The 51,058-nt window shown below is 38.5% G+C and overlaps 1 protein-coding gene across 1 annotated transcript; it reads right to left on the bottom strand.

Moving 5' to 3' along the window:
- Positions 1–27,662: 27,662 nt before the first annotated feature.
- LOC149794571 (uncharacterized) lies at positions 27,663–50,837 on the bottom strand. Its single transcript, XM_089966598.1, has 4 exons — positions 50,586–50,837; positions 49,656–49,712; positions 43,676–43,775; positions 27,663–28,258 (listed from the first exon to the last, which is right to left on the bottom strand). The coding sequence occupies exons 1-4, from the start codon at positions 50,794–50,796 to the stop codon at positions 27,934–27,936; spliced, it is 693 nt and encodes a 230-aa protein (XP_089822724.1). The 5' UTR covers positions 50,797–50,837; the 3' UTR covers positions 27,663–27,933.
- Positions 50,838–51,058: the final 221 nt, after the last annotated feature.

Here is a 51,058-nt window from a genome sequence, read left to right as displayed (position 1 = left end):
GGTGCGCCTCATCGATTTCAGTAGTTTACCATTCTGATTGTTTTGATCGTTTAATTATTTTGATTTATTATGGAAGTGCGTTTGTCTGGGATAATAAAAAGCAACTGTGATTCAAAATGTTTCACCCATGCGACAGAGACATCTAGCTGTTTTGCTAACCTTACTTTTCTTATCTCAATCTAGTCATCTCAGACCAGTCGCCTCAGTAAAGGTATCTATGCGCTCAGAACTACTTTAAAAAAAAAACCTTGTTGTCTTCTAGTTGTTCTAAAATCAAACAACAACAACAACAACAAATATATAACAAAAACATAGTACCTTAAGGTAAATCTATATTTGAGAACACACCATACAAAAATATTTCGATAGAGATTATGGTATTATGCTAGTTCATTCCACACAGCATGGTCAATTTTATCCTCTATGCAGGCCTAGCTCAGTACATTTTCAGGCCAGCGTCATTCAATGTAGCTAAAGCTACCTAACTAGTTTTAAATACTTCGTGTGAAACAAATTGTAAACTGTTAGCTACATTGAATGACGCTGACCTGAAAAATGACTGTGGTACGATAGGATAAAATTCTCAATGCTGTGTCAAATGAACTATGACAGAAAACACTGATGCATGCACATAGACTATAGACCTTTGCATTTTATAGTCTCCCAACTCTCTTAACAACTACACAAAACTTAGTAACAGCCAGAAATTTGCTGTGTCAAACATGTTTTATTCTAATTTTGTTAAGCATCTCCATTGTGCCCCAGTTGAATCAAAAATATATATATACAATATTTAATGACAAATAATGCACTTACCAGCCAGAAGGAATCATTAATCCGTCAATACATTAATCCATAAACAAATTTCACTGTAGCACCTTCCATATTTCCAAGACAGAAAAATAAAATGTCAAAGAATCAGTGAGCTTGAAAGTTTAGCACATGGTTATCCGCTAGGGTCCGTATTTGGAGGGTCTTTTATACACGGGGGTAATTTTACAATCAAGATTAAGGACAACACAAGTATGTCACAAACAGTTTCACCTCTCCCAAAGAAAAGGAGAGTTATAGGCCTATACAATAGTGGTACAGATCTCTAATTACCCATTGTTATGTATATTTGATTTAATTTAATTGTTAGTAAGTTTTAAAATCGTTTTATTTTATTTACATTTCAAAGTAATGTAATTTTGTTTACTAGGAATTTGATATTTTCCAGAAAATTCAGTTTGACCTGATTCTTTTCGTGGACGCCTAATAATAGAAACACTGTTTCTATTTTTGACCTAGTTCTTGGCCTTGATTAAGAATCAAGCAAACAACCTCTTTTTTTAATTCATTTTTAATGTGTGAATGATAATGGTGAAATCGAGACTGACTACGTGCAACTAGACTTGTAGATACCTTCTAAATCATTCTAGAATATGATCACGTGACCCTCATCCGGGAATCAGTTTTCGTCTCAAGGTACTGTATAACCTTTGTTTATGGAGATCTTTCTCATTTGGGCTTTGACTTTACATTGGAAAGTGCATGTTGTGACAGTTTGGAGTTATTTTTTTCAAATTATTTGGATTCTTAAAGATTAATTCTTTTCTTTTATGGAAATATTTGAGTGCTTATACCAAATTCTTGGCAAAGACATTTATTTAAATTTTATTCGGAATTCATACACCGGAATATTATTTTATGTGGTTTACAAAGGACTGTACACATCAGCTCTATACTACCTACATTATACGTCATCGCCTTCGATTTTGGATCTTTCGTCGGGACTCGAACTTCAGTTCATTAGAACATTTCATAACTAAGACTTCTAAAATAGGATTCGTGGAATATTCTTGGACTTTTTTGGATTTGATTTTTAAACCTGTAAGTTCCTATTTCTTTTTATTTTCACAGTGTTTTTCCAGGGAAATCAATTATTTGTTAAATGTTTCAAAGCTTGTTGTGTTCACTCTTTCTTTTGTTACTGTTTATTAGAGCCTAAACACGTAATAAAAGGCCACGAATAATCTAAAACAAGATGTTACTCTTCGTTACAGCTTGTACTAAGTATAACTACAGTAGAGCTGAGTAGCCAGTATCGTTTCATTGTTTACAATATAACTTTTAAAACTTGGAATTTATGAAAATAAAACAGTTTCTTTTAATAAATATTAATTATTTATTGTCAATTTCATAAAACATGCGTATATTAAATGTGATAATACCTCATTACTATGTGACGTTTTACGTTGTTTTTTTTTTCTTTGCTCACGCGTATAAACTGTACCTCAGATGCAACGGTCACACCACAGCCCTCATTAACATATTTGTATTAATGAGTCACATGTAAACATTTGCACGTGAACTATATTACACTAGTGAAGATTTCTTTTTACTTTAAAGGAGAATATTGGGTAAGAAAAATAATCTACGTTGGGGTTTGGACCGAGACAAGGAAATCCTAGTCGCGGGGTTACATTATATGTTTCCCCAATCAGCAAGCCTCGTGGGGTGACAATTAATGTAACCCCTTGACTGGGATTTCCTTGTCTCGGTCCAAATCCTAGCATAGATTCTATATAGATAAGCTATATTCTGGTCTATGTTAGAACAAGTTAATGAGATAGCTCACAGATATTCATTTTCAACATTTTATATTTAACAAATATCCGTACTGCATATAGGAGTGTGACTTGTTTTTTCTTTGCGCAATGTTGCTTAAGAGTTGCACATTCGGGACAGCGATCACTAATAGAGAAACAGGGTACGTTTATCTTGTAGAGGTTGTCAGGGTGTGTATTGTAGATGTGATTGATCAAGGTAGAAGTACAGGCTGTTGCTCTTGTTGGAGAAATCATTACCTGTGAAAGGTCGTATACTTGTATCGTATGTAGCGATTTAGTGTTAGTATCGGATATGGATCAATTAAAGTCACTCAATATTTACTTCAATATTAAAAGCTAATGTGATATCTACTCTTGTTCAAATTGGTCAGTCCATGATGAGAGAGAGAGAGTCCTGAGGTCGTGTGTGTGTGTGTGTGTGTTGGTGTGTTGGTGTGTGTTCCTTGGACTTTTAATGTAGCTTTAACAATCTGAATCATATCGCTACGATGTCTGCATTGTGGCAGTTTATATTGTTGTCTAGCACTGAGGCATCATGTCACATATATGTGGCATCATGTTCCAGCCGGTCACATTATCCTGACACTAGACCAACCAGTCCTAACACCAACCTCTTAATGCTGAGCGACAAGCGAGCAGCTGTTAGTACCGTTTTTATGTCTTTTCTATGACTCCGCCGGGGCTAGAACCCGTTGAGGTCGGTATACAGAGCATATTTAAATAGGTTTACTACTGAGGAAACGTAACTTGATCCATATTGATTATACCGTGGATATTTCAAAATCAGTTCTACTCTAGCAAGTTACGTTGTTTGAAACGTATATGAGTATCCCTCCTCTTCATGCTTTGCCGTTTATATTGCCTTTCCAGTGAAACGTTGCAAATAGAAATAGCACAGTCAGGTACATTTCAATCTAGAAACGATTCGCATGGTTCAAGGTTGGATTAATTTTGTATCGTAGGTCTTAATTCATCATATTTTGGTAAGGTGTGTCTTATATGGAATTTAAAAGTTACAAACCTTTCGGTTAGATCCCCGACCGAGTCATACCAAAAACTTACAAAAATGGTACTAACAGCTGCCTCGCTTGTCGCTCAGCATTAAGAGGTTAGTGTCAGGACTGGTCGGCCTGGTATCAGGATAATGTGACTGAGTGGGACGTCATGCTACATGTCTGCGGCATGATGCCCCAGTGCTAGACATCACTATAAAATGCCACACTGCAGACATCGTAGCGATATGACTGAAAATTGTTAAAGCTACATAAAAAATCCAAAACACACACACACACACACACACAAAATCCTTTCTTTTGAAACTAAAAGGTTACAGTGTCCATTTTTCCCAGTTGGGGTGGAATAGAGGACAGGTGTTATATTTTTTTTCGCGCTAAAGGAAGAGATATTAAAGCCTTGGCATGCACAGTAAGAATTAATACTTTCGACGTTAAGCCACTACTAGTAATATGGGGCACTGTAAGGACACATATGACTTAATGTTAAAAAAGGGTGGATGTTCTATGGGGACAAAATTTATAGGGACACATAGACTTAATGTTAAAATAGGGTGAATGTAATATAGGGACATAATGGGAAATTTAACATAGGTTGGTTTTGTATAGGGACAATATGAATGAAACGGGTGGGGCAACGTCCCGGTACTTGACATTGGCAACAAATTGCAAGTGACTGACCTCAATCGTACCAAACAGGGACAGCAGGAGAAAAGAAAAGCTAGAAGGCTTGGCGGGGAGGGACTTATAACTTTATATAACGTCTGGCGGTGCTGGACGTAAAACTTTATATAACGCCTGGCGGAGTGGGACATATATCTTCTCTATAGATATAGACAAAGAAACACATACACAAACAAACAAACAAACAACAAATACATCGATATGGCACGAGAGTAAATATTTTCGTGGAATATGAGTGGCGCTAAAAAGAGCCATCTGTTTCTTTTATTTTCTAATTTCTTCTTATCCTCTACAAGCATCTTAACTTACCTATCACATTTTTCTTTTTCGTCTCCTTCTTATCCTCCTATTTCTTCTTCTCCTCCTCCTCTTTCTTCGTCTTCTCATTATCCTCTTCCTTTTCCATATTTTCGTTCTAGGCTCTCATTCTCTATTTATCCTCTTTTACCTCCTTCTACTTTTCCTGTTTCAAAAACTCTCTCAACTTGTTCCTTCGTCTTCTTTAAATTGTTGATTACCATTTTGAGACGCTGGATACTATATTCACCATACCCCAATCTTATCAAAAATTCCTCCACAAGCCCCAGGTCGTCCATAGACTCTTGCAACGTCTTCATAATATCAATGCCATTTTGTCCCCATCGTGTATTCGATGCTGATTGGCGCGAATGACGAACGCTGCACTTTATATTTTTCAAGCACGGACGTGAAGGAAATATCCCCTCTTACTAACTATCAATATTACCTTCCCAACAAATATTTGTTTTAACATGAGTGATGAAAGTGCTAATCTAAATAAATTTTTATACAAAACATCGCACTAATACCAAACATTTGTGTTTGGTGACAAGGATTTTCTGTGAAGGGAAAAAAACCCACATATACACACAAACGTACGAGTGCACACAAACACAAACACAATAACACACAAACGTAAGCGCGCAGAGAAAATCAAGCACACACACATACACATGTCAGTAAAGGACTGAGTATTTATAGTCACATTACTTCACACTCACACAAATTGGCAACTTGAATAGTGTCTCTTTTCTAGAGATCTGGCTTGCCCTGAGAAGGGCTGTTTTTTTGGAACTTCAGATGCACCTTTTTATGATGGCATCTTCCAGGTCTGGCACCACAGATACAACGACGACTCCAGTCCTGCTCCTAATTTACAGTTGTGCGAGGGAGCGCAGAGGATGGCTGAATTGTTTCATTATTCCAGTCTTCACTTTGAGAGATAGTGAAGACTTGTTCCCTCTATCTTCTACACCAGATCAGGGGATGATGATGAAGTCTCTGCGGCTATCGCTGTCTTACCAACTCCTCCTATCATTTCTGTGTGGGGGACATCAGCTCTCGGTACTGGCTGTGGCTGTGGTTGACGTGGTGTTGGAGGTAGTGTCTGTGGTATTCGTCGCTGGGGCGGCGTTGGTGTCCTCACCACAGACTCGGCCTCATACTGAGGTCTAAGCATAAGGTGAGGCAAGGTCTGTCTTTTCGTTTCTCCTTCTCCTTTTCCTCAATCATTTCTTCCTCCTATATCGCTTTCAGCTGCCGCCTGGATTACTCCAGGTGCATCTGAAGTTCTAGTAATTTGTGAAATGCTACTCATTTCGTCACTGATGACTGGTCAACTATGGGTAGACAGATTGACAAATGCTCCGCTTTAAATGTCTGAAGCGTGGACGTTAAGGAAAACATCCATGACACAACACCCACAATACCTACATCATCATCAATCACATGGAACGCGCGGACCTAAAGGAAACACTCACTTTTTCATACAAGCACACTTTATCATCACTCATACAAATAAAAACACACTATCTGAAAAGCTAGGGAAACGAAGTACTTATAGATACACTTCTACTTTTTACCGACAAACACACCTACACAAACATATACATACACTATTTTACAAGGCAGATAAACGAAGTGTTTATAAATACACTTCTATTTTTTAACCTACAGACAAACACACAAAGACAGACACATATTTTGGCAATTTGACTACTATCTCTTTTTCTAGAGTGTTGGGTAGCCCTGAAAAGGACTATTTTGATGACGGTGATTATGGCAATCTTTTTTCATCTAAAATTGCGTCCCCGTCTGGTTGCAGGCATTCCCACAGGATATGGTCTGCTTCTTGGAAATAGAAGGTGAACTCTTTAGTGTCCACACCGAAGTCCACAAAACCACTGTCTGGCTCCTGCTGTTGATGCTGCTACTGCTACCGCTGATCTCTCTGCTGCTTCTGAAGTCTGTTTTCTTCCGTCCACTCTTCTTGCTCCTTCTTGATTTCTTCATTAAACACCTCTTCCATCAGGTCTTGGTCTACTTTTAGCATCCTGACAGTCTCTATCTCATCAGGCTTTTGTATCAGGCTTCAGATGATGCAATGAAAATTCACGTGGGCTGCGTTCAGCTTGGCTAGCCTTGAACAGCCAGACTGGAGACTGGCTCACTTTATATGGCCCAATCACGGACGCGATAGAAAACATCTCTACGGTTTTTAGGTTTGAAACGCTATAGAGCTTATCTTTATGGTGACGGGATAGAGAGTAGTCAGAGAGTATATATAGTTATAAAAATTTAAAACAATCCACCAATACTTCTATTTTTCAATACATTATTTATTCAAACAACATTTAACCAACATATACTTTCAGACACACAAACAGACTATTTTTGACAAGGTTGACAATGTTGTGAAGTCAAGTGAGACTTCCATAGATGGAAGTTAATGGGCTATTGATGTACACTACGTTTCCTAATTAAAGACAAGAGATATCCATAATGGTCACAAAACCATTTATCTACTTTGTCATCGTTTTAAGAAGAGTCACACGATATTTCGCGCTAGAGGAAGAGATATTAAAGCCTTGGCATGCACAGTAAGAATTAATATTTTGGACGTTAAGCTACTAGTAGTAATATGGGGCACTATAAGGACACATAGGACTTAATGTTAAAAAAAGTGTGGATGTTCTATGGGGACAAAATGTATAGGGACACATGGACTCAATGTTAAAATATGGTGAATGTACTATAGGGACATAATGGGAAATTTAACATTGGTTAGTTTTGTATAGGGACATTATGAATGAAACAGGTGGGGCGACGTCCCGGTACTTGACATAGGCAGCTATGTTGCAAGTGGCTGACCTCAATCGGGCAAAAAAGGGACAGCGGGGGAAAAAATCTAGAACGCTTGGCGGGGAGGGACTTATAACTTTATATAACGCCTGGCGGTGCTGGATGTATAACTTTATATAACGTCTGGCTGGGTGGGACATATATCTTCTTTATAGACATAGACAAAGAAACACATACATAACCAAACAAATAAAGAAACAAATACATCAATATGGCACGAGAGTAGATCTTTTCGAGAAATATGAGTGGCCCTAAAAAGAGCCATCCTGTTTCTTCTATTTTCTAATTTCTTCTTATCCTCTACAAGAATCTTAACTTCCCTATCACATTTTTCTTTTTCTTCTTTTTGATTTCCTCCTCTTTCTCCTTCTCCTCTTCCTCTTTCTTCCTCCTCTTATTCTCCTCTTCCTTTTCTATCTTTTCGTTTAAGGCTCTCATTCTCTATTTATCCTCTTTTTCCTACTTCTCCTCCTTTTCCTGTTTCAAAAACTCTCTCAACTTGTTCCTTCCTCTTCTTTAAATTGTTGATTACCATTTTGAGACGCTGGGTACTATATTCACCATACCCCAATCTTATAAAAAATTCCTCCACAAGCCCCAGGTCGTCCACAGACTCTTGCAACGTCTTCATAATATCGATGTGCTTTGTCGCCATTTTGTATTCAATGTTGAATGGCGCGAATGACGAACGGTGCACTTTATATTTTTCAAGCACGAATGTGAAAGAAAACATCCCCTCTTACTAACTATCAATATTACCTACCCAACAAATATTTGTTTTAACATGAATGATGAAAGTGCTAACCTTAAATAATTTTTTATATAAACAATGCACTAATACCAAACATTTGTATTTGGGGACAAGGATTTTCTGTGAAAGGAAAAATAAACACGTATACACACAAAGGTACGAGTGCACACAAACACAAACAAACACAATCACACACAAACGTAAGCGTGCACAGAAGCACAAGTACACACACATACACATATCAGTGAAGGAGTGAATATTTATAGTCACATTACTCCACGCTCACACAAATTGGCAACTTGAATAGTGTCTCTTTTCTAGAGATCTGGCTTGCCCTAAGAAGGGCTGTTTTTGGGACTTCAGATGCACCTAGATAATGATGACATCTTCTTGGTCTGGCACCACAGATACAACGACGACTCCAGTCCTGGTCCTAATTTACAGTTGTGCTAGGGAGCGCAGAGGGTGGCTGAATTGCTTCACTATTCCAGATTTCACTTTGAGAGATAGTGAAGACTTGTTCCCTCTATATTCTACACCAGGTCAGGGGATGATGTTGAAGTCTCTGCGGCTATCGCTGTCTTACCAACTCCTCCTATCATTTCTGTGTGGGGGACATCAGCTCTCGGTACTGGCTGTGGCTGTGGTTGACGTGGTGTTGGAGGTAGTGTCTGTGGTACTTGCCGCTGGGGCGGCGTTGGTGTCCTCACCACAGGTTCGGCCTCATACTGAGGTCTAAGCATAAGGTGAGGCAGGATCTGTCTTTTCTTTTCCTCTTCTTTCTTCTTTTTTCTCTTCTTCTCCTTTTTCTCAATCATTTCTTCCTCCTATATCGCTTTCAGCTGCCGCCTGGATTAATCCAAGTACAGCTGAAGTTCTAGTAATTTGTGAAATGCTACTCATTTCGTTACTGATGACTGGTCAACTATGGGTAGACAGATTGACAAATGCTCCGCTTTAAATGTCTGAAGCGTGGACGTGAAGGAAAACATCCCATGACACAACTCTCACAATACTTACATAACCATCAATCACATGGAACGCGCGGACCTAAAAGAAATACTCACTTTTTCATACAAGCACACTTTATCATCACTCATACAAATAAAAACACACTATCTGAAAAGCTAGGGAAACGAAGTACTTATAGACACACTTCTAATTTTTACCTACAAACACGCACATACATACACTATTTTACAAGGCAGATAAACGAAGTGTTTATAAATACACTTCTATTTTTTAACCTACAGACAAACACACAAAGACAGACATATTTTGGCAAATTGACTCTTTTTCTAGAGTTTTGGGTAGCCCTGAAAAGGACTATTTTGTTGACGGTGATTATGGCAATCTTTTTTCATCTAAAAATTGCGTCCCCGTCTGGTTGCAGGCATTCCCACAGGATATGGTCTGCTTCTTGGAAATAGAAGGAGAACTCTTTCGTATCCACACCGAAGTCCACAAAACCACTGTCTGGCTCCTGCTGTTGATGCTGCTACTGCTGCTGCTGGTCTCTCTGCTGCTTCTGGAGTCTGTTTTCTTCCGTCCACTCTTCTTGCTCCTTCTTGATTTCTTTATTAAACAACTCTTCCATGAGGTATTGGTCTACTTATAGCATCCTGACAGTCTCTATTACATCAGGCTTGGGTATCAGGCTTCGGCTGACACAATGCAAATTCACGTGGGCTGCGTTCAGCTTGGCTAGTCTTGAACAGCCAGACTGGAGACTGCCACACTTTATATTGCCCAATCACGGATGCGATAGAAAACATCTCTACGGTTTTTGAGGTTTGGAACGCTTTAGAGCTTATCTTTATGGTGACGGGATAGAGAGTAGTTAGAGAAAAAATATATTTATAAAAATTTAAAACAATCCACCAATACCTCTATTTTTGAAAACATTTTTTATTCAAACAAAATTAACCAACATATAATTTCAGACACACAAACAAACTATTTTTGACAAGACTGACAATGTTGTGAAGTCAAGTGAGACTTCCACTGATGGAAGTCATTGGGCTATTGATGTACACTACGTTTCCTAATTAAAGACAAGAGATATCCATAACGGTCACAAAACTATCGATCTTCTTTGTCATCGTTTTAAGAAGCGTCACGATCAAAATAAGTCACTAAATGTTCTAAGGGATATCCAAGACTGTGTTGATGAAGAAAATACACATCATATTGTCCATACACCATGGAATCTGTGCCTCGTAATTTAACATTATTGAATAGTGTCGTATGGGCATTTCTTCTCATAAAGTCGATCACGTCGTCTTCTAAAGGCGGTAATCCATACGATTCGAAATACTCCACACAAGCATTGTGGGAAAGTAGATGGCTACACAGTGTGTTCCTGAGGGATACCTGTCGTCCGTGTAGGTGACATAAGCTTGATGGTATTTAGGCTTGTGATGAGAATGTTGATCTTCAACACACACCTCAGGATACCAGAAAGCGGTGTAGGAACTGTTTTTCAAAAGGTAATAAAGTTCCCAGGTATCCGTTTTTGTATCTTTTTTATTTCTTTTTTTCACAGGCATTGATAAGTCATCAATTCAATCCTGGTATTTTGCCTATAAGTCAAGTAAACGTCTATTATCTTCGTCTTCGTACACTCTGCCAAGAGAGCTTTGATACGACAGATCTCCAGAGCAGTCAGTGGAGGGGAGGAATGATCACGCAAGCCTTTATACCACTGATGAAACGTTGCTTCGTCTGTAAATGAGACCCCAAGTGTCATCCAGAAACTCGTCTAATTTTTCTACTTGACTCATCATCAGACATTTATTGTGCTGAATTCAACTGAGATAATCGTTTAGACATCCCTAGGAATCTTTCTTCGTCAACTCTGTAATTGTTTCCGTCAGGTGCTTTGCACAATAGATGACTAAATGTTGTTCTTGTTTTGACCATCTAGATATGACCATTACCTCTTTTTGTCTTTGGATTCTGCTTCCACGACGAAATACTTCCATTCATCTTTCAAAGATTGATAAGAGTCTTAATTAATTTCTAATAGTCTAGAATTACTTCTCTCAAACTGTTGACGTCTAGAGTGTTGTCCAAATCAACATACAAGATGACGTTCACGGTCGCGGTTAGAGCTTCTGCAAACTGAAGTTCCACACGCAGTTGACGAGATTTTATAGGGTGGAAATGTCGCTCGTTGCTGGCTTGGTCTGAAGTGAAATGAAAGGCCCACCTCCTGCATCATCTTCGTACGAAATGCCGTGGCTAGTGTAGGTCCCTAAGTGTCCGTGGCTTCGTACAAGGACAAGTACGATCTCAAGTAATTCTTCTCGGCAAAAGTAGGTTCGAAGGGTCTGGTACACAAGGATTTGACATCGCGACTGATTTCGATCTTGGACACTCTGTAGTACTAAAACTCGAAATGATTAGCATTGAAGGCTCCGTTGAGGGCTTCGTTACTGACGATACCGACGATTAAACGTTTGCGTAACTGTCCTTTGAACGGATGATCTTCGATCTTGGATCGGAGGTCAGCGGCAATGGTGAAGGTTTTCACTTCCACATGTCGTATCGGATGCTTAACGTAGTTCTGCTCAAAGTGTTACTAATGTAGTTTCCCACTTTAGTTATCACTTCCACGCGTCGCACGTAGAGTGTGGCTTCTTGGATTGTAGTTTTGTCCTCGTTGGCATGGTTCATCAAAGGAAAACGGTACTGCTGAGAGGCGTATATCCCCTCCGTTCAGCAAATAATTTTCTTGCAGCCACATGTCCAAATGTAAACATCGCCAGTTTTAAACTACGTCTTTACAGGATTTTCTTTCGACTGTCATAAAAACCCACATTGTAAGGATCGTCCTCGGCTGACACGGCTGTGTCGATAGACGTGTCCTCGCCAGCTGTGTTAGGTTTCCATACCACGCAAGCGTCAATAAGAGTATTCTTGGCATCTTTCCCGTACGTCAATAGATTTTACAGGTACGCTTGTAAATGGTAAGTATCCATGCTGCTGATGATGAGTTTGCTATTTAGGTATAAATCCACTTCGCTGAAAAGGAATGCATGTAAAGATTTGGCAGATAAAGACGATTTGCGTTTTAGGGACACTTTTTCCACATCACTAGCAAAATCGTTGCTTTTGTAGATCTTGCAGAGAAGAAATGGGTGAGGGATCACTGTGGTGGTTGAGGCTGTGTTGACGGGCATGATGGTCACTTCTTTTTATAGTCGATCCTAGAGTCAAAACTCGGTGGATATCCGTTCCAACGTACTTTGAAGTCTTTAACACGACGTTTTCCCACGTTTCAGGTTCTTTGATTGAGAAAGTTTTCGATATCGTACATTTCGTCTTCTTTTGTGGCCACGCGTTGTAACTCAGACAAGTAAAACGTTCATTTTAACACTTCGCTGTTCATGTCTTCCAGTTTATGGACGGCAGAAAGACGACGACGCACCCGCTCAGTAACACAAAAAAAATTCGGTGGCCCATTATGGTAAGTAATCTTTGTCGAAAGTGCGTTTTGGTTTGCCAATGCTCACCCAATCTTCAATCGTCAAAACTCCACCTTTCTCGGGAACGTACCAAACAGGTGCTCAAAGACGGTTATTTCGTTGTCGGGAGTTACTTATTAGGCAGCATCCGATGCTCCGATGGTAACATTGGTTATACGCTTGGACCATGTGCGGTAGGACGTCGATGTAGTTGAGAGTGTGTTGATGCGTAAAATATTTCCACATTTGTTCTTTCAAGGTGCGTTGAAAACGTTCCACGATGATAGGTTTTGTTTCTGGATTCTCGGTGGTGAAAAAATGAATGTCTCGTTTCTTCATTTCTTTTTGGAAAGCTATTTTTAGAACTTCGGTGCCTTTGTCGGTTTTCCATTGAAGAAGGGTACGATCACTTTGTTTCAACACCAGTTTGAGGGCTCGCACTAACTCAGTGCTCGATTTGGAAGTCAAAGGCACGATCCAAGCAGATTTGGAAAAGACGTCGATGACATAAAACAAATATTTGTAGACATGAGTGTAGGTCTCCAAATGAAAGACATCGGCTAAATCCGCTTGCATTGATGATCAATACCCTCGATTGGGGTGCGACGTCTGGAAAATTTCTTCGAATTGGTTTGTATAAGGTGTTCCTGGCTTGTTCTTGTAACCTACGTTGCACTTGAGGTAAACGGACACTTTTCAGTCGGGTTTTGGCAGCATGATACAATTTCTGAAATCCTATGTAATCCTCAGGATGGTCCGGATCGTAGTAAATGCAAGATAACACCTTCTCCATCATTTTAATAAGTAACCCATTCTTCACTGATGCTACTTTGGAAGGGGCGAGATGGTGGTTTGGAAACGGCTTTACGTGTCCTACGTGCCAGTGTGGCAGAATTCGAGGGGAGAGGTGGTGATGGTGGTGGTAATGGGATGGCTTTGGTCTTTCTTTATTTTTTACTTCTGGTTTCCCTTCTTTCTTTTTCACTTCTCTCGAAGGAGGAGTGGACATCATCTTTTTAACCCATGCTTTGAGTTCTTCTTGTTGAGGTGTGGGGGAAAGCGTCAACAAGACGCTGCTATCTTACTAGGGATGGAAGCAGTTGCGGCGTTATCGGATGTCTTCTTCCTCTACCTTCGTTGGGCTGCCTCTGTCTTGGTCACTGGTAGTAGTGGTGGACGTGATGGACGTTTCATCACTGTCTTCAAATCTTTCAGGGTCGGTCGAGCTGTTTTGTCAAAAAGTTTCTAGTGAAACAGTTTAAGTCGCTAGAACACATGACCATGCCCTTGCAATATTTCCGTTTTTGACAAATCGCTAAGATCCATTAAGGATTGCAGTTCGTGTTGTAACTGGGACATATTGGTCAAACTAGGACTGGGAGGTAAATGCGAAATCCGTTGTTATTGCCAACCATGGAATTCGATCCATCTTTTGTAGGGCCTAAAGACAGATTTCGTCCTTCCATCAGATTCCAAAGGTCACACCTGAGTTCTTTTCACCCCACAAGTGCAATTTATCTTCTCGGTCCTTTTTGTCTTGGACCCATGGGTAAAACACCTCCAAGGAGTCCTCCCACCATGGCTCCCACTATTTCTTTGACAATGAGACCTATCAGGAGTAAATATCCTCCGCGTTGCACCAATATCTTTTTCGCTTGAACGATTAGGAGAAGAATGTGTGGATGTTTTTTTTGTGTTTAGATAAATGTATCGTTCCTTTCAAGATATTCAAACAACATTCTCACACGGCATCGATGATATTTTTGGAGGCTGTTTGAATGAGTTGTTTTCTCGTGGGCGGAAGGGCTTTAGACAGGATGGATAGCACGTCTCAATGTTTGGCTAAACGAGGAGGCAATCCGTTCCTTTTTTCCGTTTGTGACAATAGAGTAATGGTGCTGTACACGTCTTTTCGAGACATCTTTTGGGTTCAGGAGCAAAAACACACTGAAGTCCATCACTTGAACTGCGTCCTTTTATCTTAATTTTGGACTGGTGGTAATAGATCCGAAATATCTATGAGAAGCTGTGGTAACAAAACAAGCATAACAATCCTTCCCTTTGGCTCCTCTTTTTCTTTTGACGATAGGATCTTTTCTAGGGCAGACGTCAATGCTTGGCTAACTGTTTTTTGTTTTCGGATGTGAGGTCCAACGACGAGACTTTCCTTTTTTTTCCTTATACCTTTTGTACAGGTGAATGACGATGGTGACGTCGTGCACTTGTTTTCGGTGACGTCTTTGAGCGTTCATGAACACAAAAACACTGATACCCATCGTTTACCCCATGTCTTTTTTATGCTTGAATGTGTCGCAACTGATTATCTTAACGTAGTATTATTTTCATGGCAAGCATCAATCGACGTGGATGGGTTCGCAACGGACTAAATCGGGAAGGTTCTTGCTTGGACAAATCCAGTATACTCTGTAAGATACCCGATTATTCTTGGACTTTGATTTTGGGGGCAGATACTTTGTAAACAGCTGCCGCTGCGGCCAAAGAGATGGAAGGTGTCACCGCAGACATGGTTTTCTATTTTTGCATCAAATTAGGAAAGACACGCGTTAAATCGGGATTGGTTGGCTTCACCAGCAACGGAGAAATTGAAGAACCTGAGGATATTGTAGACGCGGTCAACGTTGCTGAAGGTCGTGGTTTGGGGATGTAAGGTTGCGTCCTGGCTGAAATGCCTCTCTTGCAGGTACAAGCTGGTTTCTGGGGTCTTTTCTGACGGTTCTTCTTTTTCTTTTTCTGGGGAGGTTTCTTGTTCTGTTGTTCTGACCTGGTCTTGACACTCATGCTCTTTTTCTTCTTCATACCTTTGGGTTGGGGAGTGGCTTTTTTCTTGAGGATGACTTTGGGGGTATTGAGATCCCATTTTAAGAGGGAGCGAATGACACCTCCTAGAGAACCACTACCTCCACGTTTCAAAATGATTAGCTCTTTGGTTTGAGTGTCGATGCGGCGATCTGCCAGTTGCGTCATGCTACTTTGTCTCTATCATAAAAGCGTTCGGTTTGATGTAGAATGTGACTGATGCCTTGCTGTAATTAACGTGCTGTCACCGTAAACAGTCGTAAGGCTTCTTTGAGACTTGCTTCTAAGACACGAGCACGTATTTGTGGATTTATTTCGCGACTGATGCGAACAAGGCACGAATCAATTTGACTGGAAGATGAGAATGGTGGAACGTCATGTTGACTATGTGTGAGACAGACCAATAGTGTCCGAGGTTTGTATAGATTGTTTTTAAAGTCGACGGAGTCGTGTACACGACAGGCCCTCCGTCGTAGGCACCAGTGGTGAAACAGATGGGTACGAAGTTGCAAATAATTGGGTGTGGTGGGTTTTAAATCCACGAGTAAGTAGGCGTGAAGGGCTTGAGTGGAATCGTCGTACGCATGTGTCAGCCAAGGAGGTCCTAACTGTTGGGCTAACACTTGCACTTTCAATTTATCTCTAGGACCTTTAAACAAGACGACATAATGAGCTTTGAAACTGATGTTGCGATGGGCTTTACTTTGTTGAAACAAATTTCGGGTGATGTAAATGATAATGCATAACTTTGCGCGTAAACCACAATTTAATTTCTTCTCCTAACATGTCGTCCATGATGACCAGATGGGTTTGACTGGGGTCAGACACGATCTCGTCGTCTTCGCCAGGAATGCCTTCCACAAACAAGATGGAATCGCCTTGACTGCTCCCAGGAGGCCGTACTCCGATTGCCACTCTTTGTAACACCACACGATCCGTTGAGGTGGACCATCAATCAAATGATGTTTTTGTTCGATGAAACGTTTGACAAATTCGATTTTGCCTGAACTGCTCGGTTCAGCAATTAAAATGTTAAGGGGATGACGAAGATACAAGGCCTCCCAATTGGCAGGATCTAGGTTGTCGTCGATGACTTTAATAGTGGAGGAAGAGGGAGCAGAGACAGCAGAGGTAGCTATAGTGAAGGGAATGTCACGTTTGAAAATAAGACAGACAAGACTAGAGTTTTATAATTTTTTCAGGACACGTTTATTTAAAAACATTTTTTTTAATGGAACACGAAAGACAAAAATACATGAAAGCCGAATCGTTAAGTACATGGATAAAATACACATCAAAACGATCAAATTAAATGGCATACAAACAAGTCACTGGACAACGTGTTTGGTGACCACCGTGTGGTGTCCTAGGAAGAGCGTGTAATGTTCTTAGAGTCTCTGCTCTTGACACAGTCACATAAGGGTCATTCCTGAATGACTTTTCTCGAATGTCCATGTCAATGATAGTCCGTCCTAAAAGGATTGGTTTGCTTCGGTGTCGGGTTATTCTTCTTCTGGCACAAGAGTTAATACAGGTTTAAAAGTTACTTTTTTTCAATGGACGTTTGACTTTCTGATCACAAACCTTGGGCATAGTCAGCCACTTCTTTTGTGCAAGCCTCGAAACCCCAACTTTTCCAGTCACGCATATCTGTCCAGTGAGGCTGCAAGTCACTAGCTACACACATATTGTCATAAACAACATCAGTGCCTAAAAATTGACGAATGTTTTTTCCCCGTAGAGACGTATCGAAATGAATGTGCAAGGCTTTAAACAGAATGAGTCTCTCATGCACATTGTAAGGCATCACCCTCATGGTTTTGGTGGTACTGGGTTGTACAGATCGTAAAGAGTCCACGAGGAATCCAGTCGGTAAACGAAATCCCGGAAAGCAAGTTACGAATACACACCACACGACGACCCCAATTCATGAGATACCATTCTTGTTAAAAGCGTTGGTATTCCACCACCGTCTGAATATTGTCATTGATTTCCTTCCACGGCAATCGTGGTATCACTAATGATAAAGGTCATGGCATGATAACCAGTTTATATGCCCTACTTAGTGTAAGGTAATACACTTACGTTTTGAACAAAATCGGTTTTATTTCAGTATCGTACTAAAAATGTTTATTCATTAACTCACACACCACACGTCATAGAGACGTTTCCTCTTGAACTAAGATTTGTTGGTGTAAACGAGTTTGGTAATACTCTATCTCGTCAGTTGGAATTCGGTGTACTATAATCACCATGTAATTAGGATGAGTGGCATCTAAATATTTATGAATCTCACGTGATTCATCAACGTCTGACAAATGGAACGCTTTCAAAATGAATCAGTCCTCTTATGCCATTCAGGTATCAGTCGTTCCAACATCAGTGACGTAACGGATGTAATTGTTCTTTGCGTTGGATTTGTATTTTGACCAACTCTCGCTTTATGCGTTCTCTCGGTTCCAAAATGTAGATTGTTAATGTTCTCCTCTAAACTAGACGTACACAGCAATGTCTTTCTTTATTTGAGACAATAAGTATACTTCCTACACAGAGCTGAGCGTACTCTAGTGGCGAATCCAAATTGTTTAGTCACTAACTGGCACACCACAAACCGTACAGAAGTTTCCTCTACAGCCAAGATTAGATTGTGTTAAAGATTTTGGTAACCTTCTAACTCTTCCTATCGAATTCTTTGTAGTAAGTCTATCTTACAGTAAATAGAATCAGTAGCAAACCAATACTTCTCGTCCTTGGGTAGTAGATCAATGTCCGATCACTGGAAGGCTTTCATCAGAATCAGTCCTCTCATAGCATTCAGGTACTAGTGGTTTATACATCGGTGACGTAACGGATGCAATTGTTCTTTGCGTTTCACCTGACCTTTAACGAATTCTCCGTAAATGCGTTCTCTCAACTCCACTGGCAAACCACGAATGTGCTCTTGTACGGTGTCCATCCAGAGATTACTAGGGCCCCACTAATGGTAGGTAGTGACAGTGCGGAGACCATCGAGCATGTTCCAGGTAAGCGGAATCTTACTTCTCCCACTGGTGAAGTGACTCACCTCAACTGAAGCACTTGACTTTATCCCCTTCGCTAAAGTACATAAATCCGGCTCTGGCTAGTTCTTCTGGGGTAGCTCCTCCCAGATATTTAAGCCATTTTCCTTGGAAGGTTTGGAATCAACGTTCAAAGACACAGTATTCAGATAAATGCACAGGGAACGAATATTCTTCTTTCACAGGTTCAATCCACGGGAGTTTGCTTATGGATTTATGACATCCATAGGGTAGTAGATGCATCGTTTCGCGTAGAGGATGACAGTGACAATGAAAACCAGTAAAGTGAAAAGATGTACGATGGCGAGTGGCATCGTTTTCGCATCCATCAGGTTTGACACGCACAGCATCACTTTCCATGGTAGATGTAGCAGTAACAGTAGTCATAGCAAAGTTCCCATGATGTCCTGCTGAATCGCTGAGGTCACAGCGTATAGCATCCCTACAATCGCAAGGCACAGCATCGCACTCCTCTTCAGAATCACCGAACTTGAAGGGTGTACGCTTAAAAGAATTAATCTTTCTCGCTTGGCAATGGTAGTCACATTGAACTATCGGTCTTAGACGTTTTCGTTTTCATAAACTGACCAATATTGACGTGTCCGTACGGTAAGGTGAAGTGGCTGGGAAGTCTCACTCGTTTGTGGTAAACGATATGATACATTATTTCCGAAGACCGACTGACGATTTGGTGTGTGGCTAAACGTACAATCTGGTGAGGTTGGCAGGTGGTCACTTTAAGATCTCGATCCTCTCAACATTGCAAGGCTTCTTTCAAGACCCCAAAGTTCACCACTTGACTGGAGCGATAATTGAGAGTCATTCCTTTCACTTTATACTCGGTGTGCACTTCTCCTTGTTGGTCCCGGTATTCGTAGCCGTAATTTAAGGGACCGCCACTAGCGAAACTTACAATCTTGTCTTCTGGATGCTAGACCGTCCAGGCTCCAAAACGGTCTCCTTCGATGTCAGGGTGCCGGTGACCCAGGCGATTGATGTAGATGCAAATGTCTGTGATAAAATACAGCACTTGATCTCCTAACTGGTGCAACGGTTTGTACAATTTTAAACGAGCGTGGCCTGTCACGTAGGCCGCGATGATGCCGTTTCGAAATTCGTTGGCCTGTACAAATTCAAGTTCTTCTTCGTAATTTACTAAGATCATGTCTTCACGAACGACGTCAACGTGTTTAATATGTTTGGTTTTGTCGTGAATCATCTGGAAGTAGCGGGAAGGTTTTGTCAAATACTTCGTCTTTGGTAAACACGGACGTTGTGCCATTTTTCCCCACAAGCAATTTAACATCACTTTGGCAAACGATCGCCTTATTTCGTTCTTCTCGATGTGATCGCAAGCGATGCCCTCCTGGTCGAAGTATTTCTCTTTGAACTTCTCTTGGTCTTCGGGAATGTGGCACCAGGAAGGATAGTCGCTGCCTTCTTGTTTCAATTTTAAAAGGCTTCCACATAGTCTGTCAAAATGCCTTTCTAAGTCTCTTCACCCTTGTGGTAATGGTCTGTCTTGGGAAAGTGGTAAATTTCGTACACTTCTAGCACTTGATACAACAGGTCCAGAGCTCTAAACAATTCCACGCTGACCGACGTTCCTGTCAAGCCGCGTTCATCCTGGTTGTGCTGACAAGGTCGGTCTTGGTTCCACATTTCGGCACAAGTACGGCACAAGGGAAACATCAGTGTTCTTTGGCAATGGTGAGGTACAGCGGGATGGTTCAAGTCCGTGGGAGGCAAGAATTTGCACTTGATCAATCCATGGTATTGTAGAATGTTGTCCAAGTCGATGTGTTCCGCCGGCAATTGCGGATGCCATCAGGGAACGTGACAATATATGCACACGTAAGGATACAGCGATCACGCGTCAAATTATGTTATTGCTTCTCCTTTTTACTCTTAGGCTAGGTACAGCAAACAGGTGGCATTCGTCCGTCCTGATTACAAACTGTCATGAGGGTTCAGAGGGTCCACAAGCTTGTAACATTCTACCATGCGTTTAAATTCGGGATCGATTTTCAAACGGTGACCGTACTCGTGTTCCCACATTTGCGACACTTGGTATCCGTGCTGTTCTAACTTCTACAGCCGTTGACAAGTGACCTGGCACAAGTCTTGCATGGTAAGTTGTAAAAAATGATTTTTAGTGTCATGTTGATGGTAGAAGATGGTACAACAGTGGAAAAAGCAACCGTGAAGCTCGTACACGATTATGTTTATTTTTAAGTTCCAGGCAACCATATAATACGTTACGATGGTCTATTCGCCTCTTCCGTTTTGGACGTGTTGGATCCATTTGTCTTCCTTATCGCACAAGTAAGCGTAGAGCATTTACCGAATATTGACGTTTGACAAAGTTCGCCGTTTGAGGGCGGATGACAGCCAGGGTGTTTTGTGGCATCAATCGTTGGCGGTACACTAATGAGCATGCTTTGGCAATGGTACAGGCTTCTTTCAAGGGATCGATCCCTCCGTACTCCATGAACAGTTCTGGAAGGTGTCAAGTATGATGGTCTGCTAAACTCTCTCTAAACATGTGGCTTCAGACTATCGCGATAAATGGAGAGTGTCAAGCGATCGTCTTCATTGGCTTGACATTGTTGTTTCTGTGTGGTTAACAAAGAATCCCACATATCGGTGATGAACTCTTCTGCTTTCTCCAAGGGTACGTCGGGCTTCAAATCTTAAATTTCACTGTGCACGTGAAGAACGTGGTTTTAAATTATTTTGTCTCTCAAATGTGGTAGTAATTTTCCGGGGTTACTGGGGGTGAAGTTTGGCTTGGCTTGGACTCTCTGGGTCTGGATTCTGGTTCACTTATGTCATCTTCAAAATCACTGGCATGGATCTGAGCAAAGACTTCAGCTACGGTGCGAGGCGATAGGTCACGTTTATGCTCTTACTTTCTGCTCCTTCTCTACGAAATGTTACGATCGTTTCATTTTTGTGACAAAAAGTCAAGTGACTACATCTGAAGCTTCATGGTCTCTTATATCAATGCAAGACCAGTGTCTTCCCTATATAAAGGGTCAGCGTCTTCCCTCCACGTATTCATTTCACTCTCAATCCTACCAGAAAGATGGAAGAACCATCACCGACGGAACGTCTGATCAGAGCTTTGTTATGTGTCACACGAAGGTTTTCTTCAGAGAAGCCGACGGACTACTCCCCTCCTTTCGAGATTAAAATCAATATACTTGCTATATTTGCCAGAAAAAAGGGCATTGGTCTTCTGAATTTCCACAACGTCAAAGCAAAACAGGTGTAAAAAAAAGACAAAAGTCAAGATATCTGTTATAATTGTCAAAGAGAAAGGACACTGGTCTTCAGACTGCAATAAGAAACAACAGGAGCTGGAGGGAGAGAGTGATTTAGAACAGGAAGAAGAGGTACCCTCCAAAAAAGAAGAACCCAGAGATTTAAAAAAAAATGAAGAAAGTAAGACGAGAAGAAAGTGAGGAAGAAGATGAAAAACCCTTGAAAGTGAATAAATTCCAAAAATGAAGAGAGTGAAAAGATACAGAAGAAGCTAATGAACTTTTTAAAGTGTTGCATTGTGACAATGGCTTGTACATTTGTACAAAATATACCAGAAAGAAAACGTATCTCTTAGTTTTGATTTTTATAAGTATAATGACCTAAATTCACGCACTCACACACGTACACCATGGGGTAAAAAATAAGGTTTGAGTTTTAATTTATTTTGTCAAATGAATACTATCTCTTTTCGAGAGAGATGAGTGGCCCTAAAACGGACCATTTATGACTCAGCAACGAAAACTAATTAGCTTTAACTGCCTGTCGCTTTGCCACGGCCAAAGCATACGTCTGGACCTGCTACTGTCGATGATTTGGTAGAAATCACTAGGGTGGGTATCTCAGGCGAAGTAGTGTGTTGATGGAGTTTGACTGCTTAGCTCAGGAAAGTCTTTTTTTCTTGGGTCGTAATCAAGAAGTCTGATATATTTGTTTCAAGCTCCTTAACTATGCCAAAATCACTTAGAGAACCGCTAAAATTTGACTTTCACTGTCCTCCTTCTCCTAGACCTTGTTTCTTCTCTGCTTCTTCTCCCTGTCGTTTCCGTCTTACCACATCTTCTCGATTTGTTGAATGAAAGGCTTGTTCTACCGCATTCTGCTATTGCAAAAAATTCTCGACTTCTTCTTTCTGCGTCTGTTTCAAATCTTCGACTTGTGGTGATGAAGGTCCTAAGTGTCTTCATAGTGCCTCATATTACTACTGACACTCAAATCAAATATCACATATGGCATGATACATATTTATGATAGAGGCACATGTATAATCCTCATTATAACCATATTTATGTACCTAATGTTTATAATTGTTATTGTTAATAGGTACGTCTGGTCTCTCATGTACGTAAGGTTGTTTGATCAATGTGTCCATTGTACAGAGACGTATATTGTAATCGAGTCTGTCTTGATAAAATGGCATGTATCATATGCGTTTTGGTTCCTTTCCCACCCAATACATGCTTGCCATGTAACACTGGGAATTTTCTGTTGTCAGTGATGATATTACGTAGTTGGGGACAGCTTACATACGTTGATGTATTTTCTTTTGAGTACTGGAGTAACATTACACTTTTTCAAAAGGTTAGCTGTGCTCGGATGAATCGGTAAAGACTGAAAGAGAATATGTTTGTTGACCCTACTCTAGAAAAAAGGTGTCGTGGTTTGATATGCGTATTAGGTTGAACTATCTGCCAGTATTTATCAATATCTCATTGTTCTGAGTCATGGCCGAGTCCGGTCATGGAATAAGGCCAAACTAAACGACCTTACTTTCCTGCACGTGCAACTTTTTATAAGGGACATATGTTTTATCTGAAACTAATTTAGCTACATACCTCAATCAGTGGCATTTTCTAATACTTGGACAATAAGTATGTGCTATTTATGGAGGTAAAGTTTGCTAAATTCTGTTTTCAGACTGTCACAAGTTGCATCAGGGTATGAGTTTACATGTGTGTCGTGTGAAAGTACTCTGGTTTTGTTTTCCAGTAGAGGTGACCCTGTAATCAGTGTCTCTGTTGGTGGGGGGCTGATATTACTAAGTCGATTTTGATCTGGCTGAGACTGTTTGTAAGTTTCTATAATGTGTATTAGTTTGTCAGTTCCTGATTTATCCCTGTCTGTTTGACTGAGTATTTGGTCGTTTGTGGTTTCAACGTTTGATTGTATATTGTTTGACAGAGATTGTTCTTGATTTAACAGGTCCGTTGTAATAAACTTGTGAGTTATTTATCGAAGCCTCAATCATTCTCTGATCTTAAGGCATTTTTCTTCATTGAGTACTAAGTCAGAAATTTACTGAATCTGTTTTGCTTATACCGTTATGAGAACAGGTTTCACCACTTTTTATGAGATGAATTCTCATAACCTTAAGAAATGTCTTGCACCAAGGGGGGGGGGGGGGGCGAGAGAGAGAAATTTGAGGCTTTCTTAAAAGGGGTGTCACTCCTAAAAGTGAAGGTACGTTTGCATCTTGGGGAAGGCTGGACGAGAGGTACGGGTTCGCGTTAGAAAGACAAGCCGAAATTACTGATATTTAAAATTATATTCTAGATATAGAATTACTTCTACATAACTTTACATTTCAGATATAACAATTTTTCCGTTCTACTCAACAAAAAAGAATTTAGGCTTCCTCAACACACCTTGCTACTGTGTCTAAATTTGCTGACTTAGAAGAAATGTGCTATGCAGTGCGAGGTATTTTACAATTCTCACACAAAAAGCACATTATTTATAACAATAATACACATTTGTATTACAGGCATAACAATTGCTTTCAATACATTTTACTGAAAAAAAATTCAATATTAACAACAACAAAAAAGACCCCACAAATATTGTCGTAGCAAGACGTGTAAATGTAATATGTTGTTTTTCCTTAAATTTCTTTGTTTGAGTGCCGATTGCTTGACATTCAAAGATGCATATATGTTATTATCAGCTTTAGTTTCGGTTTTTCATCAGATTTCATAGAGACATTGTTTGAGTTTCAATATCTCTATTTCGTTTGTGTTTTACTATCATTCCTAATACGTGATTCATTATGTTATTCATTCAGGTTATCACGATATGCATAGATGTTATTTTTACTAGGTCCTTCGTCCTCTTGCTTTGAAATATTGGCATCTCATTCCGTAATGTGCAAGAGAAAGTTTTGGAAAGGGTTGATTCTTTCTCTTTTTGACGTACAGGTTTCGTTAATAGTTGCCTCTATTTCTGGAGCTTTCAGACAAGGTACTTCATTGTTGAGCATGTTACTGATGTAATGCTCTGCGCTTTCAAGAGATGTTCTGGCTATGATAAGGTCAATAAGTATATATGTCAGCACAACTTATGTCTCTCTAATGCATTTTGTTGAAGCAGTACAGTTAGTCAAGAGACAGATCACTGATCAGGAAGATCTTTTTTTTCTCGTAAGTTCGTGTCATTATTCGCTTGTTCTGGATCCACTTTAACTGGTGCAGTATGAAGGTCACATGTTCTATATCCTGCGGTTGTAAATTGCACTAGAATGTACTTCTAGGACGCTTGCATAGAATAGAAAGTAGCTTGCTAGTATTATAGTCATATACGCTGTTTTAGTTTTGCTGCTGGCCACAGTCACGTGTCGTCTTTTAACGGAGCATTGTATAATTCAAAAATAGACTACCTCGTACTTTTATGTGAGAAAAACTCACTACTTCATCCGATATAGATCAAAGCATGAAGCATAAAAGTTCGCTAAGTATGAAGACTGAATTTGAATTAATCTCGTTTTACTATTAAAAGATAGTGCTTACCTTCACAATAGATTTCACTTTTAGTTCGATCAGTAAATCTTTGTAAAGTTAAAAAACCGATAATATTCCAGTAGTGACGTTACTTTTCGTCCACCGCTATATACGTAGCAGAACAACTAAAAATTTAGAAACAGTTTAAAAGTTTGCATGAAGTTTGTAAAAAGCGTTGTTTAAGGTTTGTGTAAGAGCTATATCCCATGTTGCCTTTCCAAATGTTAGTTATAGTTTTTAAATCATAAAATTAAGTAGAAGCTCTTGTACTTTTGAGTTACACTTCAGTTGACTGTTCATGATCTTGGTATTTATATCATATTTGCATTAGTGAACTAACATTTAAAGTCTTTAAGTTTTAGAAAATCGTGCAAGTGTGGACAGCGTGTTCTATTTAAAATTTTGTATGTATCGAAAGCTGTATACCTAAACCTATTCAGAAGCAGTGTACATCCCTTCTCGCAGAACGTAGCTTTTCGAGTTTGTTAGTGTTATTGGAATCACAAAAATGCCACACACGCCATTTTTAAATTAAGAACTGCTATGATAATTTTGCATTATGTATGACTTGTCAGCCCTCTCTTGTCCAATAATATGCGATCCATTTTAGTGCTTTTATTGCATTGATATGTTTGTTGCAGACTAATGTCCAGATTCAATAGGTAGCCAAGTTCGATCTGTAGACCTTTTCAAGAGTTTTGCACGTAATTATTCTATCCTCAAAAGTAAAACTCGGGTTCTGATTGCACCTTTTCTGTATATTGTTAACAGGTACACCTTGAAGTTCTTTGGAATATACTTTATCTTGTTATCCGAAAACCTTTTCAGCTTTAGTACCCTTTTGCATTCAAGGGTTGATCGAATAATTTTAAGATTATCATATCAAGATTGTGTCGTAGATATAATTTAATTATGTGGTTTTCTTTATAAAATATTAAATGTAATTATAAATATGTCAAATAAATACGGCCAAGTGTTGAACCTTTCGGTATACCCTTCATTCTCTTTGAATAGTCAGTGGTGTAACAACGTAATGGAACACAATGCTGTATATTACTGAGATAAGTGGTGAGTAAATAAACAGTACCGCCATTCAATAGATATATCATGAATTTATGTGTAACGATGTAGTACGTCACGCAGAACCAGACTGCGATAGTTCCCTTTAAACCTTAATTACAAAATGGCCATGGTTCTGTGCTTTCCGACATTACTAACGAATAGGAATTAAACTAGATTACCAATTGCATTAACTCATTAAACGCGTCATAAATGGATAAAATCTGTCGGTATATATGCTTTCAGCAGATACTTATTGCTCTCTTCAAGAGTTTTGACGCAAATTGTACAATTCTTACGGGTTGAAAATTATTTTTATACACTTAGGTTTGTTTCTTGTAAGGTTAGCTGTTTTAGGAATCTGTTTGAATAATTGTTCTTATTATAACGGCCTAATAATATGGAAATCTCAAGAGTTTAAACCTATTTTCAAAGCCATACAGTCTGTTCTCAAAAGCTTGCTTTCACACACTGTTCTGTAGATGCAATTAACCTCGACGAGTAGTTTACTGATTCCAAGACTATACAGGCTTTTGAAACATGATGATGCAGAATAGATCAAACCAACCAAATACACGGTTGCATTCTTCCAAATTTGAAAGAGAGTAATTTCACGTTACTACCTTTGACCTGTCTTATACAGGATAGGACGTAATTATGATTTTTTTTTATATATAGCATAGCACACGATATAAAAGCCTGCATATCAGGTTATCTGTGTGTGTGATTTGAATTTTTGATGTAACTTCAAAAATTATTCAGTCATATCGCTACAATGTCTGCAGCATGGCAGTTTATAGAGATATCTAACGCTGGGACATGATGCCGCAGGCATATAGCATGATGTGCCACCCAGGCACATTATCCTGACACAAGGCCGACCAGTCCTAACATTAACCTCTAGCAAGGTAGCTGTATGTACAATCTTTTATAAGTATTTGGCATGACTCGGCCATGAATTCGTACCCGCGACCTCTCGCATCCGGGGCGGATGCTCTAACCACTAGGCTTCCTGAAGGGTCATCAGGTTACGTAACCAATTCCTTCAGAATTCCCAAAGATAATCATACGATAACGAATTTGAAATTTATACCTGTGGTAAATGTTTACTATCAAATAGTTATCGTGGGGTTTTTTTTAAAAAAAAAAAGGAAAGAAAGCGTTAAAGATAACAAGTGATTGACTAACACTTTGTGTGGTTTGACACGGTGCTTTCTAGGATTAGCTTTACCAGTGCATACAGGTCCTAGTTACCTTGCAAAAGTATTACTTACTCAATTAAATTCAATTTGAATACTTACTTTATATAAATCGGGGAGGGGGGAGGGGGGATAATGCTTCCAATCGGAAGAATTCAGCATTATCTCGATCCAACTGGTTACACATTACATTTCCAATGTAACTACATACCTGTATTTAGGATACATGAGTTATATTATTATTATGCACACGGTAGATAGTCTTGTCATAAAATGACGCACTAGGGATTATTTCAAACTTCTGTTGTATGACGTCTGGAAAAGCCTGTATTTAAAAGATCGGAGTGAATTGGATGTATGTACCCATCAAGTTCCAAATCGACATTCATCCTAAGCACCTCTGATGATTCCTCAATTTGATTTACCTCAGCTAATGTCTCGCTGCATATTAGAGTTGGTTCATTAATCTGTTTAGCATTGGACTCCAGTGCAGTGCTCATCTCCCCCACCGCATTACTCACAATTGTCCAATAACCTTCTGAGTGGTCTCCCTCCTGAGGATTATCCTTTCCGCTATCTTGATTTGAAACAGCCTTTAGTGCTGTGCCCATGCGTAGACTAGAACATTAAAAAATGGGGCAACAGGGTTGAATGATATCCGAATAGTGAACATAATTTATTCTCTCTCTCTCTCTCTCTCTCTCTCTCTCTCTCTCTCTCTCTATATATATATATATATATATATATATATATATATATATATATATATAAAGAGGGAGATAGAGGGAGGGAAGGGTGGATAGATAGATAGATAGGTAGATATACATAGATAGATAGATCAAAAGAGAGTAGTACAAGTTTAAAAAGTCAAGACAAAAACAGTGTAATGAAAACAGAATATACATATACCACACTATATAGCATATTGTTGACAACATTGTAAGGAATATATATATATATATATATATATATATATATATATATATATATATATATATATATATATATATATATATATATATATATATATATAAGCAGCAGGGAAGTTGAACAGACCTCGGTGCGCAGACCTAAAAAACCTTTCTACGCGAACTTTTCTCGTAGAAGCCTCAGAAAGCAAAAACAAAGCCTTCTACGAGGGTCAATTTTCGCATCGCTCAGACCCTATGCATCAGGGACCCCCCCATGGTGTGTCACAAAAACATAACGCCACAGACAAATTTTTCGCGGAAATGTGCTATGATTTTGTTCTATTTTTTTTGTTGCAGATATTGGCTGCCCTGCTCCATTTTACATCACATTAAATAATATATTTTAAAATAAATGAACCCGAATGCTAGTACCAGTGTTGGAGAACCACATTCTGCTAGATTAGGGCGAGAAAAATTAGCGGCATTACGGAAATGTATTCCCACGAGAGAATTATTTAAGAAAAAGGTACGTGAACACGAGGATGCAGAACAGGGATTTACCGAATTATCGTCGAAATTATTAAAGCCAGTTACCGAAACGACCGAAAAAGTTTTACTTGGAGATATCACAGATCCGGATATTAGAAAACGGGGAATTCTTCCTGTGCTGAGAGACATCGAGGAACATGCTCGAATATTACCGGATCAAATAGAACAACTAGTACAAGCACCGCCGCAAGCACAATCGCAAGGGCAACTGCAAACACAACCAAAGAGAAAAAAACAGGTAAGTTTTAAAATAAAAAGTAAAGAAAAAATTGGAGTAAAACCTTTTCTTGAGGTATTAAGGAAAAACTTTACCGAGCAAGGTTGGAACATAATAACAAGACCGCTTGAAAAATTTTATAATATAGAAGATTTTGCTAAGCTTGCGGAAGATTCTTTCGATAATAGAAGTAAATTTTTGACACAGGAAGGATTAAACAAGGTCAGAACACGTGAAATTTGGTATAATTTGCTATATAGAGGTTATTTGAAAATACCACAGGCGAGAAAAACGGATCCAATTTATGAAAAATTTTTGACGACGGCGCGTAATCGAAAAGAGGAAAATAAACAAAAATTAAGACAATTTCCACCTGCTACACAGGAAAAAACATCATCGATAGATGAACCTTCAGAATTTTCTCCTGCAAAAGTAAAAGAAAAATTGTTGGAAATTAAATCTAATATTGAAAAATCCAGAATCGAGCCTAAAACAGCGGATTTGTATTTTACCGATGATGCTCTTAAAATGCTCAGCGACGAGGATAAATTAGTTGATATCGCCAGATTTGGTTTTGAAGAAAAAGAAAAATTTATGAAACCGAAGTATCGAAAAACAACTATAAAATCAAAATGGATTCCTGCGGTATATTTTGCTTCAAAAAGAAAAATTGTTAATTTAAACGATCCCGGTTATAAAGATTTTGTGGAAAAAGTAAAACAAAAAGAAAAAGAGGAAGATATACTACGATCATTATTTGAAGATGAACCAGAACCTAAGACAGGCAGCGGATATACCATTTGTCCCGACAGCGTTGTCAACGATGTATCTCGCCTTGAGGTATTAATCGGAGGAAAACGAGCCGGAAATAACTCTCCTGAAAAAATCAACGAAGCTTCGGATATTTGTTAATGATTATTCCGCGACGGTATTATTAATTCTTACATTTACAAAGAGCTCATCGACGAGCTTATCGATTAAATAATACTAAATCAGATAAATGATTGTTCACAAATATCAACGCAGGCCTGTGCAGGTCCGCGTGGTTAACTCTCGATTGCCCGTATGTAAATATGTTCACGGCAACGGATTTGGTGATATCGTTGGAAGCCTCGTTACAAGAATGGCTCCTAAAATCGGACCTATGGCTAAGCAAATTGCATCAAAGGCAATAGGAAAAATTGGTGAGACAGTTATTTCTGGTGTTGGTAATTTGGCCAGTAAAGGCTTCGATGTTGTTAAGGGTAAAATAGCGAAATTAATAACACGTAAAAGACAACCGATCAAATTACCTAGCACTATCGAAATGCCCAGCAACGTTAGTAAAATAATAAATGACGCTGCAAATAAAAAATAAATGAGAAAAAAATCGAGGAAATAGCAAACACAAGTTTTGTGTCAGGTAGCGGTCTTCGTTTTAGACGATAATTCTTTGTAATAAAATGTTCGCACAAGTGTCCAACGAGGTATTTGACATGGACGAGCCTGTAGGCAGGGATACCTCCGTGCGTGATTTTCAATATTACTCGTACGATACAGTTGAGCCAAACACATCTAATCGTTTGGAAATTCAGGTTCATGATACAACAAGGTATTTTCTTCCATCTGAGGCGTTTATTGAAGTTGTTGGTGAAGTCGTTAAAATGGATAATACTGCCTATAATGCAGATTTTAGGGTCGGATTTGTCAATAACGGTATTATGGCCTTATTCAAGAGCGCCACGTACATGATCGATGGAAGAGAAATCGAATCAATTACCAGCGATGTTGATTTGGCAACCACGATTATAGGTCTAGCTAGATACTCGGATGATTTTACTAGATCGGCTGGTCCTAGTATGATGTTTGCCAAGGATAATTCTGATCGTCCCGAAAGCAGGCAGTTTGATTTTAGACAACCAAATGATCGTGCTGTTGCTCCAATTAATGTTGAGGATATGATCATCAATGTTAATCCTAATATAATCTTGGATTTGCCACGCGAAAAGCTATGCTAACAGGAGGTCGCAGAAGATTCTCTTGTGCTATTCCGCTGTCTCATATATTCGGATTTTGCAGACATTTCAGAAAAGTTATTTACGGAGCGAAACACACAATTGTATTTGTTAGAAAGGGAAACAGCGACGATGCTATCTGGCGAGAGGGTGATATTGATTATGCTACCAACGCAATAGGTCCCAATGATGCCGTAAATAATAACGGTATGGTAAAATTAACTAAATTTACTCTGTGGATGCCAGCGATAACTCCATCGATGATTGAGGAAGAAAAATTATTATCATTCATGTATCAATGTGGTAAATCAGTCATGTCATGGCTAACAACGACAACGGATTCTACAAACACCGATATTAACGGTGATTTTACCTGGCGTATTGCATCACAGCAAGGTACTTCTGCACCTAGGCATATCTTTGTTGCTTTTTTGCATACCAGGAGATATCATCAATTATTTAGTTATATGATATTTGATCGTATCCACGCAACAAACGTATCACTAAGAGTAAACGGTCAACAAGAACCATCCGAGGAAATATCAATCAATTTTGATAATTATTCGACGGCTCGTGCGTATTATCGCTTGTTAAGTTTTATGGGTCGTGATCAAAATATCGACACCGGATTGCAAATATCACAGCTAGATTTTAATACCCTTTATCCTATCTATTACTTTTCTCTGCAGCACCTTGATTTGGTAAAACAATCTGTCGTTGATATTCATTTCAAGGCCAGAATTACCACCGGAAATGTCTTATACAAGGTAATCGCGGTAATTCTCAGCGACAGAACAATGATCCTGGAAGGTATCAGCGGCAGAATGAGAGTCATCGACGCACCTGTCAAAAAAATGTGAAATTTAAAATTCCAAATTTAGATTAAAACGATTATAATATGCCATACGAATACATCAGCGTGACTCTGACCCCGGGTCAGATAAAAAAACTGCAGTCAGCGACAACAAAGCGATGTGGTGTAAAACTAACTCTAAAAAACGATCAAATTCAGGGTGGGCCTAACAAATTATCGCTAACTAAGACTCAGCATGGACGTTTTATTAAAGCTAAATCAGCAAATTCTGGCGTTCATGTTAATTTTAGCCCAGGTGCTATCAAGGATATGATCAAAACCGGCGGATTTTTTCCTCTACTAGCTGCTATTCCTGGATTAATAGCCGCAGCTGCTCCAAAAATAATAGCCGCAGCTGCTCCGGCAATTGCAAAAGGTGCGATAACAGGCGCAGCTGGATACGCAGGTAGCAAAATAGTGCAAAAAGCAACGGGAGGACGATACGGTAAAAAAAAGGGAGGAGCACTATCGCCTGGTGCTGCGGCGATAATGAACCTTGCTGCACGAGGAGTATTATCACCTGCGGCGATGAAGGATCTTTTTTTAACGGGGACATTATCACCTACGGAGCGGGAGAAATATCTTCTCTCAAAAACAAAAGGAAGCGGTCTTTATCTAGGACGCCCCCGGTACGGATCCGGTCTAAGATTAGCACGCCCTCCTCGAATTTAGATTTATCTAACGAAGCAAAAAATAAAAAAATAAAATTTTTCAGAGGCGTGTTTATGCGGGATCAATTACCTGGCAAACCAAATTCCACCGAGACAGGAATAATAAATCTCGATTCAAGCACCGGTCCTGAAACACACTGGGTCGCCTACGCGATTAATCCTCGCGAGGTTGTTTATTTCGACTCGTACGGGTTAGCGCCACCAAACGAATTTGTCAATTACGTGTCAAAATTAAACATTCCAATTTGGTATTCAACGCTGCCAACGCAATCAATAACAGATCCACCGATATGCGGTCCTGAATCTATTAACGTTCTTGATGCGATTTCAAAATCATCCGGTCCATATCACAAAATCGTATTTAAATACGCGATAAATAAATATCATGGTTGACATTTATGGAAGATTCCTGTATAGGAAAACAGCGGCGACCGATATTGATCTATCAAAATATGCAACCAAGGAAGATGTTAACAATCTTTTATCGCTAGTAGGAATAGAACCTAACGATGTTGCTATTTTTCAAGATAAAGAAGGAAAGTTACGAACAAGCAATATCAAAATAACCGATATAATCAAGCGAGATGAGTATAATGAACACGTTGGTAATTTTGATCGCCTGACAAAAAAAACTGATAGTGACGTTAGCGAATTCGCGGCAAAGCTACTTCTAAAGGCCGATAAAACAGATGTGGAAAAAACAGATAACGAGCTCACGGAAAAGTTACTTCTAAAGACCGATAAAACGGATGTGGAAAAAACGGATAACGAGCTCACGGAAAAGTTATTTCTAAAGGCCGATAAAACGGATGTGGAAGAAAATATTAATATTATTAGAAATAATTTAAGAAAAATCGACGCTTATATGGCAAGTAATATCAACGTAATTGAAATAATTAGTTCAAATATTGCTGAAACGAATACCTTAGTAAATCAGAAAGCCGATAAAACAGACACAAAAAAAATGGACGATGAAATTAAAAAAATTAACGATGACCTTGATAAGGTCCTTGAAGATATAAAAAAAATTAACGATGATATTACCAAAGTTAATACCGATATTTCCACGACGCATATTTTAGCGCGTCAAAAAGTTGATGTATCGTTATATGATGGAGAAATTCGAGATTTAAACGTGAAACTTAATAACGCAGTCGCAAAAATTGACGAAATTAACACAAAATTATCGTCAACGGTAATTGATAGGATAAGTCGTATTATCATACCAGCGGATATAATATCAAAAGATCTTTATTGTAGCATACCATTTGTAATAGCATCGATACCAGGTACATGGACGCCGGAAAATAACACATTTAGTTTCACCGCGCCATTTACTGGTGTATATCGATTATATATCTTTTCCAAGATAAGATTTAGAATAATAGCCAAATTATACAAATGGCGCCACTCCACCGATAGATTTCTCGGATTCCTAAATATCTTGCTAAGTAAAGACGCCGAGGAAACATTTGAACTAGAACCGCCAGATAGAACCACAACAACACCGACCGAGTATTTCGTATTTTTTGAATATATTTTCGGGATACCATCATCATTTAGTTGGACAAGTTAACTAATAAATGACCGCGTCGGAATATTGATATAATCAGGCGCGCTCATGGCAGGAATCGTTAAAAAAACTTCTTGATGAGCGCAATCATCGCTGGCGCAGGAGTAATATTATCCGCGGTAACAATGATCGCTCCAGTCGCGGTAACGATAATAATTTCATCGACAACGACAATCGCAGGTGTTCTTAATATTATTGCAAAAAAAAATATCCTCGTGCGCGAATGAAAAATTATCCTTGTACAGAACAAATTATCCCTAGTTACAGAAGCATATTCGAAATTATCATCGTTACTTTCTGAGAGTCTCAACGACGGAGTTATTTCCGATCACGAATTCTCACTGATGATAAAAATCTACTCTGAGATTGAACAAATAGATATTAATAATGTCGGAACTAGCTCAGATTGTGACAAACACAACACCGTCGATAACAACAATGATATCAGCAAGCTCAACCAAACCCGAATTTAGTATCGATTTTCCAATACCAATTAGCGTCAACGAAATTGCGTTGTCACAATTACGCGTTTATCACAGCTGGCCTAATATTAGAGCAAAATCATTCGGTGGTCTACCATCGAATAATTCTTTTGTTTTTGCTAATAAAAACCGTCCCGATGGAACTCCAGATTGGATCGTCGTTGGTATACCAACAGGCAGTTACGAGATTGGACAAATTAATAACGAGCTCGTCCGCAGAATATCAAATATAACCGGCGATGCTGAACCAGGGATAAAAATATCCACGCACGAACCAACGCTGGCATCGATCATCGAGGTAAAATCACCGTATATCGTCGATATTTATCAATCATCGATTAGATCCGTGTTAGGTTGGCCCGAAAACGCGCCTCCAACACAACCAGAGTTACCGGAACCAAAAAAATCCGATTCTGTCACAGATAAAAAAGCGTATTATGATCTGCCAATTAGAAAATATATTAGATTACCGTCTGATTTAGCGGCAGGTACAATAAAAACTTATTTTCAGAATGAGAGATAATATGGCGTGGATGGTTACATTCCCTCCCGGAAATAGTAAGATTTATGAAATAAATGATATTAGTTCATATATAAAGCAATACAGCGATGACCACAAATCATTATTGCAACATCTAGATAAAATTTTTCAAGAGTGCGTCATTAATATATTAAGCTCATGTGATGAGATCATAAAAATCACAGAGATGCTGAATCAAATCGCGTTTGATCTCGAATATGTTCAAAGGGATTTAATTCAGATAATAATTAAAGATATATACAAAGATAAACGTTTCAAACAAAAATTTATGACCGAGTATGAGCTATCCGAGGAAATATTACCAAATTACAGATTTCCTTTCTTTGTTAATGTTGATGAAATGAGAAAATCCGTCATTGATACCGTCGACAGATACTTTCCACAATTACACGCCGCGTGGGTTAGAAAACTACCACCAGCAGTAATACTTAAACACAATAATAGTCCAACCGGGCAAGGGAGACATATCTCGCCGAGTATCGTTAATATAACGGATGTTATCGCGGTTAATCTTCACGCGGATGTCGTCGAAGGCAGTTACAACGCAGATGCGTCTGTGTCCGAACGAGCACAACAAGGTTTCATCCTTTATTCGTTTGGTCCCGATGTTTCTCCGGGATATTTGATAATAAAAGAACCTGTCAATTTATTTTATCTGCGATGCCATAATCGATTATTGTCGAGGATAAATTTCAGATTGACGGATCAAAATGGAAATCTGCTTGATATACGCGGAGAAACACTGAGTATCAACCTGCTGGTGAAATCTTAAAAATGAGAATTTTCGATTTTAAAATTCTTAAAAATCTTCGATTTTTTAATTTTTAAACCTGTCTATGAAAAAAAATGACAAAAAAAAAATAAATAAAAATTAAAAAATCGAAGATTTTTAAGATTTTTAAAATCGAATTCTCAAAATATACAGGAGATCAAAGATTCTTGCCTTCCTCGACCAATTTTTTTAACTGCCTGATGCGTGAACTAGTAATTTTTCTCGATTCGTATTCGTCAGATAAACTCGATCTTATTTTTTCTACCATCACCGATAACGCAACAAAATCCTTAATTTGATCGTCATTGACAGACGCTAATGTTTGATACATCGCAGATTGGATTTTCTTTATAAATTTGTATTCGGACGGTAGCGTGTACCTGTGGTCGAGTTTACCTTGAACAATTGTATCAAATTCAGATTGGATTTTATCGGTATCCAGATCCGAAGATAAATTTATATTTTTATTTTTCAAATCCTCGATGATTTCGATGATACTGTTTATATTTTCTTCGTTCATATATTTTATTTTTATCTTCAAATAGTCAAATTTTTATCGAAATTTATAATTTTCGAATATTATTTTTTTCGAATCGGATATTATTGGGATATAATAAAACTCGATCCATGCACCAAATCTATAAGAAAATGTTGCATTTCGAATTTTTTCTGCAGTAAATTGTACCGAGCGTGGATTAATACCAAAATATTTTGCAGCGGCACTCATCGACGTAAACACTATTTCTTCGTTAGTTTCTCTATTTATCGATTTGACCGCTCTGGCATATTTCGGATATTTACCGGTATTACCACAAAGTGAATTTTCTTTCTGGGTTACCGCTCGGAGATTAAATAATTTGTTATTTAGTTTATTTCCGTCGATATGGTCAATTACCAATTTATCCTTGATAGGTCCATGAAAACATTCGAATATAAATCTGTGATTAGAATAACAGATTGTTCTTTTTTTATCATCAACAAAGGTAAATTGGAGATAACCCGTATTACCAATATTACCAACCTGATTTCCTGTTTTTATATTCCTGATGATACCATCCGATGATGCCTTGTATCCACTAATCGTTGGATGAGTTTTGAATTCGGAAATCTGAGAATATTCAATTTTTGATTCTGGAATCTTCGATTTAAGAATCTCTGATTCTAGATCCATATATGATATTCTATTTGTTTAAATCGCTATTTGCTCGAAATCGATTAATATAATCTTCCTCGCAGGTTATAACCGACGAATGTTTTTTTTCGTAATATCGCCTTAGTTCCCGATAATTTTTTCCTCCGCATTTCAAACACAGTCGAGTTTTCCCTCGCGTGCCAACCTGGCAAACTAAGCATCGCTGTGGTCCTTTACTGCCATTTCGAACCGCATATATATGAGCGCCACAGTAATCTTTTCTGCATGCCTTATCACAGAAATTTAATGAACCGATTAATAGCCATTTGCAGTTGTTCATTATTATTTAGATATTTGTCTAAAATATAATAATGGATATATTTGACCTTGACGAGGCAGAATACGAGATTCCTGACGTTGATCAAGCTAAGAAAGAATTTTTCGACGATGGAGCGGTTCACACCTGGTCAACCTGGAGAACAAATTTCATCGATGCTACGATGAATTTAGAGCGAGCTAAGAAAATAATAGATCATATAAAAACGAAACACTTCGAAGAGAGATTTATTTTTGGAATAAAATTTATCGCACAAATGCCTGACGAAACCTGGATTATTCGCGATAAACGAGATCCTATTCGCGGTGGCAAGAAAAACGTTATTCTTGATAAAAATTCACGACCAGGATTATTATTAGGTATCGATGGTCCTTATTACGCTAAGGCGTATCCGGTCAGCGCGGTTGTTTATGGGATTTATCGGCTAAATAATAATCCGGATATAAAAAATTTGCCTGTGATGAAAAAATCATCAGTGATAAATTGCTTAGCTGAACGCGTAATCGAGCATATGAAAAATGCTCGAGGTGGATCTGGTTTAACTCAGTTAAGGCTAGATAAAATTAATGCGTGGGCGGAGACTGTTGTTGATGGTGCATCGATAGATGACGTAGCTGTGCTTAGCAAAAAATTAAAATTTCCAATCACGGTAAAAACGCTATCGGGAGAAATATTATACTCGTCGCCGTATAAATCTCGAGGAGCGCCAATCGAGATTATCGACCATAATTCTCACGCGTGGTCGCATTTGGTGATGATATTTCCACGAGAACGCATGGTTAAATTTTATCCCACGAAAGGTATTTCCGCGGAAAATATTTCCGCGGATGCTGTGGAGAATAATTCCAATGTCATGTTTAGATTTATCAGAGAATTAAGCAAATTAGATCCGATATATGTTTGGTTATTCTCGAGCGAAGAAAGATACGATCAATTTATTTTGCCGTGTGGTGATATTTACAGAGATGAAATATTAGTCGAATCGATGAGAGAACTTGCAGTAAGATACTCGTCAAATCCCGATCAATTATTGACAAATTGTTTTACTATCCCATCCGTTGCCGCTCACGCTGCTAGAGAACGAAATTCGTGGAAACCGACAAGAAGCGAATTTCTTGCCGATATTCAACGTAGTTGTATCGAATACGGCCATGGAGGATTGTGGAATACCAGGTATGATTTTGAGGATATGATCTCTGTTGATATGAGCGCGTGTTATCCCGGAAGTTTTCTTGGATATGGCGATTGTGACGAGTACTTTGCTAAATTTGGTCATCCTACCAGCGAAATGACAAGAGTCGGGATTAACGGACCGTTACCAGATTTTGTTATGACCGGATTTGCTTGTGTTACGTCATTTGAATTTGCCGAAAATTTGCACAAAATTTGTTATATTTGGTTCGGTAGGCATTTCTCTCAGCGTCGCTGGGTTCCCACGGTGTTATTGAGATATATGCTAGATTCATCAATGTTAGTGTCGTTGACGGTAAGTGAGGCAATTATATCGTACAAAAAACAAACAGACGTGTGGCTGCCGACGGATTGTGATAACGCGAAAGATATCGGATGAAAAATAATTGGTAAATTTACTCAAGGTGGATCTGTTGATCACAAACACCGACACGCTAGATTATTTATCAACGACGCTGAAATGGATTTTATAATCGCCGACACAGCGTCACGAGGAATATTTTGTAATAGAGAGAATATTATCGTTGACGGAACAAAGTTAGGTACCGTGGTTAGCTATCTTCATGGAGAATCGGCGCAATATACTCATCTGCGATCGTCGATGCTCGCTTACGTGAACATAAATTTACTTTCGATGATAAATAAATTTTCTGATATCGCAGTAAGAGTCGCGACGGATTCGTTCTATATCGATAAAAAATACCAAGACAGGTTGGAAAATTTAATCACCGACGGTAGCTCATGGGGGACTTGGAGAATAAAAAACGAAAATATTCTTGGATATTGTGAAGACGCTGACGTTGAGGATCGTGATGAATTTCACCGAGGTAGATTTGGAGAATCTTCGATTTTGGAATCTTCGATGGCCGCATCTGCGTTCGATCCAATTTCACGCTGAAAATTCGTTTACCTAAATGGACCTGGTGGTAGCGGTAAAACAACGCGAGTGATAAAATTATTTGCAAATTCTGATATGATCGTATTAACGCCCACACACAGATCAGCGCGAGAAATAAAGCAACGTGGCGTTAATTCTTGCACGTACCATAGCTATTTCAAATACAGCGGCGGATCATGGGATTCGGCGCGTATGGGCGATAAATATATCAACAAGATTATAATTTTTGATGAAATTTGCACGGTAAATTTAGATATACTAAAATCGTTCTTAGCTTGGCTGGGAGAAAAAAATACCGCCGTGATAATGTGCGGCGATCATGGTCATCCTAATCCGATTGATGGTGAATCACCTCATGAGTGGCTTAGGAATTTTGTTGATTATTACGAGGAAATCGATGCCGATTATAGATCGACAGATAATTTGCTGACAGAGTTTAAAAAATTAATTCGATTACAGCCAGATAAGGTCCAATGTGATGTTATGAGAAAAATAATCGATGAAACACCGATGAGCGATTTTCTAAATTTATGGCGTCCCGATCATCTGATCGTCGCTAGCAGAAAGATAGTTTGTGATATTATTCAGGAAAGGTTATTCAAGCTGCATTGTGAGAAATTTCCAACGTTGCAGGTGCCGCTGTGTTATAGGCCTGCCGATACTAGGCGACAAAATATCAATGTTACTTTGCCAAATGGAGAGGAAAAATATTTAGTTTTGAACGATATTATCTTTGTTGATATTAATCTTGTCAATGACGCTCTAAACGCAGAAAAATCACCGTGGAAATTAGGTTACGCGACAACGATACATTCGTCGCAGGGATTAACCGTCGATGGCAAAGTTTGGATCGTCGATGATAGAATTACTTGGTCAAATTTGGTTTACTTGGCTATATCTAGAGTTAGAAAATTATCCCAATTAGGTCGAATTCGAATGGATTATCTTAGTGACGCTGGTGGTAATTGAGTATCTTCAAGAATTACCTGTAATTCTTCTTTGGTAAATCCGCGTTGTGGAGCTAACGAATCTAGTATATAGATTGCCGGTCTTCCTGATGACCTTGTTACGGCAGATATTTTGTGCGTGGTAACGCTCCAAATTGGATCGGTTACTCTTTTTCTCCCTCCTTCAGCTTCGCCTTCCTTGTACAAATACCTGACGGTGATATTACCTAACACAGGCTGCATCGTAGAATCTCGCTTTATCGGTATATTTGATTTTGTAATAGCAATTGCAGGTTTCATTGATATTGCTCGAGTTGGTTCGTTATTTAACGCGTTAATTACCTGAGGTAATCTTAATACCCAATCATGAGATCGCTTATCTTGAATAAATTCACGCGCGTATTGGTATCCGAATAATCGTTCAGCAAGCGTTTTGTTAAAACGTTCAACGATCGCTTGATCGCGATGAACACCTACGTGACCGCGTCGAATTTTAACGTTATTTTTTTTCATTAATGAGGTAACCGCACCGAGAAATTCCCTTCCTGGATCAATCTGGAGAAGCTTCGGCCATGTTAATGAAGATCGTGCATAAATATCGCTAAATGCGTGAGCAATTTCCGTCGATGTTTTATTCGATAATGGCGCCGCTTCCTTGTATCTGCTAGCGATATCAACGACGGTTAAAACGTATTTGTAAGTAACTCCGTTGACGGTATCGTGAGGAAGAAACATTAGGTCCGCTTGATGTACCTCATTGGGAATACTAACCGTGAAACTCGCGTATGGTATTTTTTTAGGCGGAGGAAGGTATATTTGCCAAATTGCCTGTTTTGACAACCACAACGCAGCCACGGATCTTTTTACAGCAGCAACTTTGGCAAGTTTGGCAATCGCTGATTTTCCTCGCCAAAATCCTCGTGGAGAATAGTATATTTCTTCCATATTATTTACTAGCACCGAATACTAATTTACTTTTCATCGCGCCTTTGATTAACCACGCTGCTATTTGTTCTTTGAGGGTCTTGTTGGGAATTGCGTTTAATGCGTGAATTAATTTTATATCAGCAAGATGCCTTTGTTGTAGATCTCCGCTATAATATGCGAGATCGTGATTGTAACAAGCTTCATCGATGGTGTTTATTGGATTTTCACCTTGTTTTGGTCGTTTATTTTTATCGAGTCTGATATCAAGTCTCGTTCCAGGTCCACAGTAATTGTATCCAGGTAGATGTTTTTCTCCGGGATATTTCGCCCAGGGTAATCCAGGTAGATTTTCTAAGGAGGCTGCGATGTCTCCTCCGTGTTTAGTTTTTTTTTTGACAAATCTGAATTTGCGTGTGTTACAAATTTCGCATTCTCCCGTGATTGCGTTCCTGTTATTGCGTGTGATGATTTCGGTCGGATTTATCGTAGCTGTGTGCGTGCGACACTTAACACAATATAGATCCATAATATTTTATATCATGAATGTAATTGATTTTTCAGCCACGAAACGACGCGAGCGGGTGAAACATCACGCGGCGTTACCAAATTCGATAAGAATGATAATCATTGGCCCGTCAGGATCAGGAAAAACACAGTTATTATTGAATTTGATCATGCGATGGCTAAAATGGGATAAATTATATCTGATTGCACCATCCGTTGACGATCAGCGTTGTTATCAGGTTTTAAAAGATTTCAGCGACAATATCGGTGAAGGCGTGATCGAATTTATCACAGATATCAATGAAGCTCCTTCCGTGGAAAGTCTTGACGGTGATATTAATAATCTTGTTGTTTACGATGATGTTATGCTAGATAAACAAGCAAATCCGGCAAGAATATTTTCGCGTGGCAGGCACAAGAATACCGATGTGATTTACGTGACACAGAGATATACGCAGATTCCGAAAGTGATAAGAGATAATTGTAATATTTTATCGGTATTCAACGGCGTAGACACACACACGCTGAGAAATATCCATCAAACCTGGTGTAACGGCGATATGGATATAAATAAATTTATAAATTTGTTTAGCCGCGCTCAGTCAACGCCGCATGGTTTCATCACGATAAATTTGCATGATCCACGTGGTCGATATCGCATCGGTCTTGATCAAATTTATTCGTGAAAAGGCAGCCGATATCTGCAACAAAAAAAAATAGAACAAAATCATAGCACATTTCCGCGAAAAATTTGTCTGTGGCGTTATGTTTTTGTGACACACCATGGGGGGGGGGGTCCCTGATGCATAGGGTCTGAGCGATGCGAAAATTGACCCTCGTAGAAGGCTTTGTTTTTGCTTTCTGAGGCTTCTACGAGAAAAGTTCGCGTAGAAAGGTTTTTTAGGTCTGCGCACCGAGGTCTGTTCAACTTCCCTGCTGCTATATATATATATATATATATATATATATATATATATATATAGAGAGAGAGAGAGAGAGAGAGAGAGAGAGAGAGAGAGTTATTCGGAATGATTGCTAAATCGTTATATAGATACGTGATTGTATAGAAAATACATACGTAACACGAATACATATCAAAGAATATCATGAAACTTGACTATCAGCTATGACTATATGTGTGTCACCACAAAAAGACAATACAAAAGCAATGTAATGAAAGCGGAACATACATATACCACACATATATAACATACTGTTGACAACATTGTAAGGAATATATATATATATATATATATATATATATATATATATATATATATATATATATAGCGAGAAAGAGAGAGAGAAAGAGAGAGAGATATATATTCGGAATGATTGCTAAATCGTTATATAGATACAGGTGATTGTATAGAAAATACATACATAACACGAATACATCTAAAAGAAGATCATGAAACTTGACTATCAGCTGTGACTATATGTGTCACACCACACTCAATTTAATATCCAGACGAATCATCCAATATTTTTCGTAATTGTCGTCAATTCATTGGAAATCATTCAAATTATAATTACCATTTGAAACACTTTTGTAAAATACAGGCGAAGAAACCAATAGCAGACATAGCACCCAGAGCTAATACGCCGTACATCACAAGTTGGTTGGAAGAAACGACTGAAAAAAAGAGCTTTTGACGCTTATATATTCAGATGTTTAACTTTGTTCATTTTATATACTATCATTTACTTCAGAATTTCCTTATTTTAAATATTATGTTTTACTTCAGAGATTGTCTTTTTTCGGCTTTGCTCAAGAAAAGGAAGAGTTACCTACCAACTGAATATGTTATTTTTTGCAAATATATGGAGAATCCTTTGTGGAGGTATATCCTATCAAACGATAGAATAACCTTACTCTTTACCGATATTGATTATTGTAGTAAATAACAACATGACTAGCGTATGAAATAAATTTAGTTGCTTCGGATATCACAAATATATAGAGACCAAGTCAGGAACATGTTTGTGTGTGTGTGTGTGTGTGTGTGTGTGTGTGCAGGGTTTTGTTCTAAAAACACTCAAAATGAACAAATTTGCAAAATCTTTCCTAAACTCTAATAATAAAGCAAAGATTATAACTTTAATTACCATTTGAAACAGGCACACACAAACACACACACACACACGCACATACACACACACACACACACACACACACATATATATATATATATATATATATATATATATATATATATATATATATATATATATATATATATATATATATATATATATAGTGTCAATGACCGAAGGACAGAATTTTGCGGAATTCATAGTATGTGGGCCGAACGTCTTAAGAGTTACGTGATTGGCTTCAAAGGTATTTAATACATTGTACGACAGGGTTATTGCCGTAGAACATAGTAAGGTCGGATACCCCGTGCAGCGCCAAGAAGGTGCTAGGAAAATTGGAAAGGAAATCAAATTATAGGCGTGTGGACCAATTAAGGATAAGAGAAGCTAAATCTTCCGGTGGAAGAGGCTTATCCTTATGGCGCAATTCTTATTCGTAACGCACATACAAATTTAATGCCCTGCGCTAGCTCTCGAAGGTTAGAGACGTGTACAGGCGGAAGGCGAAGGAAGTCGAGAAAATTACCAGGGTGCACACAAGAGGCATGAAGTACAGAAGGAGGAGTAACGAAGGATGAGAAATTAATAGCAGATGGATACCAAGGCCACCATACCGAACACAAACGCTCTCGCAATAGGACATTAACTTTCGTGTGACGTTTTAGATTGAACAGTGGCATTTGGTTAACCGGGCAATTATTGTGTCAAGGTAGTATTTAACTAAAACTTTTCATTCGATTTATTTTTGAAATTTGAGATTAAAGATTGAGGTCCAGGAAATTATTTGAAATGATCTATTATATTTGAAAGACTAATTAGCTATTCAACCTTGAGTTGTTCTATGTATCTATAATGTCGGCATTACTGACTGGGGGCTCAAGAGTCGTTAAAATTTAATGCACACCTTGTTCGGTATTATTTACAATAACGTTGCCGATCTGCAGTATTATTTTTAATTCCGTAGCGGGGTTGAGACAGAAATGAAGGCTCGTCCGGTGGCTGTCGTGTTGCTTAATATTTGCTCAGAAATTGTCTCTGAGGCTCTACTTGGGATTTGGTCAGGAGTCCGAGCACCTGAGGGTATTTTGACCGATCAAGGAATGCAGTTTATGAATCAAACGATGGGGAAGGTGAATCGGCTGATGTCGATTAAACATCTCACTACCACGCTAAATCATCTCCTGTGCAACGGAACGGTCGAACGCTTCAAAGGAATCATGAAACACACGCGTAAGAAGTTGTGTGATGGCCGTCATAAGGACTGGGATCACCACATTTCGGAAGGTAACGCAGTGTAGTTTGGGACTTTCCCCTTTCGAGTGCCTCCTATACAGTAGAACGGAGCTAGGCCCCATGGCGGTGATGAGACAGTTGTTGACCAATAACCACACTGTTGAAGATGTGCGCAGTACCTAACAATACGTCGCCTACTTCCGTAACAAAGTAGTGGAATTCTGTTGCCGCCGGAAAACCTCATGTGGGTAAAGTCTCGTCTAGCGAAGTGCTGAAACAAGCAAACTAAGTCACACCAGTGCGAGGTGGGAGACAAGGTGATGTCGCTGTTGCCACAACAACACAACAAACTACAAGTCTCATGAAGATAACTACGTCGTCACCGAGAAGCTGGGGGAAGAAACGTACCGTAAACAGACTCCAGAACAAAGAGAAACTGTACCACGCTAATCGGTTGAAGAAATACTGGAAACGAGAGTCAACCGCCGATTTCGTCGTTGCCACAATAATCACTGAAGAAACCGAAAACGACACGGAAGGCGCTAACACTGGTGTTCCGAGTTTTCTGATAACGAGAACAGAGACACCATCGGACGTGAAGTGCGACCCCACGTTTTCTAGGAACAAGAGGACGAGGTAGAGACGCTGCTTGCATAATATACCGATGTTTCAAGGGAACTACAAGGGAGAACTCCACTTGCCGAATTCAGCTTGAAGGTGGTAGACAACAAACCGATTCAATTCAAATCTTACCCCCTCCGCGAAGTTAGAAGTGGTAAGAAATCGTTGTTTTGGGAGTAATCGAACCCGCGGGATCTTCATACTGATTCCCAGTTTTACTGGTAGAAAAGGAAGCTGGCACCCATCGTTTCTGCATGGACGTGGACTATCGGAAGTTAAACAAGGCGACGGAGTTCAGGCCGAAATGCTAAGGCAAAATATTTTTCTAAGATGCGCGGTGCAGTGTCTCGATAGTTGCCAAACGATAATGACAATGGGCTGATTTATATGCCGTTCAAGCCAACGTGTCAGGTTAGAACGCAAGCTTTCTCGGCACCATGGCACGATAATGGTTTAGACTCGCGTAGCTTGTACGCTGATAATCTACAAAGTCTGATAGGATGATTGGTCTTATGCTAGGAGTAGAAGCTGGATGAGAGGCTGCAACCGGAGGTTTAACTAAATGTCTCGAGTGTTTGAGATCTGGAACTGGGGATGGTACCTAAATATCGGGTTGTCCTATCGCCAGTAGTTCAGCAAGCGCATTATATTGGTTTTTGGCTATCTGTTTTCTACGAAGCAATTGGTTCAGATGGGCAATAGTGGACATCTTAACCTGCGGTATGCACTACAAAACTGATCTTTAATACGCTCAAGTATAACTCAGATAACATAATTTCCCAGTATACAAATATTTTGTATCCCACAACCACCTCACACCCAGCAAGCACACACTTTTATTCCCAACAGGGTTATCACTAGTCCATACCGCTCCCTGGCCTTCCTTTCCTTACGTTTCAAGTTGGCTTTTATCCTATCGTTGCTACATACCTGGCACAGCCAGGAATCTGTACGAGTCTCCTTTCAACAATGAATAGAATAACGCTGGTAGCTCGTACCCTTTTTACAGGCTTTGTCGGCCCACCTCGCAGTGTTCTGTTACACACGATATTCCGCATCGCTTTGCCTATCCGTGTAGTTACCACCCGAATATGTTGCATTATTTCATTGGGTTGGTATATACAGTGCAAAGTACTTTTCAGTATTACCGCTGTGGCCAAGGACTCTACTGTTACACACCCAGGTTGACCCTACCTTGCTAATATAAACTGGAGCGCCCACAAGTTAGAAACTAGAACTTTATGTGTAGATAATGTCTATAGACCTACCACTGTTTGTAACAGAGTTTCCGGGATCAATATTATGGCCGTTCATTCACTGGTGTGCCAGTAGAGATTAACTGTGACAGTTAATGCCAACTTTTTAGCGAAGCCATTTACTAGTAGATAATTACCATCATTTCTTTCTCTCACCAGTCAGCCACAAAAGTTTTACAACAATTTTACACTACTCCCACAATTAAAATACTACAGAAACTCTGATCGGCGAGGGGTGGGTTGGTTACCCCATATAATTCTTGCTTGTAGGGGCTGATTGGTCGAGGACACCACTTTAATGCCGGGATAATTTATTAAAGCACGTTCTCCCACCAATCCATCCCGACACTTAGCCTCTCAGGGTGCGGTAGATCAAAGTTCGCCAATTCGGGTGGGCATTATTTCAAAGACCCCTGTTGTATCTACTACTATGTATGAAATATTGATCTATAATTTGCCACAGGTGCTTATGACAAACGTTGCGTTATTTGTATGTTTTAAAATTCACTCTGTTTACAAGCATGCTGTATAGTCTAGTTTTAGGTCAGTTAAATATATTCACATTTGGCTTTGCCTTGCACAATGCGCAAATAGTTTAGAGCTTGGTGTGTGTTATTAACAGTTCGACCAAATTCTCCCTCTATTTTTGATGTTTCAGGAACAATACTTCATACTGAGAGAAGGACTTCCAGTGCATTTGTCATTTTTGAATAAGTTGGGAACTTTTCCTTGAAGATTCATTTCATACTTAGATTTGTTAGTTAATATAGCTTGTACATTGTACATAAGCTAATGTTTCAACACTTAAACTATATTCAAAATAAATTCGGTTGAATTTAATATTTATTATAGATTTAATGCATACATTTCAATGAAGTTTTGTAAATAATTTGATATACATTTTTTATTGATTCTAATCTTAGACTCAAATCAATGACAGTTTTTAACCAACAAGAAAAGTATTTTGCAATTTTAGGTGTGATTCTCATTTGCACAGACTAATGTATCAAAATTCATGAGCCCAGAAAGCTTTAGTATGAGTCTTTTTCGCAACATCTGTTAGATATATCTTACTAGATCGCTACTGTATGTTATAAAGATATGACATGCTTTGGGGTTAAGTTACTGTTCTCCGTACTGAACAAATTATAGCAGCTAAAACTAAGTTCAGTTTCAGCACTGGACCTTTAAACCTTAAGCCGCATCATAATGACAACAGGCCTAATACATACGCATTATTATTTCCAGCGCCACACATACTGTAGTATATGCCTATCAATGGAATATCATTATATAGTAATAAAGTAGAAATTCAAGAGACTTTTAAATGTACAATCGTATGAGTGTGCCAACTGTTATAATGATATTGAATATATTTTTAGTTCTTCTTTCTTCACTACAAAATACAATATTAAACAGTAGGCTTGGGATTTTAAGTTGACAAGCAAAATGTGAATATTTATTAACCAAATACGTTATTTATAACAGCTTATTCAAATTTTGTGAATTGTTTTCGAAATTAGATAGGACATAAATGTGGTCTCCACTCAAAACATAATATGTAGTTTGATACTTGGTTGACTTATGCTATGGACTCAAAGTGTTTTATAACGAATAAAGTATTGATCACGCGAAGGACATACTGCCACGATATACTGATTACCTTGTCCATGACCATACAGTTTAATGTAAGCAATCCTGAATAACTATCTTCATCTAAAGGTAACAACATTGACATGGTAGAGAACTACACAAGTATAACTTATTTATGATTTAAACTGTGTACTTATTATAGATGTTGGTGAAACCACAATATTACTTTACGTTTTGATGGAACATAGTTCCATTTATAAAACGTTTGCTTTGAGTTAAAATTGGATTCTTTTTTGGTAAAGCTCCATTATGAAAAAAAAACATGTCATCAATAAAGTCTTTAGGTACGCTGTACAATTATCGTATAGTGAAACGGTGCTTGTAATTTGTTCAAGTGTCTTTTAAGTAATCGTATGGTAAACTAATGGACTGTACAGGTCGCAAGAAATGAATGGATATCTGCAAGAGGTATGGTTTCATCTCTTTGAATAACTTGTAGGCATTGATTACACCATCTGAGCCTAAAACGTGAACATCTATTAAGACTAAATTTAAATACATAATATGTCACTGCCCATGTTTTATCTTTATATATTTTATTAGTTTACATATGTAACAAAGTCATATCCGGATATATACATCTGGAGTCTTAACTATAAAAGAGAAAAGAGCGATCATATGGATTTCAAACTTATAATCAAGTAAAATCTACATACCATTGTCTTCTCTATCCTCTTCTTTTGATTTTGACGTGGTCATATAATAACTGATTCCTGCCAAAAAATGTGAAAGAAAACAATATGCTCGAAATTGTACTCTGCGTAAAGAAATTTGTGTCTTCTTGTATGTGTTGGTTAACGCTTTGATGAAGGAATAATTGTAATGAAATGCAAAACAGTTCAGCATCTGCAACTCTACAATAATTGTACAATTCACAATTTGAGTTAACACTAACTAATAAAGTGAATTTTTGTTCCAACGCAGTCGCATAAGAATTTGCAAATCTGTACATTAATAGGTGCTTCTTTGTGAAAAAAAATATAACAAGAAAGAAGAAAAATAAATTTGGTCCCGAGAAAACATAGACAATTAAGAGTCGCACACAGCAGCAGATAAAGTCAATACCTTTAAATGAGCCATAAAACGCAAAAGAAACAAACTATTTTAAAAGCAAACATACTTTGTATCCACCAAAATTATTCGTTCATGGAAGGAATGGTTTCCAGTGAGAAAATAAAACCCAACTGATTAGTAAAAAGCGACTTCCTAACAGGTTCCTAAGAGCATTTTGGAACAATTTGTAATAAAAACGGTACAGTTGACGTTTTACCCCCCCCCCCCCCGTAAACTAGTTTCAATGAGAAGGTATCAAATATATTAGAATATAATATAATAAGCATGTAGCACGTGTAATAATGTATCAAAGACATGAAGGAAATACAAATTTCATCTGACAATAATATTCATTAGTCTCAAAGGAGATAATATTTCAGAAGACGTACATCAACTGCTTATTCGCTAACATAATATCTTCTGTCAATAACTTCATTTAAATTGATTGCGAACATCACATGATTATAAGAAAATATGGATATATCTGTCATGTTGAACGAACATAAATGCATATATGTAAATTAAACTCATACCTGATCTCACTTTAATAATTATGGTTTTATAAATCGTGGTGTTGGCATTTCTAGCATTTCTGGCAAAACAGGTGAAGTTGTTACCATCATTTTCATTTTTAAGCCTCAAAACTGCACCAGGTATTTCAATGGCCGATTTCCTCCAGCTAATCTGGCACTCAGGGAAGCAATCGGCAGAACAGAAGATTGTCATAGAATCAAATTCATCCATTTCAATTATACTGTTTGTTGTACTAAGCAAGAGTTCATCTGGACCATCTTAAAAAGAAAGAATAAAATATCTTAGCAAGAGTGCCTATTAATACATAATATTACAAAGTTATGGCAATACAATAGGACATCAATAATGGACATAACAGATCGATATTGGCATAATGAAGAAACCAACCTTTCTCATGTACATGGTAATTGTTTATAAATATATTATTCATTTGACAAATTACGTTATATATATATATATATATATATATATA

The sequence above is a fragment of the Sinohyriopsis cumingii genome, chromosome 8, assembly GCF_028554795.1.
Source record: "Sinohyriopsis cumingii isolate HCF-2022 chromosome 8, ASM2855479v2, whole genome shotgun sequence".
Classification (NCBI taxonomy): Eukaryota; Metazoa; Mollusca; class Bivalvia; order Unionida; family Unionidae; genus Sinohyriopsis; species Sinohyriopsis cumingii.
This window is presented reverse-complemented; position numbering and strand designations above follow the sequence as displayed.

What these genes read in the sequence shown, in the direction of transcription:
- LOC149794571 (XM_089966598.1), bottom strand. Translation starts at nt 50,796, where the DNA reads ATGGATGAATTTGATTCTATGACAATCTTCTGTTCTGCCGATTGCTTC. An exon ending in AATTATTAAAGTGAGATCAG is followed by an intron (nt 49,713 to 50,585) that starts GTATGAGTTTAA and finishes ATTTTTTGGCAG; the next exon opens with GAATCAGTTATTATATGACC. An exon ending in TTACAAAAGTGTTTCAAATG is followed by an intron (nt 28,259 to 43,675) that starts GTAATTATAATT and finishes TTAATGTTCTAG; the next exon opens with TCTACGCATGGGCACAGCAC.